Source organism: Nipponia nippon, unplaced genomic scaffold, assembly GCF_047370975.1.
Source record: "Nipponia nippon isolate SJK-2023a ecotype South Korea unplaced genomic scaffold, ASM4737097v1 scaffold_2, whole genome shotgun sequence".
In the NCBI taxonomy this organism is placed as follows: Eukaryota; Metazoa; Chordata; class Aves; order Pelecaniformes; family Threskiornithidae; genus Nipponia; species Nipponia nippon.
In genome coordinates, this window is record NW_028262336.1 from 6,798,301 (window position 1) to 6,867,488 (window position 69,188).

At 46.1% G+C, this 69,188-nt stretch overlaps 4 protein-coding genes and 1 long non-coding RNA gene across 13 annotated transcripts in view; 1 reads left to right on the plus strand and 4 right to left on the minus strand.

Moving 5' to 3' along the window:
- Window positions 1–1,938: 1,938 nt before the first annotated feature.
- QTRT2 (queuine tRNA-ribosyltransferase accessory subunit 2) lies at window positions 1,939–15,921 on the minus strand. The gene is made up of 8 exons (XM_009466743.2): window positions 15,598–15,921; window positions 14,860–14,915; window positions 12,851–12,927; window positions 9,840–10,049; window positions 8,701–8,900; window positions 5,899–6,050; window positions 4,266–4,380; window positions 1,939–3,267 (listed from the first exon to the last, which is right to left on the minus strand). Exons 1-8 carry the CDS (start codon window positions 15,792–15,794, stop codon window positions 3,006–3,008), a joined length of 1,269 nt encoding a protein of 422 aa, XP_009465018.2. The 5' UTR covers window positions 15,795–15,921; the 3' UTR covers window positions 1,939–3,005.
- Window positions 15,806–37,185, plus strand: CCDC191 (coiled-coil domain containing 191). Of its 5 annotated transcripts, none has more exons than XR_015704661.1 (17): window positions 15,806–16,108; window positions 16,509–16,547; window positions 17,358–17,499; window positions 19,602–19,733; window positions 20,271–20,449; window positions 20,950–21,167; window positions 21,970–22,126; window positions 24,005–24,195; window positions 24,972–25,221; window positions 26,586–27,055; window positions 27,577–27,671; window positions 29,284–29,366; window positions 30,722–30,823; window positions 32,287–32,430; window positions 33,641–33,755; window positions 34,181–34,335; window positions 35,825–35,960. XR_015704661.1 is itself a non-coding variant. In XM_087757103.1 (17 exons), exons 1-17 carry the CDS (start codon window positions 15,959–15,961, stop codon window positions 35,955–35,957), a joined length of 2,793 nt encoding a protein of 930 aa, XP_087613229.1. In that variant the 5' UTR covers window positions 15,806–15,958; the 3' UTR covers window positions 35,958–37,185. The 5 variants fall into 5 exon arrangements, 4 of the variants coding, with proteins under 4 accessions (XP_087613229.1, XP_087613230.1, XP_087613232.1 ...); XM_087757103.1 differs by having other exon boundaries at window positions 33,641–33,793; window positions 35,825–37,185; XM_087757104.1 differs by having other exon boundaries at window positions 17,412–17,499; window positions 33,641–33,793; window positions 35,825–37,185.
- Window positions 37,186–40,445: 3,260 nt separating this feature from the next.
- LOC148055623 (uncharacterized) lies at window positions 40,446–44,654 on the minus strand. Its single transcript, XR_015704662.1, has 2 exons — window positions 44,163–44,654; window positions 40,446–41,170 (listed from the first exon to the last, which is right to left on the minus strand). It is a non-coding gene; the product is annotated as an uncharacterized LOC148055623 (long non-coding RNA).
- Window positions 44,655–44,721: 67 nt separating this feature from the next.
- Window positions 44,722–47,971, minus strand: ZDHHC23 (zDHHC palmitoyltransferase 23). Of its 2 annotated transcripts, XM_087757108.1 has the most exons (5): window positions 47,865–47,971; window positions 46,982–47,713; window positions 46,115–46,282; window positions 45,112–45,266; window positions 44,722–45,022 (listed from the first exon to the last, which is right to left on the minus strand). In XM_087757108.1, the coding sequence occupies exons 1-5, from the start codon at window positions 47,969–47,971 to the stop codon at window positions 45,012–45,014; spliced, it is 1,173 nt and encodes a 390-aa protein (XP_087613234.1). In that variant the 3' UTR covers window positions 44,722–45,011. The 2 variants fall into 2 exon arrangements, with proteins under 2 accessions (XP_087613234.1, XP_009464946.1); XM_009466671.2 differs by having other exon boundaries at window positions 44,722–45,266.
- Window positions 47,972–48,898: 927 nt separating this feature from the next.
- GRAMD1C (GRAM domain containing 1C) overlaps window positions 48,899–69,188 on the minus strand; it is a 55,458-nt gene continuing 35,168 nt past the window's right edge. For all 4 annotated transcript variants that reach the window (XM_087757245.1, XM_087757246.1, XM_087757249.1 and 1 more), the window contains 10 exons: window positions 65,778–65,940; window positions 58,842–58,988; window positions 57,935–58,053; window positions 56,661–56,803; window positions 54,798–54,901; window positions 53,899–54,078; window positions 52,272–52,329; window positions 51,649–51,759; window positions 50,696–50,801; window positions 48,899–49,123 (listed from right to left, as the gene is read on the minus strand). In XM_087757245.1, coding sequence (XP_087613371.1) covers window positions 49,046–49,123; window positions 50,696–50,801; window positions 51,649–51,759; window positions 52,272–52,329; window positions 53,899–54,078; window positions 54,798–54,901; window positions 56,661–56,803; window positions 57,935–58,053; window positions 58,842–58,988; window positions 65,778–65,940 — 1,209 coding nt within the window. In that variant the 3' untranslated portion in view covers window positions 48,899–49,045. The remainder of the gene's footprint in view (window positions 49,124–50,695; window positions 50,802–51,648; window positions 51,760–52,271; window positions 52,330–53,898; window positions 54,079–54,797; window positions 54,902–56,660; window positions 56,804–57,934; window positions 58,054–58,841; window positions 58,989–65,777; window positions 65,941–69,188) is intronic.

Consider the following 69,188-nt stretch of genomic DNA (forward strand, 5'->3'; position numbering starts at 1 on the left):
TTCTCAGCAGAAACAGAAGGGCATGAAAGATTTTTCTTTATCGAGGGGAAGGTTACACTAAAAGTTGCTAAGGGAAAGATGTTCAAGGGTCTAATGTTTCTGTAACACACCAGTTCTTCTGTGTTCTGCTCTGCTTTTTTGCATTCTGTCATTTGGGGATGGACAGCAGTCAAGGATGGCTTTGCAGTCTTCTGTGCTACGTAAAGTTAATTTAGCACAGAAAATTTTCCACTCCTTATTCATTTCGATTTTCACATCTCCGTAAAAAGTTTAGTTTGCTTCGTGTAGTTTTGTTCCCCACATTAGGGCAAGAATTCTGTTTTTGAAAGAAATTAGATCTCTGCTTGGAAATAAAACACAAAACTTTCTAAGTTAGCCTGAAAAACGTTGCTTAATTTTTACAATGTGAACTAGGAAGACGACAAAAAAACTTATGTAAATACAACACATGAAGGTCGTTCCAGGGTTAGTGCGGTTCGTTCCCGTGTTTGTTAGATAATAAGCATAGGTACCTGATCAAATTTTGCCTGATAGGAAATCGTTCGCTTTGTGCAGCGCCGGTACTCACACGCACACACACACACGTACCTGATGGGTATGGGTGGAGAATGGACGGGAACGCAGCAGCATGGAAAGACCGGCGGGCCAGAAGGAAGAGCAGAAGGGTTACTGAGTGTGGCACTTAGCTTAGCAGGTCCCGAAGATCCCAGTACAGCTCCGTGCAGCTTCTTCTCCCACCCAGGCTGGGAGACAAAGAAAAATGAATAAAACCTAATGATTCTCAGAGGTGGGGCGGGATGGGGAGGCTGATCACAGCGAGCTCCCAAAGGGTAAAAACGGCACTTCCAAAACTAGCAATAAGGCTACCAACCTAAGAAGAACGCGGGCAGCGCGAGGAGGACACAATAGCTTGCATCCCTTATGCTCCGCGTCTTGACAGAGCACCCCTGACAGGCCTCGTGGACACAAGCATCTTGGTGCCCGAGTGCCGGGCAGACTCGTGCATTTTGGTGATTGTAAGCACGTGGATTCAAAAGTGCGAGCGAAGGATAAGTTTTAAAATAAACCCATGAGGTTTTGCACTGTAGAAACAGACACGGCAGAAAGAAGCCATGGCGAGGGCCCAACACTGCCATCGCATCCTGCGTTCCCCTTGAAAGAAGCACAAAAGATTTTTGTTCCATCAGAATTCCCTGCCCTTGAAGACAGGTGGATCCTGAAACTGTCGGCCCTTCTACCTCACGCTGTGTACCCAGGAGACCATCTCCAGCTTGCCCAGTGCTGCATCGACATTAACCATCAAAACGTACTTTTCCAAGTGAGGACATTAGTCCTGTATCTTATTTAGTTTCTGTGGCTGAACTATTCCCCTTAATCTCTGCTTAAAGACAACAGTAAAGCAGTCTTCACACAATTTCTTTACGATCCTGTGGAAAAGAAACACAGTGCAATGCAGCGGATAGGGCTGGAATGGTAGAAAGGCCTCCGACACCATTGCGTATCTGCCCAAGGAAACAGGGACATACAGGCAATGCTGACAGGGAAGCTGAAAACCCCTTATACTCTATGGCAAAGTCATTCTGATGCAAGATATTAAAATCTTAAAACATTAAGCAAATGGTGAAAAGCAAACTGCATATTAATCCTTACTTGCTTTAAGGCCAGCAACTTTAACTGTAGTATTTTTTTAAGCTTAATTCAGGTAGTTGAGTACTTATGGGGAGAGGGACTGGTGGGCATCTTCAACACTTCCAGGTCTATTATGGCTTCCTTTGAAGCAAATTATTTGGACCCCTGCTCCGTGACAGGATCCTACTCCTAGATGAGTCCCTGTCCTCCATCAGGCTGCTAGGTCAAGTTTCCAGGAGACATCTTCTTGAGCACTGCACTCAAGCTCTCTGGTACACCACCTCTGTCACACATTGAGGAGCCAGCATAATGAATAATAAATTTTTTTATTGTTCCTTTGTAACATAAAATGAGTAAATCCAGGATTCCAAAGTAAGACGCATTAAAAAAAAATGAATCAGAGGAATGTGACATAACTAAGTCATATTTTAAAACAAGGAGCCACAAGAATCTTTTCGGAACGCCTTTTCCTGCAATACACCGCTCCATCTCACAGCGACATTTGCGTAGCGTGCTGTTGGACCAGTGCTAGGACAGCTGGAAAGAATGGTACGTTCGTTATCATCCACATGCTAGTGCGGGAGTGAAATCTTAGTCCATACAGGTGAAAGGGTACAGAGTCAAAAAACCCCTCTAGAGCAGGACACGGATTAAACACTTTCTCTTCTTTCTGGCTCTAACGTCACAGAGTAGGACTCCTGAGGCAGGGGTTTTCAAGGCCAGGCCGACGTGGAGGGCCTCCTCCTGGCCCAGAGAACATTCTGCACCGCAGGCGGCCCCAGAGAGGAGTACACATACATACAGTCCCTTGTGCCACTGAACACAGCAGCACATCCAGTCAGTTCTTTTCAGGGACACAGATGCTGGTAGTGGCCACAAGGAACACTGTTAAACTGAGGCGGGATCTCTCATCAAGGAGCTGCATGATTGGACAACCACACCACTGGGATTTTCTAGAAAAATAATTACCTGTAATATGGATTGGGTATGGAATGAGAGTCCCAAACAGCCGCTGAGCCTCCTGTCAGCAGCTGGATTAGTTTTAAATATATGCCCTACTTCTTGTTCAATCACAAGTGCAATAATTCTGTCCTTCCACATGGAAAACCAACAGTGAGTAACTGAAAACAAAGCTATCCATACTGGTCTTGTGATCCATACCCCAAGAATGCCCCAAGCCAATTAACCAAAAGAGACGTTCGAGTAAGATCTTCCTTCCCCACCAGGAAGCAAGATCTTCAAATGTCTCCTTCAATTCCCTCCAGGAAGGAAGGCATTTTACTACTAACAGGTCCAGGTGACCCCGCTGGCAGTCCACCTTACACCGTCCCACTGGATAAGGACGTAGCCTGCAACCTCCTCTATCCACTCTGAACTCACTGGCCTGGCTTCGCATTTGCTGAGCCTTGAAGCGCCTGCCTGAAGACAAGCTTTTTCAGCTGATCCAGTTTATCGTCTCTTAAGGCACCCCGTATGGCACTGAAGAAACTGAAGTAGTGCTGGAAGTTGTGCATCATGAGCAGGACGCCGGCCAACAGCTCATTGGTCACGAGGAGGTGATGGACGTAGGCGCGAGTATGCCTCTGACAACAGTAACAGCTGCATCCTTCCAGCAAAGGACCAAAATCATCTTGGTATCTGAGGAGGAAGCAACGTTGGATAACATCAAAGGTAAGAAGACCCATTCAAGCAATAAGGAGTATTCAGTTGCTACATGGCTTTTTGCAGCGAGCTGAGCCTTGAAGCCCTGAGGGCCTGAATCCAGCTGCTCTAAGATGTGTTGACATCTAAGACCAGCACCGCTGGCACGAAGCACTTCAAATATCATGCCAGAACTCACCACAGAGCCACAAGGCCACACATCTAAGTCAGAGGATAACTTGGAGTACATCACAGCTAACAGCAGAGAGAGGCCTTATCTGTGCCTTCCCTGACAGAAAAGCGGCAGTGCAAAACACTCCTCGTTACCTATCACCCAGTCTATGAAGGAGGAAGCTATCAGAAACAAGGATTTACTGATTCCACTATTCACAAAACAGCATTCCCCTCTGCTGTGAGATGCAACATTCTCCCAAAGTGGAGAGAGGATCAAGCAAAGCAACACAGTTGTCTACTCAGACAGCCTGGCGGTAGCTGTGGAAACGAGAAGGATGGAGAGGTGGTAACACTGGCCCAAGTTTTTGCAAAGTATCCAGAAATTGCAGAATTGCTCTGCAGCTGCCCAAACTGAGTCAGAAGGTGGAAGCTCTCCATAGTTTAAATAAAATCTAGCATCGCAAGATGACCCAAGTTAGATGCGGAAGACCAAAACGATCCCCAGACAACCTTTGTGAACCTACTGTCTTTCAGCTAGAAGATAGTTATGACCACAGTATGTCTGCTGGATAAATGATCAGAAAATCCCTGGCTTCAGGTCAGGCAAAAGACAGCGCTTTCAGCCACACACTGTTGCCTGATAACAAGCTAGAACACTTGTCCAACACTCTCCATTCCATGTCCAGCAGTACTGTCTTCAACACCTTCACATTTTATGAAGCCTCCCATCCAGCCACCGACCACGTGCAATCAAGTACAGAGGACAAAAGCATCATAGTTAGCGATGCAGCTGCAGGGACCCTCCTCACAAACTCACATACCTTTTGTCCTTCAGAAATATCTCAAATGGTGTCATTTCTGGGTCAGCTTTGCAGATTTCATCCTGATCTTCAGCACCATTCTTCTCCAGGTCCTGGGCCCCATTTTGGTTTAAAGCTGTTTTAAATAAAGAGACAATAGCCTTTTATGAACAGAGAGCAAGGGCAGAGGAAGGGTAGCAACCTTACAGTAAGTATTTCTGCTACTCCCTTGCCAGATGAAAACTCCTGCCACAAATTTCCACCTCTTTCCTATAGCAACAACTGTTTTTCTTTAATTGTCATAGGTTAGTTAACACACATACAATTTTAGATGATTAAAACAGCATGAGACAAGTGAAAACTAATCTACTAAACCTAATGAAGAGTTAGAGCTGAAACAACAGTGTAACTTTTTGCTGCTCTACTGAGCTGAATTCTTAATAAAATGTCAAAAATATTTCCAGTCTGAACTGCATGCTGAACAGAATGCAATCACCTGAACAAATTGATTTTATTGAGATTTTGTTAGAGTAGACAGGCAACTCATCTGCATTCAATCATTCTACTTTCCATGCTGCCATCAGGCTCAGAGATTTAGATGCCTTTTTTTAAAAAAAAAACAAAACCAAACCAATTGGAATTAAAAGAGGCTGGTAGCACTAATGCAGAAGATGTAGATTCCACACCTGCCTTTTCAGCAGTCTATCTTAAAAATGAAAAATCACCCCATCATTTTGTAGGTTTGCATTTTTAGGTTTGTTCTTAAGCAGGAGATGTATCTGGAAACATCAATATTACTGTTTGCACAATCCATGTCTACTGAGTGTTAAACAGACACAGAGATTGTCCTTACCCAGGATCTTATGATTTAAGAATAAGGTGAGACAAGGTAAAGAACAACACAGAGAAGGGTTAAAAAAATAGCAGCAAGCACAAAGAAACAAGATGTTCTGTTCTATTCAGCTGGTTTTGAATTACCCAGGCATGAAAAGCTGCTATGTTCTACCCAGAAGGAAAAATGTAAAGTGTTTTTCTGTATTAAAAACATTTAATAGGCCAAAACAGAACGGCTGCTTGAAACACATTTGATAGATGCTTTAATGAGTGATACACATGCTCCCATCTCACAGCTTAACGAGGCAATGAGTTATGAACATCTCCTTTTTGTTTTGATATGAACCGATGAATGCAAGGGCAGAGAAGAAACCTGCCCAAAGAAACTGGATCTTTTGTCAGCTAGAAAGAAGCAGGGACTTCAAAAATATATTATTAAAACAGACATATATTCAGTTAATTTAGAGATCAAGTATCTTAGATCTCCACTTAATAGGTCCAGCCTTCACTGCTAACAGTAACAGAAAATTTGCCAGTGGTGTCGAAGAAAACCTCCTCTATTCAGTAAACATTTAAGAAATACTTGAGCATACTTTGGCTCATCAGTCAGATCCTAGGTTGAGGCCTCAAGTTTGCCTCAACAGGTTTCACACCAAAATACCCCACCTTCAAAAGCATCACTTGACAGTGTTTTTCCAGTGGTTACCACACTTACTTCAGGAACGAAAAACTCAAATATAGATTTGTCCAAAGCATGACTTATGCTTGCCACAATACTGACTGATACAGTAAAAATTATAATGGCCATCAAGAAGCCTACCTGCTGCTTCAGGATCTGGATAGCAGTCATAACTGAAAACCAACGCACAGCCTCGCTCTGTCACTTGGAAGGGAAAGAAGCTCTCAAAAATGTCCACTCCCCTTTCAATGCACTCAAGCACCTCATCTGGTTTGCCGACACCATGAATGATTCTGTAAGAGATGCATAAGATGACAAATCTAGAATATTCTGAGTAGAAGCAAGCAGGTATTTGACGGAAAAGACACTTGGGCAGCACGTGTAGCTTATCCCTGCAACTGCTAACCAGCAGGCAAGTGGGTACAACAGTCATCACTCAGAATCCTGTGTGCTTCCATTTCCCCACCTCCAACCCGCCCAGGGCACGGCAAGCTTTTCTTTATCTGCCATTTGGAAGACAGCAATAATCCCCCATTTACTGCAGAAAAAACCTCATTCTGTTCAGGCTGTTTGAAGTCATTTGGTTTCTTTCACACACATAAATACATTCAGATTCAAAATTCACCTAACATCTATGTGATAGAACAGTTGTTTTCCTTAGTTGTGTTTGTGCCCCAGGGAACTACCCGCTTCCAGACACATGGACCCCTTTGCTCAGTAACTGTTTAGGAGACAGTCTAAAAAGATTTGATCGAGAGCAGCAGAGTCAGCAGTAGATGGCTGGTCAAAGATACAAGTCCTTCAGGTGACAGACACATCATACAGCACTTGGAGAACTGCCTGGAGGAAAATGCACTAATGAGGAATTTCACTGGAAAGAGAAAAGTTCCTTGCTTTATTCTTCCCTCCTCTTTACACTCTACCTGCTCAAATGATTCACCCAAAAACCTGGGCTGTAACATCTCCTGGGACATGGCATTAAGAGCCAGGCAGAGCCCAGCTGGATTGCCATCAACAGAGATGCTGCTGTTAGCCAAATTTAGCTGGCAGCTTCCCTAAGGGTGGGTGAAGCAGAAGAGAATAGAGCGGTGCCTGCTCTCCTGCAGGTGCAGGGCTGGGCTGACAGCAGTCAAAGCTAATGTAGGGCAATGATCTAAACAGATAATTAGGAAAATACACAGGGGCTGATAAATGAAGTCACAAGGTGCCATTTTTAGTTGCTTTTCTAAGTACTCCAATTAAATTGATGAGCACAGAATAAGGATGGGAGAAGTTTACAGCATGACTGTCTTATGTTTCAGGCTCTCACAGCAGGGAGAAAATGATGCTCAATAGTTAAAACAGTAGCTCTGCTCAAAACCCTTTCTAAAACTTATCTTTGCACAGGTAAAGACAAACGTTTGTTCTTGCAAGGGTTCTGATGCTATTGAAAAGGAAAATAAGTTTTACCAAGCGACTTCAGCACCTTTAGGTACATGAAAGGACCCTAAAGAGTACATTCAAAAGATCGTTTCACCATCACACAAGAAGCGGTCACTTCTTGGGTGAAGCACAGAAAGTGTTTGTCTTCTAGGGACTTTCACATTGGGGTAGAACACAGCTGCAGAACAACTCCTCCAGCCGGAATGGCAAGGGTGATTCAGGAAAGCAGGACTGTCTGAAATTCACTTGAGGAACTTACAAGATCCCCTAGGGCTAACCAGCTTTCTTCCTACGAAGAGGGCAGAAACACTTGTCTTAACCAGACAAGCAAACTATTTGATAGATGAGGCAGATGCACTGGTAGCCACTAAGGTTAGCTGAGCAGATTGGACTTTAATGCTCCCAGGGGATCTTTTTAAGTAGCTCAACCAGACAGGATGGCAACAACACAGCAAGCCTTCTAATTGTCAGGAAAATTCAAACCCCAGGCACCGCTAAGCACGAACAAGCTGCAACACCAGACATATGCTTTCGCATTTAATGTCCTTTTGAACACCATTAGGTCAGAGCAATGCTCAGCTAGCAGAGGGCAGCACAGCTACAGAAAGACAACAGGGTCTGAGTCACTCTCTTCAGGAACCGATGAAAAAAGCACCCATACTACTTCTGTTGCAGCTGGTCTTGTAAGAGCAACCCATGCAAAAGCCAGCAAGCTCAACCCAATGCTTTCAAAGAAACCCCTCCACTTCTGAACCACTAGCAAATATTAGCACACATTTTACGGAAGTCTTTAGTTACTGTTAGTCATTTATAAGAGTCAAGAATGCTGCCACTCCTGTCCAGTCTCTGGCATGGATCTGATGGGCATAACTAACAACTCAGAATACACAACGATCCCCACACTATGCCAGTCCACGCAGAGAATACAACTGTTTTGGGCCAGGCTGCACCACCTCCGGTAGTCCACAGGCTCAGTGCCTCCGGTACCAGGTCAGAGCTGGCTGCTGTAAGACTGTGTAAGCACTGGCTGGTTCTGTCAGCGCCCTTCTCTGCTCTCCTCCAGTTCAGACCAGAGAAAACTGGAAACATGACAGCTTTTCTAAGAAGAGGTCCCTGTAAAATAGGTTCCTGTAAAATAGGTTGATAATAATGTTGTTGTTCAAGCTGAACTGCAAGTAAACCATGGCCTCAGGGGCCAAACACAAGCAGCCCAGACATATCCTACCTATAATTCTTCCTAAAAAAAAGTAAAGACAACTTGAACTAAAATCTTGATTGTTCTCCAAATGTGGGGAATACTCAAACCCACAGCGTGAGCACAGCCTGGTGCCAGCTGCAGCTAAAAACTGAAACACAGGTTGAAGATTGCAGCCTGACAGTGGCAGAATTTACGCAGCCTGGCATACACACAGAGCTGTGCAATACAGTGATTATTTCCTACAGTGATATTGCACAGCAGCCTGTAGACGCTCCTCATAATAGCACAGATGGACTTCTTGGGATGTTGCCCACACAACTTACCTTGGTTTATCCTCTGGCAGCTCTGCTGTGACAGAAGCTATCAGTTTCAACTTGGTCTCCTTGGCCATGGCACATCCCTGGAAGCCATCTAGCAGAAAGCCACCCACAGGTCGCTTGGCAGTCTCCCTGGCTGATCTGAGCCTCTCTTCCAAGATATCTCCACCTTCAATTGCCCCAAACATTACAGTTCCTTGTAGTTCCTGGCCCAGAAGAAAGCTGCAAGTGTTAGAGCGTGCTCTGCCAAAGACACGCAAGACATCTCACAGCCCGGATTCCAGATGCCTGCTACTTAAGCCCTGCATTCCCAGGAACTTGCCAGAGCCACAGTGTTTCATCCCACGTAGGACTATTCCCCACACAACACTGTGAAGTCCAAGTGTAAGGTAGAAACGGGATTAGGAGAGACAAGATTCTGCTCCTCACCTTAACACTAACTCACTGAGAATTTTGGTGCCATTCTTCCCACCTCCCTATAGAAGGCAATAACCACAGATCATCTTTGTACACGGCTTTTTATAGATGGCCCCTCAGCACCACATGTGTCAGTGCAGAATAGAAAGCAAGGTGCCATTATCCTGGCTGTCAGCCACCAGATCTCACAATAAATTGTCTTACGGGGGTACCAATATCAGCTACTGTCACCCATTTTCCTTTGTAGCACAGACTCAGATAGTACGTCACCTTTCACCAAAAGGGAGGGAAGTTTCAAAGCGGCTGGAAGAAATAAAAGAATAGCACTGGCAAATTCTAGCAAGTCCTCCCTCACTTGGAACTGAGGGGACTTCAGAGCAAAAAGATGGGTTTTCTCAATCTGAACGAGAAGATCCTACTTTGCCCACATATATAGCATGAAGGTAAGTGAAAGCAATGCACGACAGTCCAAAAGTGGAAAAAAAATTGAAACTCCTCAACTAGTAGAGACGGGTATCCTGGTGCAGGAGGCAAGTTATTAAAAAAAGAGAGTGGCAGAAGGAAAACCCACCGTGCTACTGATTATACCTTATCCAGGACTGTCACCTGGGCGTTCTCTGATACACGACACTATTTCCTACTAAATCACATCCTGGGACTGGCCCAGGATGCAGCACAGACCAAAAAGCAGCTGTGGTGGTATTGCCCCAATATTTTGGGGACCTTACCGGTGATTTTTCTAGCAGCTGAAGGCATACATCCAGGAAGGAAAGTGACCTATCCACAGACTTCTTGGCCCTTTTTCTACCAGCTTCCCCAGAAATGGTGTCTCCATCAGAGATGCACTGGAACCAGTCTGGCTGGATGGCCCGCTGTATGTCCATGAACTTGGAAGCTGTCATTTCCATGCGTCCCGAGTTTCCCCACAGGGACACTGTCTGTCAAGGAAGAACAGGGATGAATATTAGTTGCAAAGGTTAACAGATCTTAAGGGTCAAAGAAGAGAAGGAATTGGTCTGGTGAAATACCAGACACTGGAACATAGGTAAGTTCTCCAGGAGCATGGCTCAGTTCATCATCTGCACTTGGCACAATGAGTGAAAGGAGATAAATGACTGAACTGGGATTTCTGGGATACTCTTTGGTGAAACCATCACACTCAACACAGAGACTTCTCCACATGTTTGGAAGTCTCTGGACTCTCTTGGAGCACCTGGCCTATCATCACACAAATTAGTGGCAGAATTGGGGAAAAAAAAATTAAAAAGAAGAAAATATTTATTTCCCATCAGACTTATGTTGTCATCTCAGGAAAAGCAGCAAAGGCTGCAATGGGATATACAGCTCACTACTTTTCTGTACACAATGCAAAACCAAGAAAGCATTTCCTCTTCCAAGCAGTGAATTCATACCACCCACGCAAATATACGTGTCTATATAAACCACACAGACACACTGTGAAGAATACAAAAGGTTGTTAGGCAATTTAATCCTAGAATCCAATGCTATTTTAGGTCCCAAGTCCAGCCACTTAAGAAGGGATTGAAATACCAAGTGCAAAAGTAATACACAGCTTTCAAACCTAGCCAACGTAAGAAATGGCGGGGACTCATGAAGATTTCACACGCAGTCTTCTCAGCCTCTTCACACACTTTCCATTCTGTGTGCGCACATGGGCTCCCATCTTCCATCGTTACTCCGTGCTACCCTCAAGAGATTTTAAAGCAAGACAAAAGCACCTGCACAGAGAGGTTATGTTACCCGAACACCTCTGGGCTAGCAGATGTCACAGTTCAATGCGCTAAACCTTCAGATTCACCAAATGTTAGCGCAGCCACCACAACTATGCAGGCCAGCAAGCTTCATCCTATTCTGCAGAATCCGTAATTAACCTGTGAGTGCAGCTTGGCAGTTGCTTTTGTTGTATTATTGTTAGACTTCTGACACTGCTGCTCCAAAATTTTAAAGGGGTATTCAAGTAGGTTAAATATTGGGCTCGAGCCCTTCAGAAGTTAGTTCTTTTCATCTGCAGCTCCATTAGTGCTTTTTTAAATGAGGAATAGTTTTCAGCTATCAGAAACAGCTTATAGCTTGAAGTGTTGTGGGGACTTCTGGGGGCTTGAGGGTTTAAACACATTCTCCTAGCCTATGCCAGACAGACAGATTAAGCAGTGCAGTTCTCATGAATACTAATTCATAAATTGAATTTGAGCAGCTGATGCAAAAAATATGAGTGAAACTTTTTTTTTGTCTGGTCTCTACAAAAAACAAAAGGATGATTGCGCAAATAGACTACATATCTGTTGTCCGTCCGTCCATCCATCCCTCCTGACTGCTTTAGCCTCATCAGCCAATTTCACTAAATTTGAGTAACAAAGAAACAGACAGAAGTCTCCAGAGTAATAACATTGTTGTAAATTTCCCATTAAAAAAAAAAAAAGGCAACTCCAAAGGAGGGAGATCCCAAATGAATACCTGCAGAATAACTGCAGAATGCAGCAGTTATTCTGTTATTATGATGATGATGATGATGATGTTGTTCTGCAGCAGCACGTTGGCCAGTTAGGACCTGCTGCCTCTTACGCGAGAGCATCAAGGAACAGCTGGTGAAGGCACGTGGAGGAAAGTCAGAACTGTTTGAGCCAAAGAGCAGAGAGCATAATCAAGTCTAGTTACCTTCATTCTGCTCTCCAGAGGAAAAAAAAGCTGTTTTAATAAATAAAATAGCCATGCAGCTTAGAGAACGGCATGTTACCCCACAATTATTTAAATCCAGCCCGTGCCACACTTTCTGTCCCAGAATCCAGAGCTTTCTGTCTCATTGCTTTCACGAAGCTTTCGTAAGTATTTGTCAGCACAGATCCAGCTGCAGAAGGCCTGGCGACAAAAAAATCTTCACCAGCTTAATTAAAAAAAAAAATTAAAAGTGGAATCCAAGCTGCCACACCGAGGCTTAGATCATTGCTATCACCTCATAACTGCACAACGGGTGAGACAAGCTTCAGGTAATTCCTCCCCTGCAAAGAGACAGGACTCGGCCTGTTCCCAGCAGCAAAGAACACAGACCAATAGCTGGATGGCAGCAGTTATCCTCTGTCATTCAGTGACCTTTCCCTAAGTGTGACCGTACCCAAAGAGGCCTTGGGGCGACCACATCTGAGCAGGTGCCAGGAGCGGCCCCTCCAGGCCAAAGCTGTGGCTGGCAGCAGATAGCGCGTGGATTGCACGGAGAACGTGCGTGCCTGTGGGATGGAACGGGAAAGCATCCGCAACACTAAGCACTCCTGGATTGCTGAGCCACTCTCCTGCAGAAATACTAAGTTCTTCCCCTTTGTGGGCCTGTAGCAGACTGTAAATACACGCATAGGTGTTCAGGTTTATTGCTTATCAGTGGCATCACCGTAAGCTTGTACAGCATATAAGCTAAACCACACGTGTTTTCTTTTACTACCACATTAACCACAACAGCGTTGGAGTCCAGAGCTGCTCATTCTATCTGAATTTCCACTTAACTGTTCAGCGAACACACTGTCAAGTAAGAAAGCATCCAGCTTTATTTAGCTGGAGGTATGACCATGTAAATGACATTCCTCTGTGCAAAGATTTATTTTTCTATAAAGCATAAAAAAAAAAATCTTGTGGCTGTATAATAAGCACACCCACACAGATGAGAGGAGGACTGGCAGCTTTCTTTTGGGAGCTTTAAGTGGACCCTTTCAAGTCTTTACAGTTACTGTACCTTGTTAGTGTTGTAGCCAGATGGACGGGGAGCGACCGGGTCATGAAGGGAGCAGTACAGCACAGCATCTGGCATACCTGGGAACAGAGCGGCAGGCACAGAGTAGAGTTTCATGAACCAAAACAAAGCCAATGCAAAGATGTGGTTTGTAAATTTGCAAAAGGGAACAGAGTATTCTCCCCCACACAAGTACACCCATTCTGACAGAGAAAATATCGTTTATTTGATCTCTCAGCGCCAAAGGCGGCAGACTTTTTCCCCAGCTTTACTAGCTGCAGAGAGGAGAGTGCAGCATCAGGACAAACCATCAAATAATACCCTTTGGTTCTGCAGCCTACATAGCTCCTTTGAGATTTATTTATGTTTCTTCTTGATTAATTCTCCTGCTACTAAAATTTGCCAGACCCAACAGCTGACTCACTTGACCACTCAGCTGATACACTTGACACAACCTAAACTGAGCAACAACCTCAAGCCTAAAACTCTTAAGGAAGGACAACGTATAGTGAGAAAACAGATCAGCTACACAAATGAGAAACTCACCATCACTGCCAGATTGGAGGTTTCGTATGTCAGAAAGCTAGACAGTATGCCTCAGTGACATACAGGTTTCTCTTCACAGATAGTCTCTGAAATTGGTGAAGCCTCCAAGAAGTTTCAGATAAAGAGATTTTCTTTTTTTTTTCTTGAAGGAATAAGTTGTCCCCAAGCAGTGGAAGTTTACTGAAAATTAGGGGCAAACTTCCTTTGGAAATCCAAGCCATAACTGCTTAGGTACCGAAATGCATGTCCAAAATTTTGATGTGTTTTTTAAAAAAAAAAAAAAACAAAAACAAACCAAAAACATACAGATATACATACGAGCTACAATACAGACATTCACATAAGATGCTAACCCTGCATTCACTGTGCATTCAGGGTCCTTCGCCACCTGAGCCTGACAACAGTGATCCTGGCTGCATAACACATGCAGTCAGGCCTTTACTGATCTGTTAGGACAACCAGAAATAAAACCCAGGATAGTCACAAACACAGGAACTGCTGCTTTACTCATTCTTGTCACCAAGATGTTAAGGTAAAGGTTTCATTCAGGAACTGCTCCAGGAATGGCGTACAGCGACTGATAAGATCACAAAGGCTTGGTGCAGTAGCTGAGGGCTACGGCAACATTGCCTGCTTTGCATTTTACTATCCTTAAGTAAAATTGAGTTTATTCCTAAAACTGACTCTTTAACATGGAAATATGGAAGGAGAATACAGGGAGCAAGTCAGTCTGACTACTAAACTGACAGGAACAAAGAACACAGAAAAAATGAGCTTCTCCACCTGCTTCTTTAGCTCCTCAAAGCTCCCACAAATCCAACGTGGGTCCTTCCCCTAACATATTCTCAGAACAGGAATAGCTTGGAGGCAGAAGTGTCCACCACATGAGACTGACTTGTTGCGGGGTGCTTTGCCTGTTTATTCCTCATACTGAATGAAGATTTCCTGTTGGAAATCTTTAGAGGAAACCAACTATTTTATGAGAATCAAAAAAGCCAGCTTGAGCAGATAGATACTCTCAGGAAATATATTTGAACAGCTGTACGGGGAAGGCAATTTTCATGAGAATTTCTAATTCTCCTCGTCAAAAGAAGTCAGAAATTGCATCTGGCAAGATTCATTTGCAGCAGTGACTGGGGGCTACAGTAACACCTCTCAGTTTTAGTCGCAACTTCTGGGCTAAGCCCATCCCAGTCAGTGCTGAAGCCCCCAAGGAGAAGGCTGGGTGCGGAAAAAGAGAAATAAAGCAATACTACGTATTTTTATAGCCTGTTTGAAGGACTTCTGGCCATACTAGTGACAACATACTATTTCAAGTCTTCCTTAGTGCTGCTTTGAGTGAGAAAATGCGTAAACGTGGAAAGCCTACGCCTACATCTTTCTGCCTGCTGTACTGCCTAAAAATGCACCAGTGGGATCCACCTGCAATATCTCTCCAGACATACAAGCAAACACACACACTTTACCTATAAATTTTGCAGCTCCTTCTTTATATTCTTCCAGGACATCATGAAGTTCTGCCCTGCATCCAGATACAGAAACACGTTAACGAAGCAAACAACTGTCAAGAAAGATCAGTGGTTTCATAACTAAGGCTTCTGTTTCCATACTCATGCATTGTCTAAATTCAGACTGGTTTTAGGGACTTACAGTTGCCATCCAGCTACCAGGCTGCAAAGCAGGGGACAGACGGAACTAAACGCCAGAGACACAGAGCTCAAGAATCACAGCTTACAAACCGGGGCGCTCATCATTCTGTGGCAAAAAGGCAGAGCTTTTACCCGCACCGACCAGCGACCACTGACTTGCTGGAGAGCGTGAAGTCGCACTGGGGCTTTCTGGGTAGCGTTGCGAAGGCGCATCGCTCAACAACTACACGAGCCGGGGAGGGGAGAGCTTCTAACGAGCTTTATGATGTTAATCTTTCCTTTCAGCTGCCACTTACCTAACCAGTTTTGAGCTTTGGCTGCTTCTAAAGCTGGTTATTCTGCTGGGAAGGTGACTGCGAAGAGGGTTTGGCCAAAACACGCTCAAAAATGAGGCAGCCCTCTGGGTCCCTTACCTTTACCTGCTTCCTACTAAGCCACTGCACCTCCCTTCGACGGGAAAGCAGCAAAGGGGCAACCGAGTTCGGCATTTTGCCTGGCACCCGGGGAAGGGAGAACCCCGCAGGCCGCCCCCCCGCCCCCGGCCGCGGTACTCACAGGGCGGGCAGGGAGAGCTGGGCCACGGCGGGGACGCCGCCGACGGCCTGCAGGGTGTCGTGGGTGAGGTGGGGCGCCGAGCCGGTCCGCGTGTAGAGCAGGCAGCCCGGCAGCGGCAGGGCGGCGGCCCCGCTCCGGCCCAGGCCCGTCAGCGTCCCCAGCCGCCCGCCGCCTGCTCCCCACAGCTTCACCTTCATCGTCGGCGCCGCCGCGCCGTTACCGGCGTAGGCTGAGGGGGGACGCGGGCCCCGCCGCTTCCCGTCCCCGCCCCAATCCCCGCACGCGGCATCATCAGCGTGCGCCGGCGGGCGAGACACCGCCCTTCCGCCGGCCGCCGCCCAGGAGGGGGAGCGGCGTTGCCATGGCGAAGCCGCTCCCGGCACGGTGCGCTGGGGGCTCCGCCGAGAGGGGCGGGCGGCCCGCGGGGGTGCCCGGCGTGGCCGCGGCCTTCCCGGGGCGGAGGCCGCACCTCTACCGCTGGCGGCGCCCGACCGCCGCGGCCAGACCGAAGGTAACGGGGCCCGCCGGGCGGCAGCGCCGAGAGCGCTAGGGGGCGCCCTGGCCGGAGTGCTGTCCAATCAGGGGGCGTCCTGGGAAGGGCGCTGTCCAATCAGGGGGCGCCCTTGCGGGTGAGGGGCCGCGCGCGGCCGCCAGGCCCCCAGCGGTTGAAATGGCGGCGGGCAGGGGGGTGCGTGGGGCGGCCCGGCGGGTCCCGGCTGCTCTGAAGGGCAGGGTTAGGCCCAGAAGAAGTTTCCCAGGTCTGGGGGAGAGCTGCAGCCACGGCCCTCTGATTTGGCAGTCCGTGCTGCGCTCGAGTGAATGGCGCTGAACGTGGCAGGCTGAAACTCTGGTTCCAAAAAAGAGACAGGGGGTTGAAACACTATTACTTAGTTTTTTTATCTTATTTCCAGACAAAGTTTGACTCGGATAACTTGGAACGCTGGATCAAGGTGAAGTCATTGCACAGTAACTCACTCCAGAGTAAGGTACTCTGTTGTTGTGCATAAAACTCACAAGTCCCACACAAAGCTTGCTGTTGAGCAGTGCTGCAGGTTGTACGTACGGGCAAGTAATAGAAGGGATTTACCCCAGAGCACCTTCTCCTGCATCTACAACCACCCGAGATCAAGGAAAATGAGTTGTAGGTTGAAGCTCCCTTTGTATTACTTCCTTGGTTTTTCCCGTGCTCCCACCCTCCGCCTGCTTCTTGCGGCAGGCAGGAGCGGGCACGGAGCCTCCCAGGCCCCTCTGCAAAGGGAAGAAGCCCCGCAGAGACGCGGGCTGCCTGGGGTACACATGAAAACACAGCGACGCATGAGGACCGTTTACACCTCAGAGAGATGAATGTGGGAGAGAAAATCACTCAGACTATTTACACAGTGGCCAGCCTGGTTATGGCAAAACGCTGATACCAACTTTCATAGTTGGTGGTTGCTGGGGACTAATGCGGCAAGTCTCCATCCAGCCCCCAGGGGCCGGCTGTTTGCATTCTCCCAACGTGTTCTCCACTCACTGTGATTAGCACTAATTGCCAAATGAATGCTTATTACTTAATCATTTCTAAGTCCAATTTCTCCAGTCAATCAAGAGCAGTTGGAGAAACGTGTTTCAAAAGAAATCTGTTTCTTACAACAGCCATACTGTCTTGTGTTCCATTCCCGCTGATGTTTGCTCTCTCTGGAGGAGAAACCTGGATATACGAAGTTTAAAAATTAATATCCAGCAATCCTTAGCAATGTTTTCCTTTCTTTAACTTAAAGAGAGTGGAGCAAGCCTCTGAGTATGCTGTCTCTGAAGCTTTTTCTCTTCAAAAGCCAAGGTATCCACAGGGGCCTTGTGGTCCTGTGACAAGTTTGGAAACCGTGGAACAGCTGCAAGATCATGATGAGGCCCGTGAGGAAGGTGAGCTGAGATACAGCTTCTCACAAGCTGCCTAAAATGAAGTGTTCTTGATTCTGGTTCTGGGCTGAACAGGCTCTTGCAAAGCTTGAGACCATGAGAAACAGTTCATAGCAAGACGTCTTTCGTCTAATGGAGAAAGCATAAGAAGACTCAGTTGCTGGAGTTCAAGGTAGATCTTAATTAGCATACTTAAGAGAAGGATAAGCTCTCTGCTGGAGATTTCAGGTCAAGATGAGGATGAACGCCTTGAAGACACACTGTATGGTCAAATACAAGTTTGTTACTGGACTTTGAAAACAAAACCGTGGTACATTTAAAAAAAAAAAAAAGGGAAGGGAAATTATCTCCCATCAGTGCTAGAAGTACATCTGCAGTGTAAAAAGCTGATAGGAGACAAGATTTTAAAAACCTGAGTTAACTATTCTTTTAAGACTCAGAAGTGAGCCTTACAGAACGGAACGAAGACACGTCTCAAGAGCATCCACCTCAGTACAGGAAGCCAGCTTTTTCACTTGTAATCATCTGGGGTTCATCTAATAGCACAGAATACGCCTCTCTGCTTACGGTGCACTGTCTGAACGCATTGTACAGCGCAGTGGCTCAAAAGGAGCTGGCTTTGCAATTGGTGGAAAAGTTGCTTGCTTTGCTCATGTTTCTGTATTATTTTTGTTTGCCCTTCTCTGCTAGGGTTTTCCTTTTTATAGCTACCAATCCCTCAGGATTGGTCCAAGCTCAGCGGAAAGCCTTTTACCTGGAATCCATTATTAGAATACTTAATGGTATTAACTACACGTAGTCCACTTTGAAAAGAAAGGTATTGATAAGAGAAGTGCAAGGACTCTTTTACTCCGGTTATGAGGAGCTCACATTTCCCAGTCAAAAAAAGTAACCCTTCCCCAAGCGATAAGCTGTTTTTCTCTCTTCTTTCTGTTATCAGATGTATTTCCTTGGTCCTGAGCTGGCCTGAGAGATTATAAAAGAGAACAGAAGTGATTTGAAGGACAATAAACATTAGATTTATGTTTTCTTCAAAAAACCCACCCCTTTTTAAGGAAGTTTTAAAAAGGCTTTATTGCCTTAGAAATACCAGGACTCGATGGGAGCACCAATTTTGTGTTAGAACTAGAGATTTGGAGCAGCTGCTTGCTCCTGTCGGCTGTGTGCCGTTACAGGGGATGACTTGCACTGCAGTGGCTGCTGAAGTCCCTGCTCTTAGCCCATCCTCACCGCACGGGTGGCTCAGGATGGCTCAGCTTCTCGTGGGGCTGCTCCTGATGCCTTGCAGTTTCCAGCCCTGCCTTCTGATTCAGCTTGGCCACCCAGGCAGCGAGGCCAGGTGGAGGCAGCAGCCACGTTAGCCGTCCTTGCTTTTGAGTAGGAACTCTGAAAAAGGGATTTTTGCGTTTTTCCACAGAAAAGTGGAGATGCAAATAAAGTCCACAGAAGAACTTTATGCCTCATTGTTCATTAAGCATTTGAGCTCACTGCATCATGGATGCATTCCTGTAGTTGCGCTCTTAATCCTGAGTACAAGTAGTCCCTGGTGAAGCTTGCCACCTGACAGATTTGTAATCTAGACTCACCAGTTGTTCTTGGAGCTGTGGTACTTGCAAAGGTTAACCTGTACACATGAAGCAAACATTTGTCGAAACAGTGGTTCTCTTTGTATTTAACATATGACAGCCTTGGCTGTTGACACGTGGAAAATATCTAAGTGTCTGCAAGGGCAGTGGTAAAACGTATGAAAGCTATCTGAGTTATGAATTACCTCATGTGAATTCCATCTCCTTGATCTATAATAATCACACAAGTGATCTAAATGTTCACAGAATCTTGTAGGAAAAATGGGGCAGAGAAGAATTCATTTGTGACATATGTGACAGGGAAAACGTTTGCCACCTTCCCTTCCTATTCTTTTATAGATCAAGAAGAGAACTATTAATTAGCCTTATTCCATTTTCTGTTGCAGATCAGCTTTCAGTCATTTTAGACAGCCTTCCCAGCATGTGATATAACTATCCCAGAGACAGAGTCTTGCTAGTTTACACTTACCCATATATTTTTTAAGCAAGTGAAGTCATTAGTCTCTTTCCTCATGATAGCCCGAGAGCTACTCAGTAACTGGATGAAGTCCAAACTGCAACGGGAGCTGATGAGCGATGGAGAAGAGGAAGTTGACTCTGTTCTCCTGGAAAAGCCGCCTGCAGCCCCTCTGAAGTACGAGCGGTTTGATGGTGAGAGCACAACAAAGCAGTTCCTGCCTTTCTTTCTGAGGATGTGCTGGGGAAGGGAGCCAGGCCACATGGCTTGTCAACCTGAGAGGTAAAAGTTGCTTTAAGGCCAGGATAGCAGGCTCAGTAGAAACAAGATTAGAGGTGATGATTTTTCTCCCCCAGCTCTTACTGCAGCTTGCTGTAAGGCTGCACGAATGCACCTCATAAACATTCGATGTCTACCTTTGTAAAAGAAAAAAGTTATTTCTTTTGTGTATGGGTATTTGTGAAGCCTGTCAAATTTATACAGTCATTCGAGGTGCTCAGAGGCAAGGCAGTAAAAAATGGATGAAATGTTACTGCTCTAGCGTGTTCAATGGGAGACTGATTAAGACTCTTTGGGGATAAATGGAGTGCAGTCAGTGTGTCCGCTTTCATCAGAAATGCATTCACAGTCTGGGAAAGTGATCCCTTTAATTACGCTGGGCTTTGTGATCTGAGACACAGGGGTTTATTCATTTCAGACTAGCCTGAGATAATCCGAATTCTTCATTTCAGACTTGTGCAGCCATCTGGAACATGAATTGGAAAGTTCTTCTGTCCAAGAATACCTACAGCATCTTTTGCAGAGTGAAGCTGTGAACTGTGGGATACTGAAGAACCTTAGACTTGAAGACATCAAGGAAAAACAGAAACCTGCAGATCCACGAATAATCATGGAGCTCAGACACAAGCAGGTGAGCAGGCAAGACAGCACAGTTAAAAGGAATAAGGTGGAGGATTGTAGGATTAGAGTAAATGCTCAGTGATACTTCCCCAGTATTCTCTCCCAACCTGCAATAATCTCTGACTTGGAGGCAAATACCCGAGGATACTCTTCCACGGTTTAGCTGAAATGTTACTGTTTCCGCATGCACGTTAGCCGTTCACAATAGCTTGCACAGTCAACTTTCATCTGTTCAGGTTTTCCCCCTTTCCAAAGACTGAGAGGAAAAGCCGCCGTGGCAGTCAGTTCTGAATTTGCTCCCATCAAGTAACACTGGTTTAACCTCACTCTCTTGAATGGATTTTTTTGCTGGTCTGAGAGCAGAACCAGTCCAGTCAGTGCCAGCTATGGATAGGGTTGCTTGCTTCATGTGGCAGGTGGATTGTGACCCACCCTGTCCATGTACAATGAAGCTCAAATTCTTCAGCCTTTGGCGTCTGCTTTCACGTTTGCCGATTTCCTCCTTCCTAGGTGAAAGAAAATCGAATGAGGCGTGAGAAGGCATTAGAGCTTCAAAGACAAGAAAAGTCCCTGAAGAAATCAGTTCTGTTTGAGGCCAAGCTCCAAGCATGGGAGGACACCAGAAGGAAGGCCCTGAAGGCCAAGGAGGAGGAGATCCAGAGGGAAATGGTGAAGCTGCGAAAGGAAATGGCTGAGAAGAGGCACACCATGGCAGAAGCATGGAGAATGTAAGAGGGAGAGGGGGGCGTGGAAAGAACCATATGAAGAACACCTCTTATCAGCTCCTTTTGCTAAATGTAAGAGGAGTGATGGTCCCAAAGGAAACATCTGCTATTCCTCTGTCCCCAAACTCTCCCAAAACCTTTTATTCCTTTGCTACCAACGTCAATGACAGAGTTTATCATTAGTGGGAAGATGGCCTAAAGATGTTGTTAGCTTCCCCTCAGCCATTACCAGCATGTACGCTGAATCACAAAGTAGGAGTGTGTTTGCACCACCGTGCATTGTCTCCCTCACCTCTGTGGCCACATCCAGCCTTGTTAGTGTCTAATGCAGCATGAAAGCCAATATACACACACACACACACACACAAAAAAAAAATAGTCTATGTTGGAAGTCTAGCACTTACAATACTTCCTCTGCTATGAGAGAGTAAAGAGCATTCTTGGCTGAGAATTCTGCAGAGACATAATTTTTGCTTCTGCTGAGCTTGGATTGTCACAGAGATGTGACTTGTAGGGATGCCATTTATTTACTTAGGCAGCCCTGAGATCCTAAATCTTCTCACGCAAGTGCTTTACTGAAATCTTACTATTTTCTTCTGCCTGCTATATTTTGGAAATGCTCCAGACTGTTTAACCTCTGGGACCCCAAACCACAACAGAGGCTTTCTAAGAAGGCTGAGTTAAATAATCAGCAGCTTTCTAAGCTGTAGACGTGATTCATTTAGGATTGGCCAAAAAGAGAGTGAAATCTGTGCTACGGTACTTTCCTCATTGTATTAGATCTGTATGTTTGTTCACTTTCCAGGGAGGGGAAGAGACAAGAAAAAAGTCAGAAGCTGTCAACGCAGGAGGTAGCTGTTACTGCATCACCACCCCTGGTCCTGAAGAAAGAAGAGCAAGGAGAGGAGAAACAGAGAAAGGCTCAGGAGCTGCTGCGCAGGATTCACACCAATAAGCAGAGAGTGAGCATCACCCTTCTTTATCTGAGACTCTGAGCTACCTGCTCTCAGCTACCGTTTGCAAAACTGAAGTAAAAAGTCCCAGTTATCAGAATTTTTACTTGTTGCAAGCCCTCCTCCTGATACCAGGAAAGTAGAAGAGCAGGGCAAAAAGTATCTCATAAGACTAGGAGCAAGAAATCCTGAGCCTCCGTCCCCAGCGTGTCCATGCCTCAGGTGTACTCAGTGGGAGGTTTCACTTAGAATTGCGGAAAAGATGTGGCGCACTGGACGGTTGTGAACATAAAGGCTCTGCAACTGAGAAACAGGCAGGTGTATAGAGGAGGCAGCAGAGCAAGATTTGTTTTCCCTCGAGGAAGGGGGGGGTGGCACAAAAGGGCCTGAGAAGCCCTTGTTGTGTGTATGGGAAGATGTTTTAAAGATTGCCTTGCAGACGCTGGTGCAGGAGCAGGGAGAGGAAAGAGAAGTGCTGAGGCCTGAGATGAATTTTGAGCTGTGGCTCCAAGAATTGAAGTACGCCAGCACATCCACAGTAACAGGTTCCTCAAGGATCCACTCCCACTGGGTGCAGTAGGATATTCTGTGATATTGCAACAGCTGTTTTGAGGCAAACGTGCAGACTTTAATAATTCCCAGTAGGAACCTATTTCTTTTACCCTCATTATTCTGATACCATGGCCAGCTCTGGGTTAAACACCTAGTTGTATCAAATACTTGCAATTAAAGAACAGTTTTTTTGTACTGAATAATTTTATATGGGTAGTCTCAGCAAAGGGAATAAATTTCCCTGAGCGCAGCTATGAATGACATCCACCACGTAATGTTTTTCATTAACAGAGCAGTCATCATCGTTAATGTCTACTTATCTACATCTAGAATTTTTTTTATAGAAGAATCCTATAGATTTTATGGTGATTCTCCCCATCGGCCACTTCATCTGCCCGTCTGCTGGATTTGAGCTTGGCTGCTGTTTAGCAGTCCACAACCTCTCTCCAGCACAGTCTAAGCTACGAAGATAAGCCTGAATGAAAGCACAGAGCAATTTAGGGCTTGCAAAATGTGAGAAGCCACGGCTTAGCTGAGCTAAGCAATAGTGACACTTTGATTATTTTCCTAAAGCAGAAAGAAATAGCTAATGCATTGACATTTTGTCCTTTTTGTAAGTCTCCATTTGGAGATTTCAGTGAGTGAGACGAAGGCAATTAAAACAAGCCATTATGACAAAAGGGGATCAGCGAAGTCCTGCGAGTTGACCGACTTGGAGGATCAAAATGAACAGTGGCTGCAGTGACAGGGCTAGAATTATGGGGTAGATTAGATAGCAAATTGCTGTTCTGTACAATGTAAGTCACTCCCAGAAGCAGCGAGTCTAATTACACAATAAGGGAAAGGTTTGGCTTCCTACGGAAACAAGGGTGAGCTTAGGTAGTGTCATAAATTCATGCTAGGAAGTGTCTTGATTTTTGTCTAAGTTAAAAAAACAAACGAACAAGTGGTCCATGGAGATATTTGCAAACTGTGCTCCACAGAATTGTTTTTACCTGTAGCATCTTAGACATTTTCTAGATTTTGAAATGTCTTTTCTATCTCTAGAAATTGTGTTCCTCACCCATTTTATTCCTTTACACTTGATGAACTAAGTGTGTTTCATTCAAGAGCATAGAGTCCCATCTTTCTAGTCCCTTTCTGCTTTTTGTAGAAGACCTGCACATGCTCTGCGTTTTTTTTTTTTTTTACCCTCAAGGTAACTGCGGAAAGTGGGGGTTCTAAAATGAATCTCAAAAAGGGAAGTCAGAGAGATAAGGGGAAGGGTGGAGAGGATCAGCATTTATGTGACGGGCTGTGTCTTGCTCATTGGTTTTCTGAAACTCTCCCATGCAGTGCATGCAACGACATTTCTCTGCTTGGCTGAAAGTCATTCTGGAGCACAGAATTAAAATGGGAAAAGCCAGAGCCTTTGCTGACTGGAAATGCCAACTGAAGGCCCTGCAAGCCTGGAGAAACTATACTTGGGCCCAGAAAGTAGAGCAGGCGACACAGCAATTGCAAGTTCATCTCCAAGATCAAAACAGGTAGTGATCCTACCCTGTGGAATCCCTCCTACTGCAGCAGTGCTCGGGCAGTGCCGTGATCAGGGACTGTAAAAGGGCCTGGCCAGTTAGCCAGCAGGAGGAAAACGGGAGCTTTTTGAGAAAATTGCTACATTGCCTGCGGTCTGCCAGAGGTATTGTGGCACAGATGAAAAGGAGGACAGAGATAAACAAGAGCTTTAGTGCTTTCCAACAAGCCTGCGTCTCGCGCTTTCTGTAGGTATCTTTCCTGGAAATCTCCCCTTGGCTTGCTCTGGACCCCAGAGAAGATGAGGTGCCATATTTATTGCTGATTAACATAGTTATTTCCTATTTCAGTAGTAGTATAGCAGAGATCATTTTGGCCTGTGCCTTTCATTAAGGAGGCTGTGGGATGAATTCCCTATCAGCCAGAGAAAATTTTGTTCTTGCAGGTGCCTGGCAGGCTGTGTGGTGAGGCACTGCCGCTTCCCCCTACGCAGCTGGCAAGGGAACAGGACACCTCTTTTGCACCCGTCCTACAGCCCAAGGATGGCACAGGAAATTGCAAAATGTGAACTAGGGAAACTTACTTCAAAATAACGGGCATCCTTTCTGCCGCTCCTCCTTGGAGAAACTCTGTACAGCTTTGGAGGGCCTTCAGAGTTAAGCAACAAAAAGACTCGGGAAGTTATGGGGCCTCGTGCCATGGCCTGGGCTGCTGTGCTTGATGCAATTGTTTCAGGCAGGCCTGGGCAGAAGCCTCGCTCCTATCATAACACAGGTGCTTTCTCCTTCAGGAAAAACCAACTGTCTGCAGAGCATAACCAGCGACGGCTTTTGCGCTGCTGCTTTCTGGCGTGGCAGCGCTGGAGCCAAGCGGAGACAGAAAAGCGAGAGCTGCAGATCAAGAGGGAGGAGACGAAGAAAAAGATGGCACAGCTGCTGGAGGCAGTGTCACTGGGGAAGGGTGGTCTGGACAGGCCGCTGGAGGTTAACAAGCCTGGGACAGCAGAAGTAAACCATCATCAAGATTTGCAGCAAGACAAGGTAAATCCTTCCCATGTAGTTTTGTCTGTTGGCATCTCAATACTCATACAAAAGTAATTCTTTTGTGCAATCTGAAATAGAGAGTACATTGTCCCAGAGGAAGGCTTCTTTCCCAGGGTGACCCCCAAATACCTGCCTGCATCTGTTCAGGAGAGAAATCTTTAAAAATCAGAGGCAAACCTGAAGGACAATGGATGAGTTTTAAAAATAAATAATCTCTAATGCTGCCAGAGAACTGCCTTCACGTACTGTGAGTCGCAGTGAGCGTCCCACCCCCAGATGACTTTTGCTGAGAGGTTAGTTACATCTTTGATGCCTGCTTAGACTGAAAAAGAATAATGTTTGACTGCATGACAAGAGATTTTGTCATGCTAGTGCAGCTCTCTGGCTTTTAAGCGTGGGGAAAAAAAGCTGTCACTGGCTGTTTCAGGATAATGCGCATCACAAGGAGGTAGGAGAGGAGAATCAGAGGTTGCTTCCTTAAATTGTCGTTTGTTAGGTCAGAGTCTGCCCTTCCTATCTGACTATAAAACCTGTACTACAGCAGTGTTCCGATCCCAGCATGAGAGCTCACGCACACATATTACAGGTCAAGCTTTTCGTTTGCTTAATTGTCAACAAAAGTTGATTTCCTACGGTGTTTACATCATCCTAGTAGGCCCGTATTTTTCTTCTGATGCACTGGTAAAATTCATGCTGGAAGGATGGGACTGAATTTGGGGTTTGACTTAGGGATCAGAAAGCAGACCTTACACCTGATGCCTCTTCAGAGAAAGACCATGTGTCAGAAAAGGCGCAGCCTCCTTTCCTGCTGTGCACCAGTTTCATGGTAATATTTATCAAAGCTGGAGAAGAGGCATGAGGAAACAGTACCTTGTAGACTCCTCTTCCATCTGGAAAGGGACTGTCCAGTAGATCAGCAGTATAGATCACTTCAACAACTGTTTTTTCCTTTATTCTCTGTCTGAGCACTGAGTGGGGGACAACACAGTCCAGAAGGGAGTGTGCTAATCCTTGAGAGATGAGCTAACCCCTGAGAAATGAGCTGTCCTGAGCTGTGCTCCCTAACAAAATATTCAGGATACATTCCTACCAGAGCTCTTGCCTGATCAGGATTTCTTCCTCCCAGTGAAATGGCACACAGCTCCTTAACAATTCTTTCCCACAGCCCCCCATTTTGTGCATTACAGGGCCCCTCTGCCCTGGCTAGGAATTGGATAAAGATTGCATAACTGAGATTACCCTATTGCTCAGGCATCTCACTAGATTTGCATTAAAGAAACACTTACTATGTAGCAAGGGCAGAAGAATGCTTGGTTTTAATCAATGCCAAATTTTCCTCATTTCTTTTTTTTCCCCCCTAGCCAACTGAAACTTGCCTTGTACAGAAAGAACCTGACCAGACCAGAGACCGCTCTTGTTGGGATGCTGCTCACACATCTCATTCCTACAGAAAACCCAAATTTGCCTGGGAGATTACCCTAAAACATGCAGCCCCGAGTGCACGTGACCAGGCTGCGTACAGGAATCAAACAGCCACTCTCCCCGAGCAGTTTCAGGCACCTGGTCCAAAGACAGCTCCTGCTTATGGTAGCCGTTTCGAGCACCGTCATGCCTTCCAGCAACGTCTGATTGAGGAACAGAGGCAGCAGCTTCGGAAACAGCAAGAGCTGATCCTTGAACTGCAGGAAAATCAGAGGCTGAGCAGAGCTAAAGAAGAGGCAGCACAAGCCACGGCTGTAACCCAGCTGCTTAACATCTCTGCTTCACAAACCAGGGAGGAAAAACTGAAGAGGGAATACCAATCCAGATGCAAGAATACAACCCCTTTGAGGTATATGCCCTCAATAAAGCAGGCTCAATTAGTCAGCATGTCTCATTCCTACTCAAGTTGAGCCAGAATTTGCCAGGCGCACTTCAGTCATGCTAGCGCTATTTGCTCTTCCTCTCACCTGTGACATAGCCTGACGGGTAGCGTCAGGCTGGCCACAGTTCTCCGTCCTTCTCCCTTTTTGCAATGGCTTGACACCACATGATCCATAGAGGATCAGCTTAGAAACAGCAACACTAGAGTGTCACACATAGTAGCAGCAGGGATTTATTTAGTTAGGAAAAAAGAGAGTGTCATCCTCAGTATTGCAGAACACGCAGCAGCCCCAGGTACTTGGCTCCTTTGCAAGGATGCATCATTAATCCCATTTCAAGCAGAAGAAAGGTGTATCAGGGATTCAGAATGAAAACGCAGCACAATGGAGAACAGAAACTACAAGGCCTGTTTCTCAACCATAGGTGGTAGGTGTGAGACATCATTTGAACACATTCACTGATGAATTTCTTTGCTCTTTCCTTTCATAGTCCACCTGTTTCTCATGGGCCAGAAAACGCAAGGGCAGTGATGCAAGGCAGGAGGCCCTCCAGCCAGCTGACCTCAGCTCATCCCATACTGAAAGGTATTCTTCTAGATACCAAAGACCATTCCAGACCACTTTGCTCAACAGCTTGTCTGGAAAATTCTCGCCTTCTTCGCCTCAGCCTTGCTGGTTGATGACAGCATGCAAGTAAAACTCAGCACTCTCTTTCCCAGCCTGACCAGTGCTGTGAGCTGTTTCCATGCCCAAGTCAGGCATCTGTAAACCCTGAGCCACTGCAACCCCCTCAAGTCCACGCTTAGTACACTGTGGTAACAGTTACTCCTAACAAGCACTTGTGATTGTTTCTGGTGTGCCAAGACTCAGAGAGAGAAGCTCTACAGCGATTTGCTGTCAATCTTATTCTCTTCATTGCACATCCAAGTAACACTTAAGTGACCAGTCATTTTCATCTAACTTTGACAGAGGTGTTGAGATTTCAAAGGGAATTAAGTGCCTACCCAAGGTTTTGTGAGACACCAGTAGCTAGGCTGGGGAAGGAGCTCCGGATCCCTGCCTTCTGTGAGATATCTCCCCTTCTCTGGCCACGCTGGAACAGCATATAGACCTTAAACATGCAGCACAGCCTTTTCATGCAGTAAATTAAGATCCAGTTCTGTTATATCCCTGGGTCATGTTCTTCCATATCAGCTGGGGGGTGGTCACAGTCTGCATGAAAGACTGGAATATGCTGACTGTGATGTTTGAACAGTTTGGGGATCACCAGAGTTTTTTGGCCATAATAGCTGAGCATTAGTAGTTGTCTTTCATTAACTGACTGTGTTCAGCTCCAATGCTACCTAGTCCATGCCGTTACTCACTCTGATTTGCCTGCGCTCTGTACAGCTTAGGAACAGTAAATGTATTTTCAGAGCTCTCAAGTGCCTTTGTTTGAAGATCCCCCGAAAATTCAATGAATAAGTTATCACTAGATGATTTTCTCTTGGCAGAGAATCCTGGGACAGCTGAGAGGAGAAAAGAAACTGAGGAAACCTGTTGTGGTCAAAAACACTTAAATGCCCCCCAGTTATCGATTGCTCCAGCCTGTGCTTCATTTGCGACTTCAGAAGAAGCGAGCACGGGTTCTCAACTCCACTGCATGTTCTGTGTGGTCGTATCAGCACTGTAACACCTTCGCTGATAGCCAGCAAGATCGCTGTGTTGCGATTTATCTCCCAAAAGAAGCATTAAGCAGTAGTTTCCCACTAGTGGGACCAAGTACCGGTGTGTCACTATGGCAGGGATGCTTTCCATCATGAAGTCACTCTTTAAATAGGCAATTGGAGCTCACTGGAGACCTCATAGCAATTGCTGCTAAGTCAGCTGCCCTGAACCTCAGCACTCAATCAGGGAAGACAGGGATAAAACCTCTGGACACAGCTCCTTTCATAATTGAGCCTCATGGCTGTGACTGTCAATCAAGGAGGGATGGAGTGAATCTAACTGGGATAGTCCTGAATCATCTTATAAATGGTTATGGGTTCCTTGTTCATGACACTGCCAGCCGTAAGAGGCAGCAGAAAGCAAGTCCCTTTGTGCTGGCGTTGCCAGGTCAATGGGGGCCTGGCAGTAAAGCGGTCATCCTTGTTCACCAAACTTCTGTCATTATCCTATAGCTCGTTGCCACTAAGCCTTATGTCCTCTGTTTCTGTAGCTATGGAGGAGAGAGCAACTCAGCGGGCAGAACGGAGGAGGAAACTAGAAGAAGCCAAACAACGAAGAGAAGAGGAAAAATTGGTAAGGAAAGTGGAAAAAGAAATGCAGTCTCTTTCACACCATTCCAGTTGCAAGAAATGCTGGTTTAACCCCAGAGTCAGGGCCCAAGAAAAGGCCCTTTATCCAAAACAGGAGTTTTATAGCTTGTGAGAAAGGAGATGTCCGGCACACTACTTCAAAAGAAGTAGTTATTGCTGCATTTGCGTTCAGTGGCCCCACTAGCCCTGCCATATCACAGGCAGACGCTTCACCTTGATGCAGTTGCAATTCTAGAAGCAGCCTCCCTTTCCATGCCCCAACAACATCTTTCACGCCTACCTCATGACCATGTCCTTGCCAAGGATGGGATGGGTGGAAGTGCACGCAGAGATCCTCTTGATGGGACCTGGCAACGGTGCCTTTCCCCTCCCCTGCCTTTCCTGTCTGGCCATGTGCAGCTTGAGGACGTGCAGTCTGACCTAGTAAAAATCCTGCATCTTTCTAGCAAATCTCTGCTGAAGAGAGAAGATACTGACAATATTTGCATAGTTAATATACAAATTCTGTGATGCACATCCAACAGAGGAGCTTTCTTAGCTTCAGGGCATTGAGCTGTTACTGAAAACATTGATAGTAAGTTGCATTAGGATTAGAAAGCTCGGAACTGGGGTCCTAAAACAGCCAGCATTTCTTCCTTCTCCAAGGAGGAGAGATGCACTCACATGCGCAGGAGGCTGAAACGAGCCTTAGAGAACACTTTAACCATAGAGTGGACAGACAAGTATAAGGTTAGGTTTCTTCAGCTGCAGTTGCCACGATCTTAGAGATCAGGACACACAGCCATAGTAATCGTGCATTACGGTTGGCGTGGGTTTTAGGCCTTTGATGCATATATCAAAAGCAAAAGCTTTGTGAAATGAAAGCGGAGTGGGGTCTGCGAGGGGTGTAGATAAACATTCAAAGAAGGATATTGTGCCAAGTATGGCCAGTACTGAAGTAAAACAACTTCTTTTATCTTCAGTGTTTGGGGAAAGAAATGTTTGGGTACCTGGAATGCTGCTTTGCATGTGGAAGTAAAACTTCAGAGCAGAGCCCAGGAGCCCAGAACTGACTTCAGCAATCAGGTTAACAATAAATAACTTGGTGTATGGTTTAAATTTTTTAGGGGAAGAGTGGGCAAATACTATAACTTAGGGCAAAGAAAGAGAGAGAGAGATAGTAGAAAGAACAGTCCCTCCTTCCTCTGCCTTCCACAGTTCATTGTCCAGCACCGATCACATCTAGTATGTGACAAAGTCTGCTAGAAGAATACTGGGAAAGCTTAGAGGTCTATGTGCTCTGAAAAGGTCACATGCGCCAAATTGAATTTTACCTTCCTCCATTTTCTCCATTTCAAGGCCCAGCTGAAGGCTGAAGAGGAAGCGCGACAGAGGAAGGAGGCCGAGGAAAAGGAAGCTCAGCAGGAAAAACGACGGGAGGAGAGAAGGCAGCAGAAGCTGGTGACCAAACACCTCACCTGTTTCCCCCTCCTTTAGCAGGGATAGGGCAGAAGAGCCGTTACCCACTAGCACTCAGTCAGCAGGGTGATATGAACTGAAGGTCCTCATTAGTGGAGCAGAGTTCCACAGCACAGCACCCACTGTGTCACCACCTTCCCCCTTTCTGGCAGTGTTAGGGGAAGGGCTGTGGACTTAAGGCGCTATGAAGTATATACTGCCTCTGTCTCATCAGCGGGACTAGAGGTCCCAGCTGGTGGACGTTCACTGCTGAGGTACAGCCACATAAGTCCCGCAGTGGCAGCATGTTTCCAGTACTTAAAGGGCTGCTATAAAGAGGACTGAGGCTCTCTTCACAAGGAGCCACATGGAGAAGACTAGTGGTAATGGGTGCAAGTTGCACTGGGAGAGGTTTCCTCTCAATATAAGAAATAATTTTTTTACATTGAGAACAATCATTCGCTGGAACAACCTCCCCAGGGACATAGTAGAGTCCCCATCGCCAGAGGTTTTCAAGATGCAATTGGACAGGGTGCTAGATAACCTCATACAGACCACCTTTCCCACGAAAGGTTGGACCAGACGGTCTTTTGAGGTCCCTTCCAACCTGGACTGTTCTAGGATTCTATGTTTGGCCTACTTTCAGGCTGCTCCTTCCACTTGTATCCCCCTCCAGCATTCACAAGGATACCAGTCACAAACACATGACAAGCCCGACAGATATATCAAGGGCAACTTTCCACCTGAAGAAGAGAAGCATCCTCTCCCTGGAGCTAGGCCAGGAATAGCCCCACTTCATTACTCTTACTTGGAAATGAGCTGTCCTAATAACCCAAATAGCACATTTGAAATCCTATAGGAATGTGACCTGCAACTACTGTTCCACTTGGATTGAGTGTTTTAGGATGTTTGACCTTCATCCCTGAGTCTCAGTCAAAAGCAATATTGTACAGTTATATAATACCCACAACCCTCCCCTACTACTTAGGCTAGGTTAAGTGGCAGGGTCCATGCGTAAAGTCAAAATCGCTTTCAGACAGGTATTCAATCTAGTTTTATAAAGATAGAAAGCTGAGCTCACCAAAGCACCCCTCCCCAGATTGATGAAGGCCCGTCAAAAGGAGGTTCCTGCTACGTCAGCACTGCTGCTAGCCACAGATTACATGTCTGCTACCGTAACACCAAACTGCAGTGCTGAGGGAAGGCCGCGTGCTGATACATGGCCCAAGGAAATGTCCAGAAATACCATCATCTTCCATGAAGATTTTCAAGACAGTTTGCTCTGCTTTCTACCACAGGTTCTAGTAGATGGGGTCATGTCTGATCTGGTCTGCACTGCTAAAGATGATGCAGATCTCTATTTCCTGTCAGGTCAGGACCTCCAGCTCCAATACAACAATCTATTGTCATTGCTTAACAGCCTCTTCATCCAGAGTGAATTAAAATTACTGCTCTTTGTATTGTAGAAAGAGCTGGAGAAGCAAAGGAGGCTGGAGAAAGAGGAGCAGCTCCAGAAGAAGGCCAGAGATCACTACGAGAAGATCCTGCTGAGAAAGCTGGGAATGGTGCCATGGAAAAGGCTGAAGGAGCAAGCCAAGGAAAACCTGGTGGTAAAGTGCTGAGGATAAAGGAAAGGACTGGTGCCATGGGAGGAAGGGAAAAAGAATGGATGCAGCACTTAGCAGAAACCTTAGTAGGCTCTTATGCCAGGTGGAGATGGAAAAAGCAAAAATTCTCCCTGCGTGCCCTGCCCTGTGTCAGTTCTTTAAATCAGCCCATCTGACAATAATCGTGAAAGGTCATCAGAAACCCCCAAGGGTGGCATCCTCGTTTATAGCTGATTAAACAGGAACCAAAAGGACAGAGAAAGGAACAAATTCAATCTAATGAGAAGTCATCTTTTGTTAGCCTCCACTTGTCTGCAGCGCTAACTGCCACGTGATTTGATGCCAATAACACAGCGGGAGTTACGTTAGTATGATACAGCCAAAAAAATAAATTTAAGTTATGTGACATGAGCCTGTCAGTTCTCTTGCTCCACCGCAAAGCTCATCAGTAAGACACCGCCAAGCCGCTGTAGTTGTAGTCATTAACCCCAGCCCATCGCTAGGGCTTTCCCTCTCTCTGGAGTCACTGCTGGTGCGGTGTCGGCCACTGCTAGAGGTCGGACACCACAGGTGGTGATCCAGCGATCTGTTCCAGCCTGGCCATACCTTCAGTGCAGAACAGCAAGTGGTAGCTTCTGAGAACTTGACACATAAATATTGCTAATGAAACGTTTCCGTACGTGACTGAATTGGCACGCCTTAGCAGGGGTGGACTAATAACACTCAACCGTATCCTGAAGATTTAGCCAGAGCCCAGGGCTAAGCTGGCAAGCTTCCGTTTAAGTCACTGGAACTGCAGCTACTTAGAGTACTCAACCAAACGCACACAGGCCTCCGGCTGGAAAGAAATAGAGGGACAGCAGCTGCTCCGTAAGTCCACCCTGCTGGTCAGCGTTATGGACGGGGTTGGACTAAACTGTTATAGGCCACACCTCCGCTCCATTCACAATTGGTTAAACCGAGCATCTAATTGAAAAGGATGTTCTCTAGAAGTGACGCAGCAGTAGCCTGATAGAGAGACTGGTCCTGTTCCTTACGCTGACCCCTCTTTGTGGGAACCTATCCTGGAAGTTATTCCAGCTGTCAGACATCTGCATTTTTAGGGCCCCAAAAAGCCGAGGTGATTTTCTAGCGTACCCAGTTTTCTGTAGCTTGATGTTGATGTAGTCACCAGTCCAAGTAACGAGCTGCCGCCTCTGCTGTCTTTACTTAGGTGGCACAAAGGCACCACCGCTTGGGCCTGCAGAGGAAATGCCTGGTGACTTGGCTCCAGCACACCCAGGGGCGCCTCACAGAGAAGGTGTCTCGGGCTGAGGACTTCTATTCCCGTATGTTGCTGAGACGGGGCTTCAGGAACTGGCTAAAGGTTTGCCTGCGCCACAGCAGAGAAACGATACCAAGCGAGCTAGCTGCTGCTGCGCTTTCCCCTCACCGCGGTGCCACTTTGCACACCTGCAGCCCAGCCTTTGCTGAGTTATGCTGTCCCCCTTCTAGCAGCATCATTCCCTTCTTCAGAGACTTTCTGTCAGCTCTCCGCTCTCCAGCATCCTCCTCCACCCAGGACGCTTTCCTACGTACTGCTCCCCACCTCCACCTTGGCACTCTCTCGCCCTGCTCCCTGCTGCTTTTCCTCCACTCCTGTCCCCGTTACCCTTCACTGCCACAGTCTCAGCACTGCTCTGTGTCTGCTTATTGAGCCGGGGGTTGGGAGAAAGAAGCCATTCTCACCTCTTTCTCTGTCCTCCTTCCCTAGTACAAGGATTATCTCTCTGCTCTGGAGGAAAGGGTGAGTACCCTCCATGCAGCCTGCCTCATGAGGAAGTACTTCTGGGCATGGTTTGATCGGATCATGGAGGAAAAGAGCACCTTATGGGAGAAGCTGAAGATTGCTACTGAACATAGCAACAAGTAAGTGCATTCCCTTGCCAGCAGTTCTTTACTTGGGTTTAATATACCCTATAAATTATTTTAGAGACTATTTTTGACAGGTCAGTTATCTGCTCCCCAAGACCATGTGAAACAGGTTCGTTACTGCTGGTATTTTGCTTCTGTAATATGCACAGACGACATCAGCAGAGGTTTGTGGTAAGAATTTTCCATGCAGCTTGGAAAAGGGAATTCAGTGGTACCCTTCACAGGACTTCTAAATCTGCTGAAAGAGAATATGGTGAAAGCGGATAAGTGGCTGAAACTTTCTAAGCTGATTAGCAGATCTGGCCATGCAGCTTCTGCTAAAAGCTGCCTTAGGAAAATCTTTCAGTACAATTATAGCAAGCCAAACGATTGTGCAGGAATTACACCATATTGTTTTGTCCACAGCAGATGATTTAGTTCACAAATCCAAAGTTGATCAACTAGAAACCCTACTTAAGGAATCTTTCAGTTTATGCCATCGTCAGCCTGACTTGGCAGTGAGAACCACAGCAGACAGTCCTACCGATCACGACTGGAGCTGGACACACCCAGCTCACTCATTGTCCCATAACCGCGTTAGCTGTGCGTTTCAACAGGAGGAAAAAAAACTATTGCCAAAGTTCAGCAGAAAACAGAAACACGTTCACCTACCTCACCATGAGAGCGTGTCAGCTGCGTGCAGTCATGAATGGGCCGCGCCTGTGCGTAGCCCAAACAGGATCCGCAGCACCTCGGAGGAGGAATTAAATAAAATTCACCTCTTATGTGGTAGAGCGAACCTGTTCTAGCCTGCCCTGTCAGTAAGATCAGAACAGCGCACCATTTAACCCAACAAGCCAGCAAACTGGAGGAACCAGGGAAAATTCAGAGCCAGGAAGAGACTGGATTTATTCTATGTATGACCTTATGTTAGGAGCATAATCACCTGTCGTTCCTCCTTACCTCTTCCCCCACTGCCTGGCAAAAGCCAGCTCAGACTTTGACGTAGCAAACTCTTGGACTGTTGCTCCCTGTTGCCCACATGGGAGCCCAGGGCAAGGCACTTTGGTGGGGTGATGAAAATCAGGTAAGAATTGGAGCCCAGCTACCTGCGCTCCTAAGTGGTTGGTGTGGCCCAAACAAGCCTGCATTTCTCCTGAAGAAACTGCTTTCAGAGACCCTGTTTGTTCTTCAAGAAACATCTTTCATCTTCAGAGTGCTAAGCAAACACCAGCTAATGAATCCTGTCAGAGGGAGGAGGAAAATTCTTGAGGGAGAGGAATAGAGAAGGGCAATGTGTTATTTTACCCTGGGATGATTGACATATTAATGGAGTGGTCTGCATGCAGATGTTTAACATGTCACAGCCCTGACTAGCAGCAGAAAGGACAAATCCCACAGGTATTTTAGGGGAGGTCCCCCTTAAAATCTTCTGATTGCCTGTTGTGTTATGCACATATCTGCACATCGTCACTGTGTTCTTTGTGCCCCCAATTTCTTTAAGGAGACTCATGCTGAACACATTCAAGGCATGGAGGCAGTACCCGTTACTGATGAAAAAGGAAAGAGAGAGAGAGGAAAGGAGAAATGAGCTACGCAGGAGAGTAGCTGAAATTCTCCCTGACTTCCAAGCATGACAGAAGGGAGTCGGAGGAGACTGGGAAAGGGGACAAAAAGACTGATTTTGTTCCGTGCTGTCTTCCTGCTGAACTGAAACGAATCCAAGGGGAAGTCCCGTCCAGTGCAAAGGCTCTTACAGCCAAAAGGAGGCTTCCTGGGGCCACTGCTGTCATAAACTAAGTGGATATGGATACTTATCTGCCGGTTTCACGCTGCGCTTCAGGGGGTTATTCCCTACAAGGTCCTCCTTGTGTGAAGTCTCCGTAGGGGTGTCTTGGCTGGTGGCCATGAGGCCCAGGCAACCAAACACACCCCGTGCTAGGCTTTCAGGCCAAGACCATTTCTACAGGCACAGCTGCAGCGCTGACACGAATCCTTCTCCATCACAGCAAGCACAGAACTGAGCTGCACCTATTTTTCCTTAAGCAGTAAGGAAAGTAAGCACCAGGTTACTGGTGCCAGTGCTCCGTGGGGTGACACAGCTTGATCAGACCGCGAGCAGACCTGGCTGGCAGCTCACCCCTAACCACTACTGCGAACTTGGCCACCCAGAGAAGAGTTTCTAGCTAACTGTGCCAGGAAGGTTTGGATGGGAGGAGGAGAGGGAAGAGCTATTTATGTAAATCGTATTTGCTAACGGTCCAGATCACAGCATCGCATATGGACAATCTAAAACCTGGATTCTGTTTCAAGGGACTGCCTAGTTCGCAGCACTGGCCAGCTCACAAGCACAGTGCTTTGGTTTTGGTGGCAAGCAGTGATTCCAAGTTTATGACTCACTATCTTCTTGTCATGTAAACATTTTCCAAGCTGGTTAACTGTAGTATTTAAGGATGTATTGTGCGAGTCTGTCTGTGCCTTTTCACTTGATCCAGCACTTCAAAAAAAAAAAAAAAACCCCAAAAATCCAAGAAAAAGGCAGACTATTTTTACATAAGCTAAAGCTGACATGATTAAAATGAAAGTTTCTTATCACTGTTTAACCTTAACCTGCAGCATAGTGCAGATAGGGTAATGCCGTTAAGGTACAGTATGTCTTGTCTTAGCAACAGCATAAGGCAGGAATCTGGAATTGCTTCCCCCTCACAACAAGATAGGCAAAGTTCTCTCCAAAAGCGTTTGGCAGTACAGGGAGCACTTAGGTAACGCCAGGAGGAAGACTGTTTACTGTTATCCATTGTGTTGGATAATTTTTAAATCCTGTATATGCATTGAAAGTTTCCAATAAACCCAAATCTGAAATGAGCACAACTGTGTTGTCGGTGCAGATGGGTTGGAAGCCGACTGAATGGGGCTGGCCAGAAGTCCCGGCTCAGGGAGCTGGGCCAGCACTAAGCACCGCAGCTGCGGCGGTACAGGATGGGTCAGGTGCCCAGGGACAGCAACAGGCTCCAGAGCTTCAGCACCGGGAGTTTGTCCATGCGGAGAGCTCACGGGGATGCGGTCAGAGAGCCTCCCTGCCCACACAAGCAGACTCGGCGCAGGTCTGAAGACGCCTGTCGCTCCCAGGTAACCTCCCGCAGCCATCCCCTACAACACACGAATGTCCACCATCTCGCAAAGGCGGACTGCAGTCCTGACCACCAGCAGGTCGGATGAGCGCGTTACCCAAGCGCAGGGAGCCGAAGGTGCCTGCATGGAGCGTGGGCGAGAGCAGGCCATCTGGCTGCATTAAAGGCAGATTGCGAGAGGAAGTGACAAGCTGAGAGGGGGCTGAATAACTCGTCTGGCGGGGAAGAGCGGGCACCGCAGAAGGGTAGCGTCTTTCGCAGGGGACTGAGCCAAAGAGGCAGGGAGGAGCAGAGCTGGGGGCTGAGCTACCAAACCAACGCTGCGGCGCGGCCAGCAGCCATGCTTGGTGTTAAGAGCAGCAAGCTGCGGCAGCACAGCAGCAGCAACACGCTTTCTCTTGGTCCGCTCTCTCCCCTCAGAAGCCTCTCCCAAGGCTAAGGAGCTCCTGGAATACCTCCGAACCAGCCCTTACGCTCCCCGGTGACTGGTGGCCTTTTCCTAAGCTGAATTCCTCCTCACCGGGGCTTGGCAATGAACACAGCAGGGAAAGTCTCCATCCCACCCTCCATCTGGATTCACGGCGTAAGAAGGATAGCAAGCCAGCGGATGAAAGGCGAGGACGCAAGGGCTTTCTCAGCTAGAGAGCAGGTAGCGTTACAGGCGGCTGGAGATGGGATGCACCACAGCTGCAAGGGGAGCGGCAGGAGTACGGAGCAGCAGGGTGAATGAGCCACACGCAGTCTGGTTTTGACTCTAGCACCAGGCTGAGCAGGGTTTGGATCATCTCTCACACACTAAAAGCCTGCCCCCAACCACTGGCTACTCACGAGTGCATCCAGTTTACTGAACTGCAGATTCCTCCCCCAGCAATGCCACACTTGCAGGTTTTGTCCTCGAGGTCCACAGCGCCCACTCACCATCCATGAAAATAACATTGCCTAGGTGGGGGAAGCTGTGCTCCACACAGAACTCCAAGTAGCCAACACTTACTTTTGAAAACTGGCCTTTGTCTCAAATACTCTTAGCTTCTAGAGTTTTCTTCCATTCTTAGCAGCTTTGACGAAGATTGTCCTGTTAAGATGCTCTTCTGCTGGACAGTTCAAGCACTAAGAAGCCAAAAAAATGATGCAGGAGGAGCTGTGCTTTGACAGCCCTTTGCCCTTGCCTACTGCTAATTCCATGCTAGCATGGAGCTGAAGTCTCAGCTGGATCCAGCTGAGGGAAAGGGATGATGTTCAGGGATCAGGCGTGTTCATACTGAACCCAGTCAGAATCAAAGGGGAGATGGAGAAGCCCCTCGGCTTCCCTGTTCAATCCACACCTGGCTGAAACAGCTCACACCTCCTTGGCAGGAGCAAGGCCATGCCTGCTGATGCTGTTGATCCCTGTTGACTGCACAGGACACCCCTAAAAATCTCCGGCATGGTGTTAGCGTTTTGCAAATTAAAGCCCCAGCAAACAGTTCCCAAGCAGGAGGGTGACGCACAGGAGAGCTCGTCAGACCGAGGGAACAGCTTCAGCCTGCAGCTGTGCCAGAGCATCCCTCCTGCTCCGGCGCTTGGTTAAATGCAGATGTCAATGCCTTAACACTGGTCATCAGCCCGCACTCCCACAGCTCAGGCACGCTCCTGCCTGTCTTGGCAGGAGAGGGAGGTGGCTGCACAGCCAGCCTTTCCTTCTCCTGCACAGGGACGGGGGGAGGATTTTCATTTTGGTACAACAGCAAACACAGAACCCTGAAACGATCGCGAACTGCCCTTCTCCCCAACCCCATCCCCAGCTGACACCGGCCCTCCAGAGTTCTGACACGCTTTCCCAAAAACCTCGACCACAGAAATAGCTGCTTCTCGGTAAATCTGTACGCCAGTCTCTTCAAAGTCTCCCAGGCCCAGCTCAAACTGGATTTGAAACAGCACCTGAAGTATTAAACGATTCCCTCTGCTCCCCCCAGGCAAACAAGACCGTAGCTGGGGACAGGAGTCAGGCTGGGAAGGGTCTGCGAACCACGGCAGTCTGATCCACAGCTCACATCTTTGCAGACCCGTTACGCATTACGGACGCCAGCCGCACTAGCACGCCGTGGCCTTCCCCAGCACGTGAGCTGCCGCTCCAGGCATGCTCCTGCTGCGTGGGGACAACGTGGCAAGCCGCAAAGGGAAAAAAAAAAAAAAAAAAAGCTGGGTAGAGAGGATAGTCTCATGTGTCCCCGTCATCAGCGCTGGAGTTAATGAAACTGGTGGCTGCTGGGGTGTCGGAAGCCTGACACCCTTCCGCGCACACCACTCGCACCTAACTACAAACCTGGCTCGCTGCTAGCGCGAGGTGCTCGTTGTCAGCGAGTGCAAAGTCATCTTCAAAGAGAAATAACTGAACAGCAGACAGAAGTGCCACCCAGGCAAATCAAAGCCGAGCTCTGGGAACAATCAAAGGCACCTGTGATTCTACTCATTAAAAGTCATCTTGCCTTTCAGCAGATGTCCCAAGATACCAACAGGATCAAAGGCTACATGGCTTCCCACTATCTGCACAGAGAATATCCACACTGTTTCCAAACATGGCTTAGAAGAGGGTTTCAAGGAAGAGATTGTTCCTTTTTGGGGTTCTGTATGTATTGTGTGGGCAGGTGTAGGAGGGAAAGCAAGACACTGGACAAAAAGGCTAGGAATCTGATCAGATGCCAACACTCGGTATCTGATAACGGATTGCTCTCCGAATGCCAGATCCCGGTTCAAATCCCCACCGCAGGGGAATATCCCTAGTTTCCAGGGAGGCGAGAACTGCCAAGCAGGTCTCTGTTTCATCCCAACACCAACAACCCCAAAGGTCAACTCTTGCAGAACTGGAAGAACACTTGTTTCCTAGCTTCTCCTTAAGCCTGTTGCTCCCTTATTCCCAAGTCCAGCTCCCAGCTAAATAGCCATGAGATGATGGCAGCTTTGGGTCATTTGACCTGGCTGAGTGCGTTGGCATAAATCAACAGGCCACTCCACAGATCATTTCTAATCATTTATTTTGATTCATAATTGCATCCATTTGGAAACACTGACTATGATGCAAAATGGACACACACACACGCACGCACCAGTCCTTTCAAAGCTCACAAATATGTTTCACAAAGTTTCTTCCTAAAGCTTAGGGTGGAAAAAAAAACAAACAACAAAAAAGAAAACCCCAAAACACCCCACTCTCCAAGGCAGACAGTTCTTCCAGAGCCCATCATTCTTCACATTATCATTAGAGGAGGTCCATAAAGACAAGATCTTGGGAGGCTGAATTTTCACATTTCAGAAAGCGCCTCACCTGTCCGCAGAAAGATTTTCACTGTACAAACATCCTGATAGTGGAAGAAAATCCTAGGAAACTGTAGAGGTCTTCACTGAAAGCAATACAGGAAAACACATCCATAATCACACACGCTTCCCACCCTAATGAGGCAATATACATTCATATAGAAGGAAAAAACCAAGCACGTTATTAAGACATTAGGCAGTGAGGCAGTATCCATTTTATCTTCAGAAGAAATTTTACAGCAAAATGGTTTCATTAAGACACTTGAAAGCAACCTACTTTGAAGAAAAAAAAAAAAGCACCATCATAGCGTGAAGGCTGCAATGTGATTAGGAGTCGCAAGCAGCGCCAGCTCAGGCTCACCAGTGACTTTTGTCATTTGAGGACAAGTTAAATGGAGAAACCGTCGATGCGGGGACCTGTGACTTGCCTACAAAAAAGCATGATGTAAGAAGACAGAGTTAAAGAGCGCCAAGCCACTGTTCACAGGGTGTATCTAATGGCACACAGGTCTTAGTATAGTCACCAAACAGTAGGGTGCTGGCATTTGGACACGGAGGGTTTAACTCTACAACAGCAGCAACATCAGAACCCTGGCCCCTTAAGAGCTGCCCTGGTCCACAGAGGTCCACACTATTTGTAAAACAACAAAATGCCTCTTAAAAGGTCATGGTTAAAGCAGGATAAACTCATTTCCAAGTCTGGGTGGAGAAACATCAAGGCCAGCTATTACCAAAATCCCTCCCTGCTTCTGACCAGCTCTGGGTCCTCTCTTCTCACACCGGGAAAACCATTCAAGGGCCAGCAGGGCACCGTTTGCTGCACAGCCAGGTACGCGCATACAGTTTTACTGGTGAGATACTGGTCCTTGCCTCAAGGCCACGCACACACAGCCCACACAAGTCACCTGTCAAATGCAGCCTGCTCCTGCTGCTCCGACACACGGATCTAGGCAGCTACCAACACAGCGAGCCGAGGACTGACTGACTCATGCCTAGGTTTAACATTTTTCTACCAGCGTGGCCAATAACAAGCTCAGCAAGAAAATACTCAGAAAAGAAATTGTCCTTTAGTGCACAAGAGATCACAACAGTCTGCCCTTGCTGGAAGTGTAAAAGGGAGCAAGGGCTTCTTGCTAATTCTCAGAGCTATTAAAAGGAGAGCTCCAAAGTACGCATCTGAAACTCGCAACCCTTCCAGCCTTTTAGATATCCTGTTACTTTATGCTTCCCATCTCCCAAGGCATTCACAAGGTAAATCCTCTCAGGAAGAAAGCGGGATGGTAAACAAAAGCCATGTCCTTAAAGAAAAAGTCACCATTGCTATGCAGAGTACCACCACTGCGAACTTCCTATTCAGCGCTGCATTCTCCTCCTAAAAAAAAAAAAAAAAAAAAAAAAAAAAAAAAAAACAAAAAAAAAAAAAAAAAACAAAACAAAAAACCCCACAAAACCAAAAAAACAGCCTTGCAACCCTTTTAGTGTCCTGAACCATCCCAGTTCCCTCTGGAGTGAGTGCAAAAATAAAATTTACTTTAGCACTTTAGCCCTGCTATATTGTAGTGGGCTGGACCAAGGTATGGAACTGTTACATTAGTCCAAGGTCCTTTGTTCCTAATCTGCACTCCAAAGTCCAGGCTGCCTGGGAGAACGCCGCTGCGAGCGTCTCGGTGTAAGCAGTTCAAATGGAATCTCCCACGCCAGAGCTCGCTAAGGGACAAGGGACAAAGCTACGCTGACAGGCTGAGAAGTAGTAACCAGTCTCTGCCTGTGGGAGAAAGCGAGCACAACAGGGTCAGGCACTGCCAGGGAAACGATCTGCGACCTGCTCTGCTCTGCTTTCTCCCAGCCAGGAGGAGCAGGACTCTGAGAAACCACTTATCTCAAACCTGTAAATGCTCCAGAGCTCGTTCAGCTCACAGGCACACGATTGATTTCCGTGCGTGTAACTCAGAGGGACAGAGAGGCTGGCCACCTCCGCTGCAGGGGTTCGTTTAGCCCAGGAGGTCATTCTGCCTTCAGCTTCCCAAGCGCCAGCAGGATGAGATCCGAGAAGATCACAAACCTGCTAGCCTACAGCATCCTTGCCTCCAGGGTTGCCAAGCTCCAGTTCATCTCAGCAGGCACCACAAAACGCATATGCGCCATGGAAATATTTACAGACAACTCACATGGAGGCAAGGTCTTTGTGTGAATTTAAATGCCAAGGGTCAGGCTCCAAACAGTCAGAAGGTCACAGAGGAACAATCAGCACGGTCCAGCTGGGGGCCTTTTTCTTCGCATTACGGCCAGGGAAGAGGTCAGAAACCTCTTAGTATGTTCGGCGAGAGGCAGGAAGCAAGAGAGGTGTCCCCTGTACCTCCTTAGAAAGGATTGCTCACGAGATGAAAAGGGGTGGGAGGAAATAAGGGACATGCAGTAAGTCAGTAACTCTTTCTGCACAGCCACGTTCCAAGTGCAGCTGCTCCTCAGTTATCTGCTGCTTATAGAAAGAGGGACATGGTCTTCACCTCAAACTGGGACCCGTAATCAGGAGCACACACAGCAGATACGGCAGGGATCTCAAGGGACACCCCCAACCCTGCTACCTTTTGGCACCACGCACCATCCCTCCGTTCCTCAGAGAGAACGCACAGCAGCGCACCGTGAATTTGCATCGCTCAGCCAACATCCCCCAGCTGCTTGCCATGCAAGTTGCCACGCACGTCTGAAAATATCAGTAGCTAGGACAAGGCTCTTATCTCTGCTTCTGCATCTTAGGCCCAACCTGTAACTCTTGTGCCATGGCCCCAGGTTTTTCCAGCCAGACCTTTCACATTGCTGCAGGGCCAACAACACACACGAAAGGTTTAAAAACAAAAAGCAACAACATCCCACACCCCCCCCCCAAAAAAAAAACAAACCAAAAAAACAAAAAAACAGAAACCATCACCACCAAAACCTTGTGATTTCAACTGAAGCTCAAGTCCGGGCAATAATACAGTTGCAGGCTGATGAGGAACAAGTGGCATTCTTGCAGAGCACCTTTAACACATTCATTCACCTGCCAGTGCAGGTCATCTACCCCAAAACCAGACAGCTCCAACACCTCCTCTCCCTCTCCCTACATACGCAGCGACTGAACTGTTCCTTGGCTTCCTGGCTTGAGAAAACAGATCTACAGTCAGGCAGCTCCACAGCAACTGGGTTGAGAGGAGACAGGATCGCTAAGCTATGAGCGACACAACCAACCAAGATGCTACCTACCAAAAAAGCTGTTAGCAGAATTGTCTACTCTCCCACAGACTCCCTTCTCCCATCGAGGGATGGAAGAAGGTAGTTTCCATAAAGCTGCAGTAACACCAGGCAGCACTCTCATTTTCCCCTCGGAGTCCACTGTTATGTGTTGCTTCAAAACATCTCCTTCTTACTTAGTATATTTACCTTCTGTCTCATGTCGCAATCCATAACCAGAGCAGAAACACTTTGAAGGAAATGAGCCAAGCCTTCAAACCAACACAGAGCCAGCCTGCAGAACAAATGATGAGATCGAAGATGACAGTGTCTTCTCACCCAGTCAGACAGATGGGGATGGAATAACAATTTTAGGGGTGGAGAGGTGAAGGGATCTTACAAAGCCCTACAGGAATGTTGCTCACAAAGGGACTTAATACAAGCACGTATACAGCTGGATGGAATAGAAGATAGAAAAAAGAAAAAAAAAAAAAAGAAATAAATGCACCAGAGAGGAGGGAGCTGCTCAGTGATTGCCTAGGCAGTCTCTTTTAGCCAAAGAGCCTGGCTTCTGCAGCGGTCCATCTGTTATCTGTATCAAAAGTTCACCCTCCTGTCATCTCTGAAATGTCGCACACAGGTAGGAGCCAGGGATTCCTTAGCCTTTGCAGGGACCAGTGCGCGCTCTGAAGTCCAGCAGTGGGTTCCTCTTGATGCCAGGGTTCACACCTAATGAAAACTCAAGTTCTCAAAACCTTGTGCTCTTCTTCCTGCTGAGCTGAGCTGCACAAAGCTTCCCCACAGTGGAAAAAAGGCAGCAGGCTCCTTCTCTCCAGGTTTGTGCATATGGCTTACTGCTTTCTGCATCCTATCGCTGGCTGACAGCACGCCGTTCTGCCTGGGAAAGCCTCTGATGTTGTCAGTGAGGGGATAGGCAGCCCGTACACCGACCGTGAAGGAAGGGTGTGGGAGGAGGGAGTCCTAGCGGAAGGGGCCGTTCCCCTGCTAAAGAAAGTCAGTCAACGTCATCTGCAGAAAGAGGGGTGTCACACGATGTCTTCAGCAGAGCGCTGTGGAGGAGAAGACCCCAGGCTCAAGAAATGGCCCCAGTTGCATAGGAAACCCCTGTTATACTGGCCAGTGTCTATCACTAACCCACCCAGGAGCCTGCGCCCAGTGTTGTCCCGCAGAGCCAGCCGAGCTTCCCTCTCGGTCACGTTGTAGCTGATGTTCAACAGCTGGATAAGGAGGATGTATCCCATGCCAGCTGTTACAATGGCACAGTACCACACACAGGTGAACGACAGAGCAGAGCTGGCAGCAGGGAAAAAGATGGGAAGGAAGCCATTTAGTTTTGGAGCAGCTGCTTTAGAGTGACTTTCCCTGGTAATCACTATCCTTTCAAATCCCTGTCTACATCTGCCACAGTGATCTCACTATGCTGCTTTCATCAGATAATCCTTAAAGGCTTTCTCAAAATTAAAGCTTCAGGGCTTACTTAATGAGAGCTTTTAGCACTACTAGAGCTACTCTTGCACGCTGCTGTTGTACTACCTAGCTCTTTACTCTTACTGTTGTAAAGGTACTCGGTCCTTATTTAAGGACACAACGATGCTCACGCTCAGTAGATCATGAAATGGAGTATAGAAGAAGGTAGAGCCACTTGTGCTAGCATACTCTGCCCATCGGTGGTAGCGCCAGTCTCTGAACTCGTGTCCAACGCTTCTCACCACCCTCCCTGCCAGACAAGGCGTATGAATGCTGCCTGTTTTAAGCAGGTAACTCGGAGGGACAGTCGCTAGATAAACAGCAAGGGATGAGAGGGAGAGACAGCATCCAGATTCCAGACTGTCAGACCATTACCTACGTCTGGAGGCAAACATATTTAAGGGTATATCTATATAGGACATAATAAATAAAGACTTCAAATCCCACCTCCTCCAACTTTTTCCAAATAAATGGTGAGCTCTCTCCAAGTCTCAGGCTCCCCACCTTGGCAAAAGCAGTGATGCATCTGTGCTTTCCAGAGCTTTTTAGGGAGCACTTTTTGGTCAGGTTTGACAGCCAACAGAACTGGCCTAGAGCACAGACTGAGGAACAGGAGCTTAGCTGCCTAGCCAAGCCCGTTCCCACCCCAGCTCTCACCCAGACAGACGTCTCACCTGTAGTCAGAATAGGCCCCGGGGCAGTAGAACAATGCCACAAACGGAGTTCTGCCCCTACAGACGGTGTGCAGGGTCAGTGTAATCCCATAGACAGAGGTGAGCATGAAGAAGGAGAGCGCCAGGATGAATGCTTGGTGGTTCTGCTCCCCTACACAGCTGTTAATCCTCCAAAAGGAAAGAAGAGATTACTTTGCTTAAAAAGAAAAGAAACTGGCTTCTCGTTCCTCCTCCCTCCCCCAGCTGTCAGAGAACCTAATTTCCAAGGTGCTTCGATACAACACAGGCTACAAACTGAAACACGTTCAAAGAAGCTTTATAGCTTTTTATAGAAAGGTTATAGGCACAAGTCAATAAACCAGTAGGGTAACGGCGGTAGGCCGTTTGCCTCAAACTTTCAGCAAGTGTAGTATCCTTCACTGAGACACATCTATACCCTGCTGCTCCTTGGTTCCAGTACTGCATGCGCACAGGCAGCTGGGGGTTCCCTTGCCCCAGGAGGGCACTAATGCAAATTGACTACAGAATTGCTGGTGCTCCACAGACCAAGTCTTAAACAAACAAACAAACAAACAAACCAACCCCAAAACAAACAAAAACACACCAAAAAACCACACCAACCCCAGATGGAAACCAGCAGAGAACCGAAGGCTGTTCTGAAGCATGCTGTAGAAGTTATCAGCTATCAGGTCAACCCACTTACAATAAACAACGTTGTTTGAATGGTTTAACGTCACCAGGTCTTGCTCATAACAACAGTAACCCCATTTGACAGGGGCTGTAAAAAAAGAAACTAACTTAAAAAGGGGGGGAAGAGAAAGAGAAAGAGAGCGTGAGCATACGTAGCCTCAGCAGTGCAAAACCTACCAGACACAGTGATGGTCCAGTCTCCTTACACACCTGCCACAAAGCCGGCAGTGCCCTGCTCGGGCTGGCCTGACCAGCTGGCATTTGGTGCACCAGTCCTTTTTCACACCTTCTGGCTCCTCAGCCGACATCCTGGAATAGCCTTTGGCCTCCCCGTTCGCAGCCCGGCCGCTGGCAGCGCCTGACGCGGTGACGCCATGGAGCCCCTCGGAGCTCCCCCTGACGCCATGGAGCCCCTCGGAGCTCCCCCTGACGCCGCTGCTGGGCAAACCCTGGTGCGATGACTTCTCGTTGCTTGCTGGGGTGGGAAGGTAGCCGGGGTCCTTCTTGGCTCGAGACAGGGCTGCAAGCATAAGGACTAGCCCGCAGGTGAGAGCGACCACTTGGGAATAGCCCACGCGGCCGCGGGGAACCACCTCCTGGAGAAACACATAGTACATGTAGCCCAAGGAGAACAGCCCCAGGCTCAAGAAGAAGAGTGTCCGTTCCTTCCTCCGGTGGGTGAGGTAGTAATACCACAGCACCACGACGGGCAGAGACGTCAAGACGACGAACCCCAGCAGGACGTGCAGAGCGGCGACGTGGAGGAAGACGGGCAGCAGAACCAGCGGCGGCACGAGGCTGACCTTGATCTTCACGGCCCCGGCGAACCAAGGGACCCGCAGCCGGTCCGCCACGGCGTCGGCGATCCGCTCCAGAGCCCCCGGGGGCAGGGATCCGCACGCCAGCCACCTGCCGCGGGGGAAGCACGGATAGCAGACGCGGGGCCCTTCCCCTGCCTCGTCCCGCCTCCCCCTTCCCTCTCTCCCGTCGAGTTTCCCGAGAAGCGGCGCGCAGCTCCGCTCCCCTCAGGGGAGCCCGGCGCGGGTGGCGGTGCCGTTACCTCTCGCAGCCCTCGTCCAGGTCCTGGCAGTCGCAGCAGCACGCCGCCAGGTGGTTCCTCTCGCCCCGCCGGTCCACGTATTCGCAGCAGCAGAGGGGCTCCTCCATCGCCGCCCGCCCTTCCCCTCGCCGCCAGCCCCCCCTCCGCCGCCGAGGCGGCTCCGCACCGGCACCGCCGCCCGCCCCGCCCCGCCCCCTCCCAGCCCGCAGGTGCCTCGCGCCCGCCACCGCCTCCTCCTCAGAGTCCCCGCCCCCTTCGGCGGAGCCCGGCCGCCATTGGCCCCCCGCGCCCCCAGCGCGGAGGTGTGAGGGACCCCGCCCCGGGCCCACCCACCTGACGGGGGAATGCACCAATGCCGGCCCGGCAGGGGCGGGGCTGGCCGTGACGCGCTGGCACCTGCCTTAAAGGGACAGCGCAACAGGTGGCGGCCGCAGGAGGGACCGGGGCGGGGAGCGGGGGGGCAGCGCGGGGTCCCGCCGCTCCCAGCAGCTTCCAATTTTTATTTTCGTCTTCCTTCTCTCAACCTGCTTAGAAAAAGCGTGAAAGCGGCAGAAGAGAAGGCGTTCAGCACGGCGTGCCCGCTGACGACGACAGGACGAAGAGCAGGTGATGGAAGAACTCCCGCGACAGAGGGAAAATACCGAGGGCTGAAATTTCTCCGGGAGAGCTAGAAACATATGGCAGAAGGCAGTCTGCCAAAGCTCGCGGCGTGCAAGGGATTCAGCAAAGAGGGATCGAGCATTTTTTCCTGTTTGGTTAATTAATCTTAAAAATACTCATCCCGAAAGATGGTGACTTGTTTTACACGCCTAAAAAAAAGCATAGCAAGATCCTGCGGCTGTGAAACCACTACCTGTTCTTTTTCTCCACAACACTCTTCACTAATGGTCATTTTTTAAGTTGACATAAAAAACCCAAAACCATGAGTTCGTTAAAGAGGAGCCCAGCTCTCTGCTGGGGGTGTTCCCCCCTCCTCCAAAATCTGCAGATCCGTTCGGATGCAGGGCGGGCAGGAGAGACAGATGGCCAGGTCATGGGAATGAAGAACCCAACCTTTATTCCGTGCAGCTTTTAAGCCAAACAGTAAAGAGTCCGAAGGCGACAGTGACAATCCTGCCCCGCCAAGTCCTCACGCGCGCATCTTCCCTTCCGACGTCCTGAAGGGAAAGCTGGCGCGGGTATTAACTCTCTGTCTTGCCGCTCTGTGTCCTGTTCAAGTGGTCAAAGCTTCTTTGGAGCATGGAAAGGGAGATCTTGAGCTGTGAAGATACAACCATCATACCCCCAACCATTTAGTCTCCCGCATGGGTGAGTGATATCAGGAAAATAACGTCTCCCTCCTCTTCTTTTAAAGGTCTCAGGCAATTTCCTCCTCCCTCTTTCTATGAACAGTTGCCTTGCTGTGCTCTCCGAACCGCTATGCTCTGTGCAGTTTGTAATTGCTAAACAGTCCAGTAGGATAAAGCCTTACCACCCCGATAATGCAGAAGATAAGCCACCCCACTCATTTTTAGTCACAGTTAATGTTCACAGCAAATACTCTAAGGAACATGGCAGCAACGCCGGAATTTTCTTTTAATACCTGGCCCTCCGGTGCATTTTGGTGCACAAAACGTGTTTAGATTATTGACAACCCTCAGAAAACACAAGGTAAACACTAAGATGACGTCCCGACAAAAGTGTCATTTGGGATGAAAAAGGTGGTTGAATTCTCACTTTTTTTTTTTTTTTTTTTTAAAAAAATGCTGTTCAAAAGGCAGTTAACACTTCAGAATTAGGAATGTTTTGGGTAGTAAGCAGAGAAACTGAAAAGGGCACGGAAACAAGGAAATTCATTTCGACAGTGAAATTTCCAGCACTCAAAAGCTTTTTCAAGCTGTGATCAAAACGGTTAATAGATTAATAACAATTCTGTGTGCAGAGACACCTCTGAACACGGAGTATCAAAAATGGCTTCTTTTTCTACCCTCCTTTAGTGCGTGGGAGAACACAGAGCAAACTGGTGATGGATAGAGGTACATGTGAACTCCCCCACAGCTTTCCTAATCTAATAATTTCTTCTGTCACATTTTGAGATTTAATAAAAGAACTTAAAAGAATCAGAACATTCATAGGCTATAAGGAAAAAGCAAAGTATGAATTTACTGTCCTTCACTTAGTGAGCTGAAATGTCAGCCTAGGGGTTTACCAGTCCTGGACTGCAGGATCAGAGAGACACAACAGCATTCAACAACCTCATTTTTTATACAGTGTTTGTAGTATCAAAGAGCCTGGAAGTGTAAATTACTGCGAAGAACAAAGATTAACTCCATAGCTATGGAGCCTCTCAAACATATGGTCTGTAGAATTTATTTATTTTTTTCCTGGAGATTAAGCGGCCCACTGATACCAGAGCTAAACGAAGCTCTCACCAGTACCTAGAGCAGCAGTGGGGAGCAGAAGCCAGGATAAACCTGAATGAAGAAACCTCATAATGAGGTGGGCAAATACTTAACGTTATGTTTTGAGTCTTCTTAGAAACAAGTATCTGTTTTGAATTACCCCAGGGTTTGCTTTGTCATGATTCAGAACTGCATCAATGCATCTCATCAATAAAGGCACTTGACAGGTTTAAGAAAATTGATGTGAATATTTAACTTTAGTCCAAAGAAAAAACAAACAAACAAAAACCCAAAACATCAGAAACATGAGCATTGCCTTTGTACCAAATTCAAGCCTAGGCCAAAACAAGTAAAGGAGTCACCAAAAGAAATCAATCAAAAGCTGTGAGGGCAGAAGGGAAAAAACTTGAGTTGAGAAACAGTATCACCAAGACAGACTGGCAGACCTACCTGCTCAAGCATTTCAATTGAGTCTCTTAAAACTCCCTTCACATGTTTCACCTGTTCCTTATCGTATTGAGGGATCTCCTCTTTTGATACCATTTCTGGGGATATGCTGAAAAAGATTGAGATTACATCAGAAACACGAAACACGCACCTCCCTGCTTTTCTAAAAGCTACTGGGCTCTGCCACCATTGCTCTGCCATTATTAAAAGCATCCTTTTCCAAAAGCCACATAAAAAGCTGCCTGCAGCTGAATTTCAGTCCCTGTTGCCTTGAAAATACTGCCTCGGACCTTTGTAGACAACAGCCACCAAGAACAAACATGCTCGCATTATGTCTACAATGTACGTTCTCACACTTCAGAGGGCAAGATATTTCTTATGAAGTTACCCTAATCAGTTCTGCGATGATCGCTATGGGAGGTCACCACACCACCTCCATACTCAGGATCAGGTTATGGTTTTTAACTTGTTTGCTGATACCACCTTCAAGAGAGGAAGCAGTATCCGTGCCTCTTCCAACACAAAAGGCACCTAACATGGAAGTTTGAGGAGGAGAGGGGATTTAGCAGGAGACTTACAGAAAGAGGCTAAGAAGCTACATGAATCTGTAACATTACATTTGAGATCATGCTGGTTCACACAGGATGAAGTGAACACTTCGGTTCTGTGATCAGCAGATCTATGATATTCACAGAAGATGAGTCACAGCAGGGTGATAAATGCAAGTGAAGGTTAACACTCCCCCAAAAGACAGCTTGTCAAAAGGAGAAATTTATTACTGCAAGATGCAGTCAGACATGTCACTGGATATGTGCACACACCACAGAAGAGCAGCAAGCCCTAGCAGCTTTTGAAAACTTACCACCAAGTTTCATTTTTCAAAAACCTATTTCTTTAGATCAGATTCTGACATAAGCTGAGGAAGAAAGAAAGCAAAGGTTGCGAATTCAACTTACTTCAAAGAGCTTTCTTCCTGAAGCTGGACATGATAGAGGGACTGAGCTGCATGCTCGATCTTTGACAGTTTGACAAAGAGTGTTATATTCAGCAAGACCAACAGCACCAAGCTGTAGAGAGAAGAGAACAAAAATCAAGTCCTATAACAATTTTGGCTGCAATGCTACAGAAACAAGATCTGGGCTACAAACAGCTAAGAAAAGAGAATCCTTCTGAGATAAAGAAGGGCGTGGGGCAGCACTACACCGAAAATAAAGATCTATCCAAACAATTCTTAGTGGTTAGCTTTAAGCTGTGTAATAGCAACCTATAGGAATGACAACGCAGTGTCTCCTATTGGAACTTTTTAAACTAGGAATGAGTAAGTTTCAGAATTTTTTTTATAGGATCAGACATATGTGAACTGCAAGGTAGCCTAGTTTGGCAAGTTAGCATTTTCATTCCATGTGTCACTTCCGAAGTCAGTCCATTCCCCTCCTGTACCTGAGTGCTCCTATTCAAATTAGGTTAGGATCTATCACGCTACATGCAATGTTAACGAGCAAGTGAGGTACAGGCAAACACAGATAAAGACCAAGATGAGCTTGAGTGAAGCCACATTTTAATGCAAGTGAGTACTTACAAGAAACTCATTATTGCGATGATGGTGGTGGTCCTACTTACAGCATCTCTTTTCCTTCCTATAGGGCATGGAAGAGAAGGAGGTTAAAAAGTACTGAAGAACATTCCTAAAGGATGCCTGCAGAAACATGTCAGTGCCCAGCATTTCACACAGAATAGCTCAACAGCTTCTGATGGAAAAAAACAACAGATCATGTGGGTGCACAAGATCATCTCCAAGCAAGGCATTTCTGCAGTCATCTCAGACGAGTCAGCTGGACAGTCAGGCTCTTCCATCAGGAGGGAGACTTCCCCCTACCCCAGCATGCTGCAGAGAACACAGCCCTGGGGCATGCTCACGTTAAACCTAGGCAGCCTGAGAAGGCTACAGTCCATCCACTACCAACACTCATTCAGCTCACAGGCTGCTAGTCACACAGGAGTAGAGACAGCCTGCAAAGCGGCTCTCTTCTGCTTGTTCTGCTGGCCACATTAGTCTTTCTGACAACCAGTGGCAAATCAAGTTCTCCTTTAACTTGTCCCATCCTTACCAGCTTGGTTTATATATTGGCCTGATGACAGCCTTTCAGAAAGAGCCTTTGCTAGTCATCAGACAACAGGGATGAGACACTAGTGAGGGAGAGGAAGTGTGCATGTCCTCCTCAAACTGAGTAGCAGTTGCCTACCACTGTGGGCAGGTTGATCTTTTAAATGTAGTTGCCCTGATCTCCTAAAACAGTTTTACATTCGTATTTCCTGCCCTGGACAAGGAGCATACGGGAAAGCTGTAACGTATACTGAGACAGCCACACTCACTGAAAAGGTGGAGCAGCAGTAACAAAATTAAGTAATCAGGAAGTAATCTCAGTTACATAAAGAGTCCATTACGCAGGGTGTTGATCCAATTGCCCTCTCAGTGCTATACTCATTGCTATCTGCCCCCTTTAGGAAAGAGCACTTGCTCCTACTTCAGTGTTTACAAGTCAGCTTGTGCCATGAAATCCACTGTTCTCTGGTACATATTACTGCACAGATGTTCCTCATCTCTGTAGGTGTAGCTAATATTGTAGATGCTAGGGGCCAAGTCTGTCATGCCTAGCGGCAGTAGCACTGCAAAGAAATGCTTCAGTGACCCAGAAATTACAGAAGCAGACAGGAAACTGACTCCTTAACATAAAAAAACAAAACAAAACAAAAAAAACCAACAACAAACGAATCCAAGATGACAGGGCCAAGAGGTGAGTGACAAAGCTTAATCAACTCATGACTTGGGTGTGCAGTTACTTGAAGAAATAAAGAAAATTTTCAGCAACTTTACACAAGTCAGGTTAAACTTCTTTCTGATCTCATCTCATTTTCAATCCTATGCAGGTACAGTGCAGCATTTTAGGCTTTGGTTGTTGTTTGTTTGTTTTAAAGACAGAAGGTGAGATTAAGCTTTGATTTCATGAGATACTCATCATAAAAGCGACTGTGCATACTCCAAAACCATTTTATGCAAGCTTGAACATGCTAAAGCATTTGCTATCACACCAATTAGATAAAGACAATGAGTGTAACATACACGCAAGTGTTACTCTCGCACTATTTTAAGAGTTAAGCTTTCCTGAACACACCTTTCCAAAACCACTTCACATAAAATTTTCTACCTATTATGCTGCCCTGGGACTCTACTCCCATGTCACCAGAGGAGTGTTGGGAAGAGCGTTTGGGAAGTGATTCCGCCAGACTCCGGTGTAAAGTGCGTCGTCTTCGTCTCAGGGCAACTAATTTTCCAGAGTCTTCTATGGATTGATTAATTGCATATTCCTCCATTAGGAGATCTGATTCTGCAGTGGAAAAAAAAATTAAGGTTACCTGAACTTTCAAAATGAAAGCTGAAAAGCCTAGCACTGAAGACTTGAATTGTGAGATACGGAGGGTGGCAGTGAGAGGAGTAAGTGCACCTTCTAGTAAACGAACTTAAAGCAGGTAATGGACATAAATGACACCTTGACCTGTGCTACCTGTCCTACTGGCTAGGTGGCACTTAGTACACTTTTCAGATATGATGTACGTTCAGCCTGTGCAGGATTGTTTAATGATATGTTAGACAGCAGTTGGAGGAGCACTTCAAGACACTGTTAGACTGAGACTAGGAATTGTGTTAGCCTGCGAGCCTGCAGGCGTGGCCAGCCAGGCTGTTAACAGACATAGCCAGGGAGCCTGCCAAGTGCCACTGCTTCTCTTCTCATACCCACAATCAAGGAAATACTTAAAAGATAGGCACAAGTAGTTGAAATTAACAGCTTTCCTGCTGCTCCTCATGTTTCCTTCAGAAACCAGTTACCGACAAGGTGTACAAGAGCTCCTTGTTAGCATTAAGCTACCGGGCTTCTTTTCCACCCTGGAACTGGCAGATATATTGATGACAGGAACTTCTGACTTGGAGATTCCTTTGGTATTGCCTTCTTTTCAAACCATTCTTTAAGAAATCAAGTTTGACAGGCATGAAAACATACATAGGAAAGGTAGCCTCCTTACTCTACCAAAGAGGAAAATGCCTCACCAAGTTGTTTGAAGTTTTCCTGTATTCCTCCCCAAGTATTCTTCTCGATTACAGACTTGACAAGGCCCCAGGGCTGCTTTTTATACTTTACTTCTGCAGAAACCCTAATAAACAGAATGCAATAGTGAAAGAGTGCTCTCTAGGTAGCACAGTGATAGCAGAAATCTCTCATCAGAAGCAGGCCTCTGGCTTATGTCCATAATCTGAAATATCAACCGGAACTGCCTTGGCTTTCCACCTGGGCAGCACTTACACTGAAGCAAGGCAAGAGACAGACAGTAGCAAAGACAACATATCTAGCTAAAGCTTCAGGAGATTCAAACATCCAAATTATGGGAAACATTTTTAAGTTTTTCCCTTCACACTCAGACTAGTAGAGAATTTCTCTCCTCTGAAGCGTTCTCATTTTAGCAAGTATTTAAAATAAGCTTCAGGCTTTCAGATCATAAAGTCCTGCTTTTCACTCCGTATGTGCACGCATGATGTATCACATGGGCACCGCAAAGGCAGCAGGTGAAATTCATTATCACCCCTCATGCACAGAGGGCTCAGATCCTACCCTCAGCAGACAGAAATTAAAATCTGTCTATCTGTGAGCATGACAGAGGGGAAGTGACATTCCTGCCTTGCATTCCCCAGGTCAGGCTAATCAACAATGCTTCCAGAATAGAAATGGAGTAGAATCCTTCAGAGGGCTGCTTCTAACAACTGAACGAATCCCAAAGATCTTCATAAAGGACAAAAATATAGCCTGTGATTTTGATTTGTTTGAGTCAAGAACACCGAATGTCCTAGAATATATTTTTGGGGTTTTTTTGGTTTGGTTTTTTTTTTTTTTTCTTCAACATTTTCAAATAATGATCCAAATCAATGTAAGCCCACTGTGTTTCTAGTCTAACAAAACAGGATCTTTCAAATAGAGTTTTTGAGCCATTTTAAACACAGTGTAATAAAGCCAGCTGTAACACCACCATGCACCTTCTGTTCTATACATGCACGCTCTCTGCACCATATTGAAACCTAGGGTTGCTTACCCTAGGGCCACCATGTGTCTCAGATAAAATAAATACAGCCCTCAAAGAGGAAAAATGACTCACTCAGGGGAAGAAAAAAAAAATCATCCAGAACAGTTGTTAAAAGGACGTTTCCTCCCTTCTCCTTCCAGCAGAGAGGGAGTCTTCAGCACTTTTATAGCCTGAGATAAGCCAGAATAAAATCCAGGCTTGCTGACCTTTCCTGGGTACTGATGAAGTTTGAGATAAAAGGTCTTACCAAAGACAGCACAAAAACTACCAAGGATTACATAGTCAGAAAGTCACACAAACGCACCGAATGTTGAACTTGATCACTTCAGGCGTTTTCAACAAATGGGAGAGGAAAGGAAAGTGCCTTTCAAGGCTCCCCTATCTAGGCAGAGTTTAATAATGAAGTCTGATTCGCTTGACTACCCTCCCTGCAAAGGTAGGTATGTTCTATCTTCCCTGCATCTTCCTGTGCAACCATCCTCCCTTAGCAAGGATATCTGGGAAACTCTATAATAAAACGTCTCAGGTAGTTCCAATTTACCCCACTCACACAGCTGTACTCAAAAACACAAGGCTGGTCAGAACCCAGTTCAGTCTTGGAGATGAGTTCTGTACCTCGTGGAGTCAACATTCGTTTCTCACTGAATTAATGAGATCCAAATACACTGCACATGTGACAAGAGATAAACCAAGCTTATTTTTCAGAAGAGATCCCCAACTTCAAGAGAAACTGACCTTCCCTATGCTGTTGGCAGATCTTTTGATAAGCACACTTCATCAACCTGTAACATAACGGGCCTTGGCTTCTCCCCTCCCACCGTGCACCACTCAGGCTCACCGTAACCGACACTTGTGACTGGATGTGCGGCTGATGCAGTATCTGTTCACAGTGTAGAAATAATCGTGGTAGGGGACATCATGGGTCAGTACCTCAGCATCCACCTGATAAGACTGACCCTTCTGGCTCTGCTTATGCAGGATCTACCATAAAAGAAGACAAAAATGAAAAGGCATGTTCATGGTACCCGATTTTTTTTTTTTTCCCCTTTCAGACTGAATTCTTTAGGGTAGATCAACCAACTCCAAGTGAACTAGAGTAGGGAGAGAGCCTGGACAGCCACAAGAAAAACCAGTTAAGAGTGGCAAGTATGGATGGGGTGGGGAAAGAGAAGATGCTTCCTGCTAGAGCAGACACGGGCATCAGCAGCAGTACCTCCCCGCTGCCATTTCAAGTACCAGATGCAAGGCTGGCCACTGACTCATGACCACAGCTCTTCTTTGAGCGTGACCTATGAGACCTTTCCCAAAGCAGAATTACAGAATGGTTGAGATTGGAAGGCACCTCTGGTGGTCATCTTGTCCAAGAACCCTGCTCAAGGAGGGCCATCTAGAGCTGGTTGCCCAGGACCATCTCCAGATGGCTTTCCAATATCTCCGAGGAAGGAGACACCACAACAACCTCTATAGACAACCTGTGCCAGTGCTTTGTCACCCTCACAGTAAAAGAACTGTTTCCTGATGTTCAGAGGAACCACCTGTGTTTCAGTTTGTGCCCATCGCCTCTGGTCCTGTCACTGGGCACTACTGAAAGGTGTGGCGGTGAACGCCTAGCTCAGCCTTCTTTGCACCCTCCCTTCAGATACTTATATATGTTTTAAGATCTCCCTGAGCTGCCACCTTCTCCAGACTGAACAGTCCCAGCTCTCAGCCATTCCTCATCTGAGATGCTCCAGTCCCTTAAACACCTTAGTGGCCTTTTGCTGGACTCCTTCCATCTCTCATACTGGAGAGCACAGAAGCAGACACTGAAAGCATTTCATTGCATCTTTTCACCCCCCCAATTCATAAGAGATGTTAACACTTTTCCCCACAGACTCTGTGGAAGAAATTTACAGCCATCTGTAAGGGTAGAAAGCCTCTCCGATTTCATCAGCATCTGCTCACTAACAGTGAGAGGGGCAGCAAGCTACCCTTAGAGATGGTGCGTTTAAACTGCAGATCCACATGCAGCTCACTGAGCTCTCATCCATGGTCAGATCTCTGACAGACTGTAGCGTTGACTTCTCCCTTGCTTTAACGGGCACCAGACAGACACACGCGCGCAGACAGTACCTGCTTTTCAGTTGCAGTCGTGAACTTCCCGCAAAGCGGATTGTTAATCGTTACAGTGTACGTCAAAGTCCTCAACTGATTGCCACTGGAATCTCTGTTCCAAGGGGTTGATACAGCGTCTAGATGAGAAATTATGCAAAATCTCACATGCAGATTACCTAAAAGGCATTACCTCTGCCCTTTCATATCTTCACAGTTTAACAGCAGCGGTGGAGAGAGAGAGACAGAAAATTGATTCCAAATGGTTGTGGTTTTTGCAGGAAAAGGGAAAATTGTAGTTCAGTGATGAACAAAGGTAAGGCACTAAGTAGCTGAACCTGAGTCTACTGAAAGAGAGACTTGAGGGTGGGGAGAAGAGCAAGCAATTAAATGAAAATATGTCATTTCCCATCTGCTTAAAGTTGAATAGATTCACTTAGCATTATCAAAAGCTTTTGCCATTTTGCCTTCCAAGCTGAATAAATATTACCCTTTTTGACTTAATTTTCTGTTGTTATGATCTCAGTGAATAAAATTTACTCATCCAGAAAATTAAAGCCTGTGAGTATCATTTGGGAGGATGCGATGATTTTGCCTGTGTGCCAGCCGTACACATTTCACTATTTCTGGGACACAATGTAATCAGAAATACCCCACAGAATGCATCAACTTAATAGCCTACCCAAAATTCAGGCATTAAGGTGCCATTTTCTGGTGCACTGAAATGAGGTTTTTTTACTCCAAAATGTGACTGATCTACAACATGCCAGCTTTAAATATCCTCTCATATAGTAAAACTTCAAAGCTTCAAAATTCTTTTAAAGCAAGAAGAAACTTAAAATTCAACCTAGCCCTATTTAACATTTCTCAGAGGCTGAAATTTTCAGGATAGTTTGCAACATGGACAGAAGGGAGAAGAGTATATTACCTACTATACTCCTGGAATTGAGAAACCTCTGCATAAAGTGAGAATTGGTGAAAAGGATTTCAAACATCTTGTCTGCAGTGATGTGGAAAACTCTGTTTATAAAAAGTCTCCCATAGAGCTCATTCTCAGACACAGTCTCCTTCACCGCTAAAGAAAGGAAGAGAGATCAAGTTAAGAAAAGAGCAATATTATGAGGGAACTTTAGAATATTCTATGCTTTATTACAGCTCAAATCCTTCCCAAGCTTGCATCAGCATTTGTTTCTCACTCTCAGAAACCCAGTATTGACAGCACATGATTTGGTAGGTAGGCTGCCTTCAGAAGCAAAGTCCAGAGTTGCTTTTCCAGCCCCCTGCCCCCCATTTCCCTGTGCAAACATAAATTGATAAATCAACATCACAAGGTCCCATCCCTTTAGTTTTGCCTTCAGTATTCTATTAATCCTACAGGAAACATTGGGGAAGACAAAAAGTTAGCATGATCTTCATTAATGTGTGTCTACTGTAAAAAGGACACATGCATAGCAAGCAGGACAGCGAAACCGTCCTAGCTTTCTTCTTACTTGTGGCTAGTTTCAGAATTCTGCTTTTAACATCTGTAATGCTGGTAGTGTCCACAGTCTAAGAGACCAGGGACAGCCTCCCAAACAGTTCCTCAAACTGTTCCTCCCTCCATACCTATTTATAAGAGGAATGCAAGAGGTACCCTGCTCCAGTTTGCAGTCCTGAAAAGTGCACCAAGGTGCTTAATCACCGTCCCCTATTTCAAAACCGCCACCGAGCGCCCAGTGGCGTTCTGTGGCTGCAGCACTGATCTTTGCTATTTCTGCTTCTTGTTGGTTGCTGGCATGACTCAGCTTTGTGGTTGTCTCAGCCACTCTTGCAAGAAATAAGGGATAAAATTATAATCCTGGAGGGCAAGCAGTTTCCTATGCCAACCCCAACTCAATCTGCTTATGCTTTAGAAACAAGTCCATCCTGAGCTATAATTACCAAAAAAACCAAACAGAAAAACCCACCCCCACACATCACCAAAACGAAACAAAAAGCCTGAAAGCAAATCTTGCAGAAGCAAGACCCAAGTCAGGATGCCTAACCTTTCAACCAATACAAACGAATGCTCAGAGCTAGCAAAGGTCAGCGCCAGCCACCCATGCAAAGGTAGCTTGGATATCAAGCTATAGTTCACAAGCTGCCTATAGGCTAAGGTTACAACACTTAAAACATTGCTGCTTGGGAGCAGTCAGTATTGATAAATGCAAATGCAGCAACTAAACACCGCAACAGTCCCCAGAGAAATCCAATTCTGACTCTGAGCAGACTTCTGCTCTCGTGCTGCTTCTAGCCTGCTAAAAGTCCCTGTTACACATCTGCCTCCAAAAAAGTTCTCTTTGACCTAATCAGGTTTTAATGTAGGACCCCAAAAGCAAAGCATGAGTGCAATATTTTTGTGATGAGCAAGAGATGGATTTCCTTCCCACATGTTCTGCTTATGCAATGTCTATACAATTGCAAGGTGGGACAGAAAGCAAGCACACATTTTTAAGAGGACTATTTAACCAGCCAACATGCAGTCGTTACACGCTAGAAGACAGATTCTGCTGTGCTGAAACATTCTGTGGGAAGCCAGAAATTCAGCCTGGGTTTTCAGCTTATGTTCACAGTATTTCCTCTCAGAGCTGAGCCTAATTCCAGCAAAATGCAGTCCGAGTGAAGTGTAAGTTTGACCTCAGCTAACAAAACCTCATCGTTACAGACCTTTCCTTTCAGAGTGCGCTCCCCACATCCCCTCTTTTGCTCAGAGGGAGGAAGCTTCAGGCATTGATGTTGACATCTCCTTGCCTACTGCACATCAGCTAACATGCATGGAGTCAGACACAGGTAATTCAAACCTAGTTACTCTGGTTGAGTCTTACTCAGCTGGACTTTGACATGCCCAAGGAATCTGCTCCCACTAAAAAAAAAAAAAAAAAAATACAAAGGCCCACACACATGATCAAGTCACCATGCATCAGATAAGCTTTGACAGCTATTTGTATATGTCTTAGCAAATACAAGATAATACAAGTTACCTTTGCCCCAGCAAAGCTTAGCTAAACAACGCAACTTTATGGTCACCTGCAATGCCTGAGGACAGCTACTAGGTTTCTGCTGATGTGAGGTAATTTGGTAAGCCACAGCAACTTCTGATATGCACAAAGCCCATGCATTATTACCTTACGGTGCAGACCTTGCTACTGAGATATTTTACTCTTCAAGCATGAAGTCTGTCCTCCTTGTACTGAGTCTTAAGCAAGAGCACCCATGGGTCTCTACAAAGTTTCCTGTTAGTTGATTTACGTACACTATTTCTATCTAGTCATGTGTCTAATAAGGAATAGTCAATGAAGTGCCAAGTGCATGAGAGTATCTATTGAGAAATACGTTTTTACTTATAATCCCTCTCAGAACAACCAACCAAATTTTAAAAAAATGGTGTTATCACATAAAGCAGTATTTTCAGAAAATCCAGGCTGTAACTGGGTTGATATATCAGGCCCATCAGCCACTTCAGATGCTAGGATTCAAACAGCTGTTTTCCAGAAAGCCTGGAAATCTTTCAGATGGTAGGTCTGGAAGGTGCATGTATGAACGCTGCTGCGAATTCCACACCTGTGGAAGCAAGTCGCTGCATACACCAAGAGCCTGACAAGCTTCAACTCACTTCCATCTGGGCTTCTCAGAGTTTATCTGTAGAAATCCTAGATGAAGCAGTAAGCAGAAACAGTAGCACAGCAGAGAATAAGCGTACAGTGTACACACTTGCAATTTTAACAGAATAGAAAACTTTAACCACTCGTCTCTGCTACAAATGAATATGCATGTTTGTCTACTGTTTTCTTTTGTTTGTTTTAACTCACACAGGTAAACCTACCTGCCTTTTATTTATCTCAATACTAGAGCAACATCAAGCATTTCACCTAGGACTGGCTTAGAAATACTGTTTATGAGCAAAATGTTTTGTGCAGGTATCTAGATATCAATTTAACTCCTTAACTTTTAATGCTGTTCTAACCCCTGCGCAGTATGCAATTATCAACCTCTAACTCTCTTAGCCTGAATACATTTCTAGATGAATTGGAGGTACTGTCTGATAAGAGAACATGAGATTATTCCGACTTTAGGTTAGGATCCCTAGGGACCCAAAAATCCAGAAGCAAATGTATTACCCAGAGTGTCCTGGTTCAGCATGAAGACAGCAAGTCTGTTCCCTCCCCCACTACTGCCTTCCACTTCATAAGGTCATTTTCATCACTGCAAGGCAAGCTGTGACATAACGTTTGAATATAATACCATTATGCAGCAGTGATTGCAGAGGTTTGAAAACATCTACAGTGCAAGAAGAGACAGAAAACTGGAGGGGGGAAACGGGGGCAGAGAAAAATGGTTCTTAAATTCCCCGTTAACAACCAAGAGCTCAAAGTTAAACACACACCACAAGCAAACTGAGAAAGCTGAACCGCTAAGAGCAGAGGGTATCAAACAAATTAATAAGGCAGCTGGTTTTTCCACTCCATGGAGTTGGGGGAGGATCGGGAGGAAAAAAAAATGTATATATGCAAATCTTGGCACTGTTGAGCATTTCTATGCCACTACAGATGGGGAAAAAAATGCACAGTGCGTGAAGAATATGCAGGTAGGAGCCTTTAACCAGATACACCTGAAATCAAGTCAATAAAAACAATTCCTAGAGTGAACATGTTCCAGACACCATCTATTTAAAGACTGCATCAGCAATATTAACCATTATCAAACAGCTCTCCTATACTTTAAAAGCCTAAGGACAAAATTAACTTGGGGAGGTACTGCATAAGCACTGTGAAAATGCTGGCTTTTTCCTGTTCACAAGATAAAAAAAAAAAAAAAACCACCACCTTATACCTTTTGCCTTTAGATAACTCAAACATATATCCTCCATACCCCAAAGCAACAAATAATGGGTAGTTATATATTCAAAATACTTGTTTGCAGTATTTTGATTAAAATGCCAACAAGATAACAGGGCTACTCTTCCTGACATAAATTGTATATCCAGAATTTCATATCAGGGTCGGGGGGTTGGGGAGAACAACACCCAGGGCTGAACTACTTTCAACCACCCTGTATTTCAATCATTTTCTGCCCCGTATATCCCTATCTGCAAGAAAAGCGAAGCCACCACTGTGCCCATCTCGCAGCACTACAGTGCAAGCAGCCCACGCATTTAAGGTGGTTATTAGCACAAACAGAAACAATACAGTAAGTCTGTCAAGTTATGCAAGATCAGAAATGTATGATGTCCCCATAACAGTAAAGCTTTCTAACAGAAAAGACTTTTCCAATTTCCTGCTTCCCTCTTCTTTCTTTGAAGTATTTTATGCTGCTGAACAAGGTTGTTGCATACAGAAACCCTACATACAAAAGAGTCATCTGAGGAATTTCAGAATCTCCTGGCTCTATTTTGGAAATATATATTCCATGCTTGAACTACAATTTGATTTCTGAAATTTGGAATCAAGACTGCAATATTAATTTTCAGCTTCGCCAAAAGTTTGTCATGGCTTGAGATTTATACTCCAATTTATGAAACTGAAGAAAAGCACCATGATGCAGGTCAGCAGGCCAGTGGTGCACAGCGAGACTCACACCCCCCCATCCCCCAGTAAGCGATGTGAGAATTGCTCAGGGCAAGGGAACTAGTGTTGCCAAGGCTCTGGCATTCCAGCTTTGGATGTCAGGTGGACCCAGAGTTGGAGAACAAGTCTTGAGCTTGCCCCTCACCTTATTTGCCAGGACACCTCCATAGGCAGCCTGCGTATGAGCCAGAGGACACAAGAGAGATTAATCGCATGGGTAAACCTTTGCCATGTGGGAAAGCTAGTTTCGTTTGCATGAAGGAATTCACCTTGTAAGAGTATGGGGCAACTGCAATAGAAAAGAGAGAGAGAAACAGAAGAAAAAATTCTAAGCATGAAGAAGGGAATCTGGGAGAAAAGATTAATGTTGTGGGACTAGAAAATCCTGCTCTGAATAAAAAGAGACTAGTCTTGGGGGAGGGAGTCTAAATAAGAAAAGCAGCATGAAGTCAGCTCTCTTTTAAAGAGACATCTCCAGTTTAATATACTCTATTTACTCAACACCACCAATGCAGGGATGACAGGGAGTATTTACTGCTATTGTTTAGGCAAACAGCAGCATGAAAGACAACATGACTATTTTCCATCAGTTTCACTGGAGACCTTTGCCATAAAAAAAAATAAAATCCAGAGACAGAAGAGAGATGTCATACTAAGAGGACAGGAAAGCTACAAGATATCTAAAACATCCAAAGGTCAAAACTTTCTGCTGCTTTAAGAGATACACCTGTGATGGAGTAGACAATTTGTGAAGCTTGTTAAGTGTGTAGGAGTACAGCATAAACAGCAGCCTGTTCAAGTAGGTATATTCACAAAAATGATACAACCTGACGTGCCTCAGGTTGAGTCTGAACTCAAGCAAACACAGAAGCAGAGTGGGTGAGCAAAAGGAAAGTTAGTTAAATATAAAGTACATCTTCAGGCAACAATCCCAACTTGCAGGCGGCCAATTCAACCCATGACTTTGAAAGCTTTCCTGGACACCTCAGGGATCACAACATAACGATAACCTGCAAGCAACCTCAGTTGCCAACTCTGTTCGAAAGGATGAGATGCAAAGTTTCTCAGCCAGATTAAGAACAGGCCTCAATTAACTGAACTGTTCTATTCCTGCCAACAGGTGATGAAAGTAAGTTACGCCTTTGCCTATGAAAGAAATATTCAGCTGCTACTCAGCACGCTGCTGCTGTTGAGCTTTTCTGTCCTTCATTTGCACACCACCATACAACTTTGGAACCAATCCACGTTGTGCACACCTTGTTTTAAAGGCATTTACAGAGTCCAAGATTGGGATATTTAACAGAACTTCCACCACAACTTCAGTGAGCTGTTTGAACAGCTACGGCCCTTTGGCACAGAAAAGTTCCCCACAGTAAGTGGAAAGCTCACCTTGGAGAGCAAGAACTTGTCAGTGGCTACTGTGGGACCACAGAACAAGCACCCACAGACCTCAGCACATGTCTCACTGTCATCCAGCCTGGGTAGAAGGCACGCTCTGGCCTTACTTTCCTCCCAGGACATAACAAAACCAAAAGGAAACATGTAACAGCCAAGTTACCATCTCTACACCACTGTGATATCCAAGTTTCTTCTCATCTTGTACTGGGTAATGAGGTATGAGTTATGAGGACGGTATATAAGGATCCATTAAGATACTAACTCTGTGGGCACACAAAGTATAAGCTTTTCCAAGATACACGTTAAGGTTTTTCATCTTCAGACCAGATTCAGAATATGCACAATACACTCCTGAAAGCTGGGAAGTTGTCTTGTCTGGACTTCCAGCGAGTTCCTCAGTTTACTCCATCAACCACATTGAAGCCCATATGCCTTCAGAAAGTAGAAGTGTAAAGAAGGCAGGGTGGGGAGGGCGAGAGAATCTTTCAGAAACTGGAGAACAGTCTGAAATGTTTCCCCTCAGTTCCCAAGAAGTGAAAACAAAGGAAAGAAAAATATTTTAATACCTGTGAGAGCATATAAAGTGAACAAATACCACCACATTGCCAAGAATTTTTTTTTTTAGTTTAAGCTGTTAGCAACTCTTTACCCACCAAAGGAAAAAAAGCAAAACCACAATTTGTTTTCGTTCTAAGCACCCCCCAACAACGACTTTTTTTCTCCCCAGAAACTAAGTAAGATACAAAGATGTTTTTGCTGCAATTCTGTGAAACAAATGAGCAAACAAGTTTCCTAAGAACAGAAAGTTCTCTAACTTGCTCCACAAGTGAGATAGAAGACCAGAGTCAGGTTCTCTTACAGATCCCAGTTGTTAAGATATTTACCTTCTTCACTATCTGAGGCACTGCTCTTCTCTGGAAGATTTTCATTCTCATTCAGATCCAAGGATTTTTCTAAAGACCTGCTCCTGACTAGCTTAACAGGTTTTCTTTCTGAAGATGGAAGAGGGCTCTTCTTTATTTGCTTCTCACTTGGGGACTCCTCCACCTGAAACAACCAAGAGAAAAAAATGCATCAGTAATCACAGACCACTTAAGAAAGAGAAAGTTACTTTCAAAGAAGAAAGCCATATAAAGGAAGCCACAAGTTCTAACTGCTCAGTTACCACATAGTCAAGCACTAATTTCTGCCTCGTTCCCCTACGCCAGCCAACCTCTCTTCCTCTTTATTTCAGGCTTTCACTTTACCCTGGTAACAAGGGACAGACTGACTCATCTGTACTGTCATACCTAGAGCTGCCTTAAAAGGGACAGTTTACTCCCAATCCCAGCCCCTTGCACCCACCTGCATGGTTTGGTCCCCTTCTCTGCATCAATACTAACTAAATTCATTAGCTTAACACAGATTATTTACTTTTTATTAATCAGGTTAGTTTTTTCCCGCCGGTTTAGCAAGGGGTTCAACAATCCTGAAGGGAAGCACAGTGAAATAGGCAGGGCCTCCCTTTTTCAGCAAGATTAGATCATCCCAATTATATATTTGAAAGGTCGTCTTATTTTGTAGGGCTCCATTAGCCTTTGACAAAAAAAAAAAAAAAGTTTTAAAACACTGTCTAGAGCCATCCCACCTATAAAATGTTACTTCTCAGGACCAAAGCAGTGGAGTATCATTTGCCATCTCCAATACATAAGCAGGGTATCCCCCAAAACATCAGTCACTGAATCAATGATGCAGCTCTTAACCCTAAACTAGAGTAACTGGCGGCTAAGCTTACATGCCATTGCACACTTCAAGAAGGTTTGTACATCTCAGAATGCCACCCAAAAAGCTTGGCTATAGCTGCGAATCATAGTTTTCATTCTAAACCTCTCCTCAAAGCTCCCATTGCCTCCAGTGGAACAGCTGGGATCAACAGTGTCACAGCCCCCCCACATGCAGTAGTACATGGACCATAATAGATAAGGTCAGGCCTCCTCCTGTAGTTCCGATTCATCTGCAATACCATCATCCCTAAAGATTATTCAGCACTGACTCAAAAAAGCAAGCGCAGCCACTACTTGAATAGTCATCATGTGCTTCCTGTACTTCTTGGCTTTTTTCAAAATAAAGACCATCTTTTTTGTGCAGCTGAAAGCCATTAGTAGAAGGTGGGTGGCTAGAAAACAAGAGACAGGCATGAATTTGACTGCAATAGAAGCAGGCAAAAATACTCTCTCAAGGTCAAAAGAAAGGAAGACTGCTTCAGAAAAGCAGACCAATTAACAAATGCTCCTACTGAAAGGAGCCATGCCTGAAGTTATTCTCAGTTACACAACAGGAACTAGGACAGAACCAACATTTCAATATCAGAAATATTCTACCAATACAGATGGAAGACAGAAAGGAGCTAGTTGTGGTTAAACAGTCTAAAAACTGACACAGATCCAGCACAAATCCAAGGCGCCCTCATAGCATTTTGATGAAGATTAGGGATCTGGTGAACAGGTGGAGCTCCCACCAGCGGCATAAGAGCAGCCCCACTATGCCATACGCAGAGCGGGAAAAGTCAGAAGACTGGAGCAACAGCTCCTACAAAAAAGCCTTTCGTGATGTCAGGGAAGAGGAAATTCATGGTGAGGCTTTTGGAATAACTGATCAACTCAAACACAGTTTTCTTGTTTCTCCCCCCCCCCAAGAATAATGATTTTAAGATCTGTCAGCTGGAATTAAAGATGTATAATTTCTTCCTTATGTACATTTATCTCCTGAGCTAGTCCAATACTGCTACATTCTGCGCCAAGGCTTTTCAGTTTTTTCAACCTGTGAACAGCAGGCTCCGGGACTGGAAGGCTCTACAGTCTTCCTACAAGGGGTGGAGGGAAGAAGATGGTTGATTCAGACAGGCAATACAGTGGTTCCCACATTGTGAACACACGTGCCATGACTGCTGTTACACGTGGACTTTCTTTAACCAACTATGGACAGCTATCGACAATATTTTTTTCCAAGACAGGCCAAGAACTATAGCTAACACCTCCATCATTTTGGATCTCCCTCTGAAGAGAGCTTTGGGACTTACTTTGCGTATCAGAGCAGGAAAGAAGGGGTTAAGTCTGTTTCTCTCCAGTCTTTGGAAGGTGATTAAGCCTGTTTTGTGTTATCAGTGCCATGGCTTTTGATAAATACATTCTAAGCACTACTGCCTCCTCCTATTGCCCCTGTGCTTCTACAACATCGGCTGTAATCCTGGGGCTGTGGAGAGTGCGTCAGCATTCCTGAGAAGTGCCAAGTGACACATACAGCTCAACACAATCGTTACACATTTTACACTGATACAGCAAGCTAAACAGTTTAGTTACACATTCATCAACACTGCACTTTTACACTATAATTAAAGGACTCTTAAAAACCAGTTTATTCAAGGGAGAATCCTAGCATTTTTCCTTGCGTACAAACCAAATCCCTAGGCATTGCTGCTTACCAAGGTGCCCAGTTAGATTTAGCACCTGCCAGAGACATCTCTAGGTGTGGCACACAGTAGCAAAACAAAACACTTCTTTTCCAGGCAAAGCAATTGCTTTTAAATGGCTTGCTCTTGTGCAAGTAAGACCTACAAGTCCAAACCAAGGCTACCTGGGTAGATTTTTAGTTATCCTAAAGAGCCCAAATTCCAGCAGCATCCACAGGCCTCCCATACGGCTCTCCAAAGATCGTGTTTAGGATTTCCATGAGGGATACCCATCATCCGATTAACTAAGCTTTTCACATCTGACAAACAAATACCAGTATTGTTTGCTGGGTATGAGTCTCTAGCCATTAACTTGGATTTCAGCAAAACTACTTAAAGTCTGCTTAACCTGCAGATCAGTTTTAGCAAGTGACAAAATCCAGAAGACTTATATCATAGTAAAAAGCATCTCCTTTCTTCCCTCCCCAAATTTTCCAGAGCAAAACAGCAATTAGGTACCCAACCCTAGCAAAGTTTGTAAGAAACGCTTTAGTGCTTTATTTGCTTTTCCAAGATCTTTCCCTTGGAGTATCCATTAATCAAGAGAAAAGGTCTGTAATCTGTCGGGACTACAACTACAGACAGGAGTCCCAGCAACCGTGTTAGACACTGGGCACACCTCAGATACCACTACTAATGCGCTTGCCCTCCCAGCCAGCCAAATACATTCACAAATTCATACGACATCACGAGTGAAGCACCCATGCTTGTTCAGTTGTATTAACCCAAGGCATTAAGGGAAAACTCATCTTTATTATATCAAGTGTGGTTCCCCCCCCGCCTCCTTCCGAAACATTTCCACAAATCT

Coding starts and splice junctions, on each gene's coding strand:
- QTRT2 (XM_009466743.2), bottom strand. CDS start 15,794: ATGAAGGTGAAGCTGTGGGGAGCAGGCGGCGGGCGGCTGGGGACGCTG. Junction 8,901..9,839: donor AGCTGCTAGAAAAATCACCG/GTAAGGTCCCCA, acceptor CTTCTGGGCCAG/GAACTACAAGGAACTGTAAT. Junction 4,381..5,898: donor TCCAGATCCTGAAGCAGCAG/GTAGGCTTCTTG, acceptor TATTTAAAACAG/CTTTAAACCAAAATGGGGCC.
- CCDC191 (XM_087757103.1), top strand. CDS start 15,959: ATGGCGAAGCCGCTCCCGGCACGGTGCGCTGGGGGCTCCGCCGAGAGG. Junction 21,168..21,969: donor ATGGCAGAAGCATGGAGAAT/GTAAGAGGGAGA, acceptor TTCACTTTCCAG/GGAGGGGAAGAGACAAGAAA. Junction 27,056..27,576: donor AAGAATACAACCCCTTTGAG/GTATATGCCCTC, acceptor TTCCTTTCATAG/TCCACCTGTTTCTCATGGGC.
- ZDHHC23 (XM_009466671.2), bottom strand. CDS start 47,971: ATGGAGGAGCCCCTCTGCTGCTGCGAATACGTGGACCGGCGGGGCGAG. Junction 47,714..47,864: donor CTGGACGAGGGCTGCGAGAG/GTAACGGCACCG, acceptor CCCCCGCGGCAG/GTGGCTGGCGTGCGGATCCC. Junction 46,283..46,981: donor CTGGACCATCACTGTGTCTG/GTAGGTTTTGCA, acceptor TTCCTTTTGGAG/GATTAACAGCTGTGTAGGGG.